The sequence below is a fragment of the Cyprinodon tularosa genome, unplaced genomic scaffold (assembly GCF_016077235.1).
Source record: "Cyprinodon tularosa strain WSP-4 unplaced genomic scaffold, ASM1607723v1 ctg493, whole genome shotgun sequence".
NCBI classification, from domain to species: Eukaryota; Metazoa; Chordata; class Actinopteri; order Cyprinodontiformes; family Cyprinodontidae; genus Cyprinodon; species Cyprinodon tularosa.
The window spans coordinates 179,007-251,095 of NW_024039222.1; the positions used below are offsets into that span (position 1 = coordinate 179,007).

General features: G+C 41.4%; 2 protein-coding genes across 3 annotated transcripts in view; both read right to left on the reverse strand.

The window, feature by feature from the left end:
- Positions 1-3,461: 3,461 nt before the first annotated feature.
- Positions 3,462-58,370, reverse strand: mta2 (metastasis associated 1 family, member 2). The gene is made up of 18 exons (XM_038302522.1): positions 57,972-58,370; positions 40,583-40,650; positions 34,050-34,143; positions 27,105-27,222; positions 24,119-24,182; positions 23,346-23,463; positions 22,964-23,066; positions 21,139-21,238; positions 20,868-21,056; positions 20,717-20,791; positions 20,576-20,634; positions 20,396-20,496; positions 17,640-17,779; positions 17,328-17,556; positions 17,161-17,250; positions 16,956-17,074; positions 14,551-14,693; positions 3,462-3,909 (listed from the first exon to the last, which is right to left on the reverse strand). The coding sequence occupies exons 1-18, from the start codon at positions 57,997-57,999 to the stop codon at positions 3,753-3,755; spliced, it is 1,995 nt and encodes a 664-aa protein (XP_038158450.1). The 5' UTR covers positions 58,000-58,370; the 3' UTR covers positions 3,462-3,752.
- Positions 58,371-62,454: 4,084 nt separating this feature from the next.
- Positions 62,455-72,089, reverse strand: part of eml3 (EMAP like 3) — a 135,236-nt gene continuing 125,601 nt past the window's right edge. For both annotated transcript variants that reach the window (XM_038302526.1, XM_038302527.1), the window contains exons 22-24: positions 68,207-68,305; positions 67,988-68,118; positions 62,455-63,389 (exon numbers count right to left, since the gene is read on the reverse strand). In XM_038302526.1, coding sequence (XP_038158454.1) covers positions 63,183-63,389; positions 67,988-68,118; positions 68,207-68,305 — 437 coding nt within the window. In that variant the 3' untranslated portion in view covers positions 62,455-63,182. The remainder of the gene's footprint in view (positions 63,390-67,987; positions 68,119-68,206; positions 68,306-72,089) is intronic.

Sequence of the window (72,089 nt, forward strand, 5' to 3'; positions counted from 1 at the left end):
ATTGTAGCGCCATACTTTATGTTTCATATTTATCTTTGTTGAAGGTGGAGCCTGGCTAAGGGAGCGGCCATGCAGGTGATTCCAGTGACGCTCCATCTCCACCAGATCCGTTACCGTATCGTTTAAACCCCCCCCCTCGACAGTCAGAGTAACTTTAGACTAAGATAAGAAAATAATTAGAAGCCTCATCGTTCTTTTACAGAAAGCAGTTTGCATCGCTAACGTTGAATATTAAAATAATATTCTCATCAATGCTAATAACTAAAAACTCCTTAATTATGTTAAAGATCACAAATATCTTTTCTGAACAGACTTATAGGTTCTAAGAATTATTATCCATTCTTCAGGTTTTCCTAATTAAAACTAAACTAAAAGTTTTTTGTTTTTTTTTTATGTCTGGTGAGTTGCTTTGGGAACTTATGGGTCAGATTTTTGTATGATTTTTTTTTTTTTTTAGCATTTTCATCTTTTGAACAGAAGTTTTTAATGAGATCTCATTCATTCAGATCCAGGAGCTATTTGAGCGTTCCCTTTATTATATAAGTGGTGTGTATTTCTGGGGGTTGACAATCTGTATCCATTTGATATTTTTGGGTGCGGATAAAATGCGAAATAGTCAAACTTTATATGAAGGATGTCCCGATCAAACTATTAATATCAGTCGGATTTTAATATTGAATTATCAAGCTCCATCTGATATCAGAGATCTGATTGTTCCTTATGTTCCTAACAGAGCACTTCGCTCTCAATCTGCAGGTTTACTAGTGGTTCCTAGAATTTCTAAAAGTAGAATGGGAGGCAGATCTTTTAGTTCTCAGGCTCCTCTCCTGAGGAACCAACTACCAGTTTTAGTCCGTGAGGCAGACATCCTGTCTACTTTTAAGGCTAGGCTTAAAACTTTCCTTTTTGATAAAGCTTCTAGTTAGAGTGGCTCAGGTTATCCTGATCTATCTCTATAGTTCTGCTGCCATAGGCTTAGACTGCTGGAGGACATAGGGACCCCTTTTTCATCATTCTGCTTCATTCTATCTCTATTCTCCCACTCTGCAGAATCTGTTAGTTCAATCTCTAACGTTCTGCTCTCTCTGCTTTTTCTCATAGTAGCTTCATCTGGTCTGTTCCTGTTTGGCTGTGACTCCATCCTGGAGAGAAATATCAGCTGTGCTGCTGCCATCAACACCTTTGTTTCTAGATGTTGGAGCTTGGCCTGTTTTCCAGTGTAGTCCTGTTTCTCTGACTGTGACTAACTGGATGTGCTCTCTTCATCCTCTGACATGGGAGCTGGCTCGGAGCTCGTCTGCCTGGCTGTGTGTTTCCTGGACGGGGCCGCCTGTGGAGCTGGTTGACAGTTGCCTTTTGTATCTATGCTTCTTTTTCTATGTCTGCTTCTGTCTCCTTGAACCCCAGTGGGCCTCAGCAGATGGCCGCTCACACTGAGCCTGGTTCTGCTGCAGGTTTCTTCCTGTTCAAAGGGAGTTTTTCCTCTCCACTGTCGCTATAAGCATGCTTAGTGTGAGGGATTGCTGAAGAGTCAATGAGTCGATGCAATCAGCTGGTTTTCCTTAGATAGAAAACTTTGAATCAATCTGACTGGATGATCTGGTGAACTGGAAATTGACCTGAGATGACATGATGTGAATTGGAGCTATAGAAATAAAGCCTTCGATATTTTGCTGCTAATAGAAACTCTCTGCTTCTGTAACTTTTTGGTTTAATTTTGTTCCCATAGCTTCTGCTGACTTTGGTTCTCAGAGTTATATCACTTTATCAACCGTTTTCTACATTCAAAATCATTTTGTATCAGGTTGATATCGGACAATTCTCATAGCGGCAATATCGGTATTATATCGGAAATGTTTAGAGCAATAGTTAAATTTGAAGAGGGAAAGCAGTTCTGATTAAACCACGACTGGAGACCAAGAAAAAAAAAAAAACACCTTTATTTTTTCAATCAAGGTACATTTGAGGATACAGGCGGAATAAGAAAAAAAAACAATTGAGAAAATTTTCATTCTGCCGGGTTAATTTTCCTTTTACAAAAACCATCAGCCCCAATGTCCCCCCTCCCCAACCTGTTGAAAGGGTAAATGCTCCTCCCTGATTATGGAGCACATTTGAATTTTTTCTTTTAAAAATTTGCCAATTTATTTATTTTTTGTTGAACATTTACATGGCTTTTAACAAGCTACACTCAAAACTTTTTTCCTTTTTTTTGTTGTTGAAAAAACTAAGTCCACATTGGGACCAAACGTGTGTAACCGTGGGATTCCCGGTTACCGCCTCTCGATGCTCGCCCTTTAAAATGAGACAAACTGACTGGGGGAGGAATACGGAGAGAAATCTGCTCCAATATTATTAAAAGCAAAATTTCAAACATGTTTCAACAAGAAAATGAGTTTCAAAAATGTAAAAAAAATTCCTAAATATAAAAAAAATTCAAAAGTAATTTATAATACTTATACAAAAAAAAAAAAAAAAAAAAAATAGAATCGACCTCATTTTTACAATTTTTTCAGATTTATTTCCAAAATGTTTTTTCTTCATTTATTTTTATTATTCTGTTAAATTACCATTAAATGTTTTTTCAGATATATTTTTTATTGCATTTCTGCAAAATGTAATTTTTTTAATTTAAGCTTTTATTTTTTTTATTCTTTTGGGGAAACTGTGCAGACCAATAGAAATTAGTCTGCCGGGCGTGGCTGTTAGCAACAGCATTTCTATTGGTCCGTGCACAGATCACGCAGAAGAGTAGAGGTTGGAATATGTAAAATGGGATTTGAAAAGTAAATTATTTTTACTTGATCTTATAAAAAAAAAAAAAAATAGAAAAAATATCTGAAAAAAACAGAATCAGAAAAAAAATTGAAAACAGAAAAATAAGATACGAAAAAAGTTAAAAGAAAAAGCTCTTTTTCTGGTTTTGCATCAGCTTTAATAATATTGGAGCAAATTTCTCCCCACAGAGGTAATAGAAACAGAGGTGGTGATCATGCACACACCCAGATCCCGATTGGCAGAGAAGAGTTAAAGCCACGCCCACAACTTCCTGCTCCACATCATGGCAGTAAAAATAAAAGAAAAAAAAAGAAACCTCCTCTGATCATTTTTTTTATTGCTGCTTAATTTTTAGAAGATGACGGCTTGCATAAAATAATTCCTTTCCTCAATCCGCTGTTAGTGGAACACCTGCAGCTACGCTAGCTGTGCGCTAACAGCGCAGCAGCCATTAACAAAGCCCCGCCCCCTCCTCCTACAGACCGCCTGCTTCATGGAGACGTCGGCTGGACTCTGAGGAGCTGGAGGAGGCGCTCATCATACCAGACTTGGTCACTAAAACAGGAAACTAGATAAAAACTGGACTCTAGGTGAGTCTGGATGGTTCCCGCCCGTTTTTTGGTTGAACCAAAAGTTAAACGCCTCACAGCGTTTCTCCTGAACTTGCCCGGTTCTCCGGGTGCAGAGATGGAGGAGAGCAGAAACCTATTTACAAGAACGTAGGAGACGCAGAGAGGAGATCGAAATGTGCTTCATCATCATCATCGTTTAGGGGTGGGAGAAGTAACTATTAAATTAAGCATTTAAAAACGGGGAATATTAAATTTTTTAGAATCCAGAGTAAAAACCCATAGAGACAGAATGTTGATCTGCTTTGTTTAAATAAGAAAAACAAAAACAAATACTCTGTTAAACGAGACGAGTTTAAGGAGGAAAACAAGGAAATAAGGAAACAGGAAGGATCGGAGGAGGCTTCAGTCTTCCAGTACGATGGGTTCGCTGGTGCTGGAGGGAAGGAGCGGCATGGGCAGGGAGTGCGGCGGCGGCGGAGGCAGCTTGATCCGGACCAGGAGGTGGGGTTTCCTCGCCGCCCTGCGCATCTCGGACTGGGTCAGGTGTTTCCTTAGAGCCCTGAAGGAAGGAGAGCGGCGCAGAAGTCAAACCACCGCTGTCCTGCTTTACATCTTAGCATCTAAACCTTTCATCTCTATCAGTGAAAATATAAATAAATATATTAAATCACATTAAAACTAAACATATCACTTAAAATTTTGGTTCTGAAACAATTTATTTAAAAAAAGTGGTTTATTTACTTGACCTGGCTGCTGCAGAAGAAGGGTTAACCCTGGCTGCTGCAGACGGGCTAACGTTAGACTTGGCTGCTGCAGCGACCTGGCTACAGAAGGGCTAACCTTAGCCCTGGCTGCTGCAGACGGACTAATGTTAGACCTGGTTGCTGCAGAAGGGCTAGCGTTAGCCCTGGCTGCTGCAGAAGGGCTAACGTTAGCCCTGGCTGCTGCAGCGACCTGGCTACAGAAGGGCTAACGTTAGCCCTAGCTGCTGCAGAAGGGCTAACGTTAGCCCTGGCTGCTGCAGCGACCTGGCTACACAAGGGCTAACGTTAGCCCTGGCTGCTGCAGACAAACTAATGTTAGACCTGGTTGCTGCAGAAGGGCTAGCGTTAGCCCTGGCTGCTGCAGATAGGCTAACGTTAGCCTTGGCTGCTGCAGAAGGGCTAACGTTAGACCTGGCTGCTGCAGACGAACTAATGTTAGACCTGGTTGCTGCAGAAGGGCTAACATTAGCCTTGGCTGCTGCAGAAGGGCTAGCGTTAGGCCTGGCTGCTGCAGACGGGCTAACGTTAGCCTTGGCTGCTGCAGAAGGGCTAGCGTTAGGCCTGGCTGCTGCAGACGGGCTAACGTTAGCCCTGGCTGCTGCAGACGAACTAATGTTAGACCTGGTTGCTGCAGAAGGGCTAACATTAGCCTTGGCTGCTGCAGAAGGGCTAGCGTTAGGCCTGGCTGCTGCAGACGGGCTAACGTTAGCCTTGGCTGCTGCAGACGAACTAATGTTAGACCTGGTTGCTGCAGAAGGGCTAACATTAGCCTTGGCTGCTGGAGACGGGCTAACGTTAGCCCTGGCTGCTGCAGACGAACTAATGTTAGACCTGGTTGCTGCAGAAGGGCTAGCGTTAGCCCTGGCTGCTGCAGACGGGCTAACGTTAGCCTTGGCTGCTGCAGAAGGGCTAGCGTAAGACCTGGCTGCTGCAGAAGGGCTAGCGTAAGACCTGGCTGCTGCAGAAGGGCTAACGTTAGCCCTGGCTGCTGCAGACGGGCTAACGTTAGCCGTGGCTGCTGCAGAAGGGCTAGCGTTAGACCTGGCTGCTGCAGAAGGGCTAACGTTAGCCCTGGCTGCTGCAGACGGACTAATGTTAGACCTGGCTGCTGCAGAAGGGCTAACGTTAGCCCTGGCTGCTGCAGACGGGCTAACGTTAGACCTGGCTGCTGCAGAAGGGCTAACGTTAGCCCTGGCTGCTGCAGACGGGCTAACGTTAGCCCTTGCTGCTGCAGACGAACTAACGTTAGACCTGGTTGCTGCAGAAGGGCTAGCGTTAGCCCTGGCTGCTGCAGAAGGGCTAACGTTAGCCCTGGCTGCTGCAGACGGACTAGCGTTAGACCTGGCTGCTGCAGAAGGGCTAGCGTTAGCCCTGGCTGCTGCAGAAGGGCTAGCGTTAGCCCTGGCTGCTGCAGACGGACTAGCGTTAGACCTGGCTGCTGCAGACGGACTAGCGTTAGACCTGGCTGCTGCAGAAGGGCTAACGTTAGCCCTGGCTGCTGCAGACGGACTAGCGTTAGACCTGGTTGCTGCAGAAGGGCTAGCGTTAGCCCTGGCTGCTGCAGAAGGGCTAGCGTTAGCCCTGGCTGCTGCAGACGAACTAACGTTAGACCTCATTGCTGCAGAAGGGCTAACGTTAGCCCTGGCTGCTGCAGACGGACTAATGTTAGACCTGGCTGCTGCAGAAGGGCTAACGTTAGCCCTGGCTGCTGCAGACGGGCTAACGTTAGCCCTGGCTGCTGCAGACGAACTAACGTTAGACCTGGTTGCTGCAGAAGGGCTAGCGTTAGCCCTGGCTGCTGCAGAAGGGCTAACGTTAGCCCTGGCTGCTGCAGTCGAACTAATGTTAGACCTGGTTGCTCCAGAAGGGCTAGCGTTAGCCCTGGCTGCTGCAGATGGGCTAACGTTAGCCTTGGCTGCTGCAGAAGGGCTAGCGTTAGACCTGGCTGCTGCAGAAGGGCTAACGTTAGCCCTGGCTGCTGCAGACGGGCTAACGTTAGCCCTGGCTGCTGCAGACGAACTAATGTTAGACCTGGTTGCTGCAGAAGGGCTAGCGTTAGCCCTGGCTGCTGCAGACGGGCTAACGTTAGCCTTGGCTGCTGCAGAAGGGCTAGCGTTAGACCTGGCTGCTGCAGAAGGGCTAACGTTAGCCCTGGCTGCTGCAGAAGGGCTAGCGTTAGCCCTGGCTGCTGCAGACGGGCTAACGTTAGCCTTGGCTGCTGCAGAAGGGCTAGCGTTAGGCCTGGCTGCTGCAGACGGGCTAGCGTTAGCCCTGGCTGCTGCAGACGGGCTAACGTTAGCCTTGGCTGCTGCAGAAGGGCTAGCGTTAGGCCTGGCTGCTGCAGACGGGCTAGCGTTAGCCCTGGCTGCTGCAGACGAACTAATGTTAGACCTGGTTGCTGCAGAAGGGCTAGCGTTAGCCCCGGCTGCTGCAGAAGGGCTAGCGTTAGACCTGGCTGCTGCAGAAGGGCTAACGTTAGCCCTGGCTGCTGCAGACGGGCTAACGTTAGACCTGGCTGCTGCAGAAGGGCTAACGTTAGCCCTGGCTGCTGCAGATGGGCTAACGTTAGCCCTGGCTGCTGCAGACGAACTAACGTTAGACCTGGTTGCTGCAGAAGGGCTAGTGTTAGCCCTGGCTGCTGCAGAAGGGCCAGCGTTAGCCCTGGCTGCTGCAGAAGGGCTAGCGTTAGCCCTGGCTGCTGCAGACGGACTAGCGTTAGACCTGGCTGCTGCAGAAGGGCTAACGTTAGCCCTGGCTGCTGCAGACGGACTAGCGTTAGACCTGGCTGCTGCAGACGGACTAGCGTTAGACCTGGCTGCTGCAGAAGGGCTAACGTTAGCCCTGGCTGCTGCAGACGGACTAGCGTTAGACCTGGTTGCTGCAGAAGGGCTAGCGTTAGCCCTGGCTGCTGCAGAAGGGCTAACGTTAGCCCTGGCTGCTGCAGACGGACTAATGTTAGACCTGGCTGCTGCAGAAGGGCTAACGTTAGCCCTGGCTGCTGCAGACGGGCTAACGTTAGCCCTGGCTGCTGCAGACGAACTACGTTAGACCTGGTTGCTGCAGAAGGGCTAGCGTTAGCCCTGGCTGCTGCAGAAGGGCTAACGTTAGCCCTGGCTGCTGCAGACGAACTAACGTTAGACCTGGTTGCTGCAGAAGGGCTAGCGTTAGCCCTGGCTGCTGCAGAAGGGCTAACGTTAGCCCTGGCTGCTGCAGACGGACTAGCGTTAGACCTGGCTGCTGCAGAAGGGCTAACGTTAGCCCTGGCTGCTGCAGACGGACTAGCGTTAGACCTGGCTGCTGCAGACGGACTAGCGTTAGACCTGGCTGCTGCAGAAGGGCTAACGTTAGCCCTGGTTGCTGCAGAAGGGCTAGCGTTAGCCCTGGCTGCTGCAGAAGGGCTAGCGTTAGCCCTGGCTGCTGCAGACGGACTAGCGTTAGACCTGGCTGCTGCAGAAGTGCTAACGTTAGCCCTGGCTGCTGCAGACGGACTAGCGTTAGACCTGGCTGCTGCAGACGGACTAGCGTTAGACCTGGCTGCTGCAGAAGGGCTAACGTTAGCCTTGGCTGCTGCAGAAGGGCTAGCGTTAGACCTGGCTGCTGCAGAAGGGCTAACGTTAGCCCTGGCTGCTGCAGACGGGCTAACGTTAGCCCTGGCTGCTGCAGAAGGGCTAGCGTTAGCCCTGGCTGCTGCAGACGGGCTAACGTTAGCCTTGGCTGCTGCAGAAGGGCTAGCGTTAGGCCTGGCTGCTGCAGACGAACTAATGTTAGACCTGGTTGCTGCAGAAGGGCTAGCGTTAGCCCTGGCTGCTGCAGAAGGGCTAGCGTTAGACCTGGCTGCTGCAGAAGGGCTAACGTTAGCCCTGGCTGCTGCAGAAGGGCTAGCGTTAGACCTGGCTGCTGCAGAAGGGCTAACGTAAGCCCTGGCTGCTGCAGACGGGCTAACGTTAGCCTTGGCTGCTGCAGAAGGGCTAGCATTAGACCTGGCTGCTGCAGAAGGGCTAACGTTAGCCCTGGCTGCTGCAGACGGGCTAACGTTAGCCTTGGCTGCTGCAGAAGGGCTAGCGTTAGACCTGGCTGCTGCAGAAGGGCTAACGTTAGCCCTGGCTGCTGCAGACGGGCTAACGTTAGACCTGGCTGCTGCAGAAGGGCTAGCGTTAGACCTGGCTGCTGCAGAAGGGCTAACGTTAGCCCTGGCTGCTGCAGACGGGCTAACGTTAGCCTTGGCTGCTGCAGAAGGGCTAGCGTTAGACCTGGCTGCTGCAGAAGGGCTAACGTTAGCCCTGGCTGCTGCAGACGGACTAATGTTAGACCTGGTTGCTGCAGAAGGGCTAGCGTTAGCCCTGGCTGCTGCAGACGGGCTAACGTTAGCCTTGGCTACTGCAGAAGGGCTAGCGTTAGGCCTGGCTGCTGCAGACGAACTAATGTTAGACCTGGTTGCTGCAGAAGGGCTAGCGTTAGCCCTGGCTGCTGCAGAAGGGCTAGCGTTAGACCTGGCTGCTGCAGAAGGGCTAACGTTAGCCCTGGCTGCTGCAGAAGGGCTAGCGTTAGACCTGGCTGCTGCAGAAGGGCTAATGTTAGCCCTGGCTGCTGCAGACGGGCTAACGTTAGCCTTGGCTGCTGCAGAAGGGCTAGCATTAGACCTGGCTGCTGCAGAAGGGCTAACGTTAGCCCTGGCTGCTGCAGACGGGCTAATGTTAGCCTTGGCTGCTGCAGAAGGGCTAGCGTTAGACCTGGCTGCTGCAGAAGGGCTAACGTTAGCCTTGGCTGCTGCAGACGGGCTAACGTTAGACCTGGCTGCTGCAGAAGGGCTAACGTTAGCCCTGGCTGCTGCAGACGGGCTAACGTTAGACCTGGCTGCTGCAGACGAACTAACGTTAGACCTGGTTGCTGCAGAAGGGCTAGCGTTAGCCCTGGCTGCTGCAGAAGGGCTAACGTTAGCCCTGGCTGCTGCAGACGGACTAGCGTTAGACCTGGTTGCTGCAGAAGGGCTAGCGTTAGCCCTGGCTGGTGCAGAAGGGCTAGCGTTAGCCCTGGCTGCTGCAGACGGACTAGCGTTAGACCTGGCTGCTGCAGAAGGGCTAACGTTAGCCCTGGCTGCTGCAGACGGACTAATGTTAGACCTGGCTGCTGCAGAAGGGCTAACGTTAGCCCTGGCTGCTGCAGATGGGCTAACGTTAGCCTTGGCTGCTGCAGAAGGGCTAGCGTTAGACCTGGCTGCTGCAGAAGGGCTAACGTTAGCCCTGGCTGCTGCAGACGAACTAATGTTAGACCTGGTTGCAGAAGGGCTAGCGTTAGACCTGGCTGCTGCAGAAGGGCTAACGTTAGCCCTGGCTGCTGCAGACGGACTAATGTTAGACCTGGCTGCTGCAGAAGGGCTAACGTTAGCCCTGGCTGCTGCAGACGAACTAACGTTAGACCTCATTGCTGCAGACGAACTAACGTTAGACCTCATTGCTGCAGACGGACTAATGTTAGACCTGGTTGCTGCAGAAGGGCTAACGTTAGCCCTGGCTGCTGCAGACAGACTAATGTTAGACCTGGCTGCAGAAGGGCTAGCGTTAGACCTGGCTGCTGCAGAAGGGCTAACGTTAGCCCTGGCTGCTGCAGACGGGCTAACGTTAGCCCTCATTGCTGCAGACGGACTAATGTTAGACCTGGTTGCTGCAGAAGGGCTAACGTTAGCCCTGGCTGCTGCAGACAGACTAATGTTAGACCTGGCTGCAGAAGGGCTAGCGTTAGACCTGGCTGCTGCAGAAGGGCTAACGTTAGCCCTGGCTGCTGCAGACGGGCTAACGTTAGCCTTGGCTGCTGCAGAAGGGCTAGCGTTAGACCTGGCTGCTGCAGAAGGGCTAACGTTAGCCCTGGCTGCTGCAAACGGACTAATGTTAGACCTGGTTGCTGCAGAAGGGCTAGCGTTAGCCCTGGCTGCTGCAGACGGGCTAACGTTAGCCTTGGCTACTGCAGAAGGGCTAGCGTTAGGCCTGGCTGCTGCAGACGAACTAATGTTAGACCTGGTTGCTGCAGAAGGGCTAGCGTTAGCCCTGGCTGCTGCAGAAGGGCTAGCGTTAGACCTGGCTGCTGCAGAAGGGCTAACGTTAGCCCTGGCTGCTGCAGAAGGGCTAGCGTTAGACCTGGCTGCTGCAGAAGGGCTAATGTTAGCCCTGGCTGCTGCAGACGGGCTAACGTTAGCCTTGGCTGCTGCAGAAGGGCTAGCATTAGACCTGGCTGCTGCAGAAGGGCTAACGTTAGCCCTGGCTGCTGCAGACGGGCTAATGTTAGCCTTGGCTGCTGCAGAAGGGCTAGCGTTAGACCTGGCTGCTGCAGAAGGGCTAACGTTAGCCTTGGCTGCTGCAGACGGGCTAACGTTAGACCTGGCTGCTGCAGAAGGGCTAACGTTAGCCCTGGCTGCTGCAGACGGGCTAACGTTAGACCTGGCTGCTGCAGACGAACTAACGTTAGACCTGGTTGCTGCAGAAGGGCTAGCGTTAGCCCTGGCTGCTGCAGAAGGGCTAACGTTAGCCCTGGCTGCTGCAGACGGACTAGCGTTAGACCTGGTTGCTGCAGAAGGGCTAGCGTTAGCCCTGGCTGGTGCAGAAGGGCTAGCGTTAGCCCTGGCTGCTGCAGACGGACTAGCGTTAGACCTGGCTGCTGCAGAAGGGCTAACGTTAGCCCTGGCTGCTGCAGACGGACTAATGTTAGACCTGGCTGCTGCAGAAGGGCTAACGTTAGCCCTGGCTGCTGCAGATGGGCTAACGTTAGCCTTGGCTGCTGCAGAAGGGCTAGCGTTAGACCTGGCTGCTGCAGAAGGGCTAACGTTAGCCCTGGCTGCTGCAGACGAACTAATGTTAGACCTGGTTGCAGAAGGGCTAGCGTTAGACCTGGCTGCTGCAGAAGGGCTAACGTTAGCCCTGGCTGCTGCAGACGGACTAATGTTAGACCTGGCTGCTGCAGAAGGGCTAACGTTAGCCCTGGCTGCTGCAGACGAACTAACGTTAGACCTCATTGCTGCAGACGAACTAACGTTAGACCTCATTGCTGCAGACGGACTAATGTTAGACCTGGTTGCTGCAGAAGGGCTAACGTTAGCCCTGGCTGCTGCAGACAGACTAATGTTAGACCTGGCTGCAGAAGGGCTAGCGTTAGACCTGGCTGCTGCAGAAGGGCTAACGTTAGCCCTGGCTGCTGCAGACGGGCTAACGTTAGCCCTCATTGCTGCAGACGGACTAATGTTAGACCTGGTTGCTGCAGAAGGGCTAACGTTAGCCCTGGCTGCTGCAGACAGACTAATGTTAGACCTGGCTGCAGAAGGGCTAGCGTTAGACCTGGCTGCTGCAGAAGGGCTAACGTTAGCCCTAGCTGCTGCAGACGGGCTAACGTTAGCCCTGGCTGCTGCAGACGAACTAACGTTAGACCTCATTGCTGCAGACGGACTAATGTTAGACCTGGTTGCTGCAGAAGGGCTAGCGTTAGCCCTGGCTGCTGCAGAAGGGCTAGCGTTAGCCCTGGCTGCTGCAGACGGACTAGCATTAGACCTGGTTGCTGCAGAAGGGCTAGCGTTAGCCCTGGCTGCTGCAGAGGGGCTAGCGTTAGCCCTGGCTGCTGCAGACAGGCTAGCGTTAGACCTGGCTGCTGCAGAAGGGCTAACGTTAGCCCTGGCTGCTGCAGACGGACTAATGTTAGACCTGGCTGCTGCAGAAGGGCTAACGTTAGCCCTGGCTGCTGCAGACGAACTAATGTTAGACCTGGTTGCTCCAGAAGGGCTAGCGTTAGCCCTGGCTGCTGCAGATGGGCTAACGTTAGCCTTGGCTGCTGCAGAAGGGCTAGCGTTAGACCTGGCTGCTGCAGAAGGGCTAAAGTTAGACCTGGCTGCTGCAGAAGGGCTAACGTTAGCCCTGGCTGCTGCAGACGGATTAGCGTTAGACCTGGCTGCTGCAGAAGGGCTAACGTTAGCCCTGGCTGCTGCAGAGGGGCTAGCGTTAGCCCTGGCTGCTGCAGACAGGCTAGCGTTAGACCTGGCTGCTGCAGAAGGGCTAACGTTAGCCCTGGCTGCTGCAGACGGACTAATGTTAGACCTGGCTGCTGCAGAAGGGCTAACGTTAGCCCTGGCTGCTGCAGACGGGCTAACGTTAGCCCTGGCTGCTGCAGAAGGGCTAACGTTAGCCCTGGCTGCTGCAGACGAACTAATGTTAGACCTGGTTGCTCCAGAAGGGCTAGCGTTAGCCCTGGCTGCTGCAGATGGGCTAACGTTAGCCTTGGCTGCTGCAGAAGGGCTAGCGTTAGACCTGGCTGCTGCAGAAGGGCTAAAGTTAGACCTGGCTGCTGCAGAAGGGCTAACATTAGCCCTGGCTGCTGCAGACGGATTAGCGTTAGACCTGGCTGCTGCAGAAGGGCTAACGTTAGCCCTGGCTGCTGCAGACGGACTAATGTTAGACCTGGCTGCAGAAGGGCTAGCGTTAGACCTGGCTGCTGCAGAAGGGCTAACGTTAGCCCTGGCTGCTGCAGACGAACTAACGTTAGACCTCATTGCTGCAGACGGATTAATGTTAGACCTGGTTGCTGCAGAAGGGCTAACGTTAGCCCTGGCTGCTGCAGACAGACTAATGTTAGACCTGGCTGCAGAAGGGCTAGCGTTAGACCTGGCTGCTGCAGAAGGGCTAACGTTAGCCCTGGCTGCTGCAGACGGGCTAACGTTAGCCCTGGCTGCTGCAGACGAACTAACGTTAGACCTCATTGCTGCAGACGGACTAATGTTAGACCTGGTTGCTGCAGAAGGGCTAGCGTTAGCCCTGGCTGCTGCAGAAGGGCTAGCGTTAGCCCTGGCTGCTGCAGACGGACTAGCGTTAGACCTGGCTGCTGCAGAAGGGCTAACGTTAGCCCTGGCTGCTGCAGACGGACTAATGTTAGACCTGGCTGCTGCAGAAGGGCTAACGTTAGCCCTGGCTGCTGCAGACGGGCTAACGTTAGCCCTGGCTGCTGCAGACGAACTAACGTTAGACCTGGTTGCTGCAGAAGGGCTAGCGTTAGCCCTGGGTGCTGCAGAAGGGCTAACGTTAGCCCTGGCTGCTGCAGACGAACTAATGTTAGACCTGGTTGCTCCAGAAGGGCTAGCGTTAGCCCTGGCTGCTGCAGATGGGCTAACGTTAGCCTTGGCTGCTGCAGAAGGGCTAGCGTTAGACCTGGCTGCTGCAGAAGGGCTAACGTTAGCCCTGGCTGCTGCAGACGGACTAGCGTTAGCCCTAGTTGCTGCAGACGGGCTAACGTTAGCCCTGGCTGCTGCAGACGAACTAATGTTAGACCTGGTTGCAGAAGGGCTAGCGTTAGACCTGGCTGCTGCAGAAGGGCTAACGTTAGCCCTGGCTGCTGCAGACGGACTAATGTTAGACCTGGCTGCAGAAGGGCTAGCGTTAGACCTGGCTGCTGCAGAAGGGCTAACGTTAGCCCTGGCTGCTGCAGACGAACTAACGTTAGACCTCATTGCTGCAGACGGACTAATGTTAGACCTGGTTGCTGCAGAAGGGCTAACGTTAGCCCTGGCTGCTGCAGACGGACTAATGTTAGACCTGGCTGCAGAAGGGCTAGCGTTAGACCTGGCTGCTGCAGAAGGGCTAACGTTAGCCCTGGCTGCTGCAGACGGGCTAACGTTAGCCCTGGCTGCTGCAGACGAACTAATGTTAGACCTGGTTGCTGCAGAAGGGCTAGCGTTAGGCCTGGCTGCTGCAGATGGGCTAACGTTAGCCTTGGCTGCTGCAGAAGGGCTAGCGTTAGACCTGGCTGCTGCAGAAGGGCTAACGTTAGCCCTGGCTGCTGCAGAAGGGCTAGCGTTAGGCCTGGCTGCTGCAGATGGGCTAACGTTAGCCTTGGCTGCTGCAGAAGGGCTAGCGTTAGACCTGGCTGCTGCAGAAGGGCTAACGCTAGCCCTGGCTGCTGCAGACGAACTAACGTTAGACCTCATTGCTGCAGACGGACTAATGTTAGACCTGGTTGCTGCAGAAGGGCTAACGTTAGCCCTGGCTGCTGCAGACGGACTAATGTTAGACCTGGCTGCAGAAGGGCTAGCGTTAGACCTGGCTGCTGCAGAAGGGCTAACGTTAGCCCTGGCTGCTGCAGACGAACTAACGTTAGACCTCATTGCTGCAGAAGGGCTAACGTTAGACCTGGCTGCATTTAGCTTTGGAGTTTCGCTGTTTGCAACTCCTGTTTATGAGCGATTTGCTTTGAAGTCCTGTACACGTATAAACTTCTAAAAGTTGAGATAAAACGTTCATTTTCTTCTGTTTCGTTTCATAAAGATTGCTTCTACGTAATCTGATCTGTAGCCTCAGCTAATCTGTGCTGTCGGGTTTAATGAAACAAGCCCCTTCCTGTTAAATAAATGGAAGCGTTCATGAGTTTCAGGTTATTTTATTCTCCTGTGGCGCCGTGGTGCCGTCGTTTACCTGGTGTCCTTCGTGGCCACAAACACCACTGGGTTGGGAGCTTCTCCCTGGCTGACCTTCTGCCGCTTGATGACCGACTGGGAGGTGGTTCTCATGCCCGACGTGTACGGCCTGCCATTGGCCGGGTAGGGCACACCTGTAGCCTGTGGGTGGCCAGAAGAAGCCAGAATTAAAGGAACCAAGCTAAGGTAACATGAAGCTAGCAAATAGGGCTGAAACGATTAATCCCGCGGTTCTCAAAGTGTGTGGCGCGACCCACTGGTGGGGAATTGAGACGTGACAGGTGGGGCGCGCCAAGTTCCGGTGTGTGTGTGTGTGTGTGTGTGTGACTATAAATGTAGAATGTGTGAGAGCAAACTGTCCTTATAGCTGTATGTTGCCGCTTTTTAGACCAATCAAACCCACAAAGTAATCATTACTAGCCTACATGCAGTCTAATTAAAAGAACATTAGATATGAGAAAAATTTCCCCTGGAACTGAAGTGCCAAAATAATGATTGACGTGACGTCGGCATATTATTTGTAACAGAATAAACTTTCGCACCCCAGTGTTGCCAACTCAGCGACTTTGTCGCTATATTTCAGACCCCTCCAGCGACTCTTTTTCAAAAAAACAAATCTAGCGCCTTTTGGAGACTCTTACGTGAAAGCACGTATCGTTCCTTTTCTTGTCCTCCAGCGGCAGGTGCTGCCGTGGGGCGCCTCCCCCGTCCCAACCCCGTTCTCCCCCGCTATTGCAGGAGTCCCTATCAGCGCTGCAGTCAGAGCAGAGACACAGCATGTTTAACTTTTGCGTCCAGACTGCAAATAAAGCGCACATGCGCCGGGATTGACGGCGCAGGTTGATCATAAATAACTGAATTTGAAATATTTTATCTTAAATAAATAACGGCGTTTGATTCACACAGCCACATGTTCATGTTTCTGGTTTGGAGTGGAGAGGGAGTATCCACTCATCGGGCAGAGAGCTGTGTGCATTCTTCTTCCCTTTGCCACATCATATCTCTGTGAGATGGGCTTTTCAGCTGCTGCTTCACTGAAAACAAAATACAGATCTCAGCAGAACATTGAGCATGACTTGAGAGTGGCAGTATCAAGCCTGCAACCCCGTTTTGAGAAACTGCAATGCAAAACAGGCTCATTGCAGCCACTAATGCAGGGATAAACTGTCTTGCCAGATGGATTTCACTTCTTTTCTTTTATTAACAGATTGCAGAGTGGCACTTTAATTGTTTCTATCTTTGAGCTTGATACAAATTTTGACACAGCTGCATTTTTATTTTCTTTATTTTTGAGCTTGCTGTTATTTGATGTAGATTTGTATTTAGATACTACTTGTTACTTCAATAAAATTGGAACATTTTAAGATTGTTGAATATTTCATTAGCATTGTGTTGGGGCGATGGGGACAGGCGGGGCTTGAAAATTCCCCCTTGTCCAAAGTGGGGAATGACAGAAAAAGTTTGAGAACCACTGGATTAATCTGATTATTTTATTATGGAAATACCGTATTATCCAGAATATAAGCTGCTATTTTGAACACTTTGAACCATGCGGCTTATAACAAGCTGCAGCTTTTCTGTGGATTTTTCCAATCCACCATAGGGAGAAGCCAAAGTTGGAAATGAAAGAATAGGGGCTAATTTTCATTTAGCATAAGAACATTCTAGCAGCAGGTAGGGTGGAGAACAAATGTCCTGAATTCACACATTTTGATGTTTATTTGCTGTATTAAAGCTGCCGATCCAATAAAGAGACTGAAATCAACTCCTGCAGAGCTGAAATAAAGAGCTGATGAAGCTCCAACTTTCAGTAGAAGCTCGTACTGCTGCGAGCTAACAAGCTAACGGGAGCAAGCAGTCTTCTTGGTCCCTACTCCAGTGGATATATGTAGAGCTCCCCCTACAGGTTTGGTGGGAGACGGTTCAGTAGATATCATCGGTTTATAGCCCGATGCGGCTTATTTATGTACATTTCCAGTAAAAAAAAAAAAAAGAACAAATTTGGGGGTGTGGCTTATAGTGAGGTGCGCTATTCAGTCGGTAAAATACCTTAATCGGCAACTAATTCAGTAATCGATTAATTGTTAATTGGAGTATAGAGACTTTAAAACACACCTTTGTAAAAATATACAAATAAATAAACATTTAGCATTTCAGATTAATAAAAAAAAACGTTTTCTTCTATCCAGAACTCCTCAAGGGGAAAAGTTTTAGCTTCACCTGGTTTATTTTGCAAAAAAGTCTTCTTTGGGTACCTTTGGCTATCCGATTATTAATCAAAATCATTGACAGATTAAATCAATCAGCAAAATAATGGTTAGTTTCAGTCCTACTAGCAAAAGAAGCTGCACTATAGCTAGCATGCTAGCATACAGGGTTCCTGGGTGAGCGGGAAACACTGACCGCATCGAAGCCTCTTTTTCCCAGCAGGCTTTGGGCCACGCGTGGCTGGCTGACCTGGTTCCTGTTGATGGGCGTCGGAGGACCTCTGGAGGCCTTCAGTTTCAGAGGAGCTGAGATGGCTTCAGAGAGAGAGAGAGGAGATGAGAGTGGCTTCCAAAAACCAGCCCACAGGTTTATTTGATCTGTAAATGAATGGTTAACCGACCTAAATCCTTCACTATGGCGGCCAGAGACTGCCGGGGAATCACTTTGCTCTTTAGCGGAGACTTGGTGGCTTTGGGCAGCCGGATCATACCTGAAGAAAACAGACATTCAGAGTCAGACAGCACCTCTCCTCTCAGGCCTTTAAGCGCTCTGAGCGGCCATTCGTACACTCGGCCTTGACCGCGTTGGCGTTGATGGAGGCGTAGGGTCTCCTCGCAGCACGCCGCGGCTGCAGGATGTCCTCGCACACCCGCCGTGCGATGCGGGTCAGCTTGGTGGTCTGCAGGATGAACGTCTGGCGGTTCTTGGCCAGCAGCTTGGCTCGGCCCTCGTTGCGAGTGAACGGCGAAAGGCCCTGGACCTCCTGGCGGGTCATGTGAGCGCGGGGGCCGGCCTCCTACGCGAAAACGCAGACAGAAAAAATAAAAATGAAAGAAGACCCAAAAAGCTTGTGAGGAAGCAAGATGACGGCTCGCTTACAGAGCCGGCTCTAGTCGCTCCTTCTAGCTGAGTTGGGGTCTTCAGACCGCCGTATTTCTTCCAGTAGATCCAACATGAGGCGCAGAGTCGGCACTGCATGTTCGGAGGACCCCAGGCGTACCACTGGGGGGACTGGGCCGCTGGGGGGGAAACAGGTTAGAGACGCCATATTAACCGGGAGATAACCAGGTTGCTGTGACAAACAGAAAGTGGAGTTAGCTAGCTAGCCGGACCACAGAGCAGCGACAGGCGGAGGATCTGATTGTGAATATTCGATCCGCACCATCGGTACCATAAGTTCTGATTGGTTAATGTGGAAGTACAATGTTTATATATGAATGAGTAACTCTTATTTAATGCTTTTTAATGCTCTTAAAAATAATCTTAGTGCCATCAACATGTACCCATGACTTATATATATATATACACGGCAAAATCCTGCAGCCATGTCCCAAGTTCCTCGTTTTCCCGCCACTTTGGTTCAAATTAGCATTTTTCTCCATTCTCTTACCTTTTCTCTGCCTCAAGCTTCTTTTCTGAAGCATTTTAATGCCACGATTATCAAATTTTATGAATTTTAATGCCAATTAAGGCCTTAATTTAAAAAATAATAATTTAATTACTTTTAATGACCCGCAGAAACCTGCACTGGTTCTGTCAAACTTCTTGACAATAAGGAGACAGGAAGAGTCTTGGCTGTGAATTCAAACAGGTCCAGCAGTTTTTCCCACAGGATTTTAGGAGACTGTGGTGGGAGAGTCTCTGACCCTCGGGGGTTGTACACATTTTTAAACGTGGTGTATCCCACTTAAAGGGGGACACCATTTTTTTTACATTAGGCCCTTGATTTTACGTTATTCCATCATGCTCTACTCACCCATATGATAAATGACACAAGATTCATATGGGTGAGTAGAACATGATGGAATAATGTAAAATCAAGGGCCCAATGTAAAAAAAAAAAAAAAAAACGGCGTTCCCCTTTAAGTGCATTTTTGAGGCCACATTTTAAAAAAAATTTTCTTTCTTCCCTTGTGGTTCACTAAGGAGCCTACAAATCATTATCTTAGAGAGGAAAACACAATGGACAAGTTGATTCAGTGACTGTTGCTGTGTGAATCAAATGCCATTATTTAAGATAAACATTTAAAATTAATCTATTTATTTTAGACCAAATAACAATTTAAATTTACATCCCGCTCACTCCGTGAGGGTGAACATGCTGTGGCTCTGACTGCAGCCCTGAGAAGGACTCTTGCGGAAGCAGGACAACGGGGTTGGGACGGGGGAGGCGCTCCACGGCAGCACCTACGGCTGGAGGACAGGAGTAGGAACGATACGTGCTTTCATCTAAGATAGGGACGCACGATATTGGGATTTTGGCCGATATCTGATATTTTAAAACTCATGTAGCCGATAACCGATATTGATATCGATGTTAAAGCTGGACAAAAATAAGTAGTCATTGAAAATAGCAGTTTTGTTATCCATTTCTGACACTTTGAAAAATAATATACTCAAATATATTTTCATATGCTGATATCAAATAGAGCTTTAAAAACGAGTATCGATCTATTTTACTTTCAAAATCTGGTGAAATTTCATCGTTCTGTTACAAACTCTCGTGATATTTTGCAAATTCTTGTGAGATTTTGTTAGTAAAATAGATCGATACCGCGTCAATATATCAACATATAAAAATATGGCAACATTTGGTGAATTTTCGGGGGATTTCGTAGCATAACGATGACATATAGCAATATTTCATTAGTAAAAGAGATTGATATGGTGTTTTTAAATGGCAATATATCAGCATATGAAGATATTGGGATATTTTAATGGATCAATATTTTTTCAATAGTTTTTAAGTCTGTAGAAGAGTTTTTGAGGAAGAACAAGTAGTATTTTTTTTTTTTTTAGACTTTAGAAACTCAGAAGCTGATCAAATATCGGGTTAAATATCGGTGGGGTGGCCGATGTCCGATATTCAGTTTTAAGGCCGATACCGATAGGGGCCGATTATATCGTGCATCCCTAATCTAAGAGTCTCTTAAAGCCGCCAGTGACACCAGAAAAGATTTGTCGCTAGTAGTTTTTCTGAAAAAGAGTCACTGGAGGGTCTGAAAAGTCGCTAAATATAGCGACAAAGTCTCTGAGTTGACAACACTGCACAGGCGAACCGGGCAGCCGGGGCGGCATTTTTATAAAGGAGGGCCGGACACACACTACGAAAAAAATAATATAACTGGCCACCACTCCAAGCGCCAGTTGGTTTTAGAGTAGAACCGCCACCGACCATCTATGACGGTTAGTGTTAGGGTGGAATGCATTCTTCCTTTCATACCGGGTGGTATGAAAGGACAGCTGTGGAATGGTCTGATAAACTGACATATTTTTGTTGTTGTTGTTTTCTCTCTCTGTGTCTATATCAGACTGTGGCAGGTCTTATTCATTAATGGGAAAAAATGGGTCCATGGGTCGGCAGCTTTCTCACTCTTCACTATTAACTAACTAATTTTCTAAGGTCCACATTTGTGTGAACATTTTTTTCAATAATCTTTTTGCTGCCGTAATCATCAGAATTTCCCCATTCTGGGGCAATAAAGAGATTCATATAGAGCATAGGGTAGAGCGGATGTCGATTTGAACGATCAGAGGCCTCCTGTCTGCGGTCACCTGCGGAAGGGGCGGGGCGTATCTGCATTAACTGGTTTCTGAGCATAAACCAGGCTTTAGGATGCGTCATGGTTACTCACTGTGGCAGCTCTCACAGCTCAGTCCCTTCTGAAAGCCCGCGGCTCCGTTCAGACCAGGCTTGCTGCCCGGCATCATGATCTGGTTGGGGTTGGGTTTGGTGCTGAAGAACAGAGCAGAGTTTATCTGAGAGAGGCGCCCTGAGCTGGAAGCAGACGCTGCGTTTATCTGCTGATACTCACTAGGTGGGAATGTAGACCTGCTTGAGTTTGCTGTCTGCCTCTGCTGCCTTTAGTCGTTTCTGAGGAGAAAAGCAAAACATTTCTGATTGGTTAAAATGTCTGATTCTGTGAGGAGGAAGAGAAGAAGCCAACTGGACTGACCTGCTGAATGTAGCGGTCGGTGGTTTTCCACATGTAGTAGAACTGGACCACACTGGCCAGAGACTTCCAGGGCAGCTGGAGGGAAGGAAAAACAGTCGGTTTGATGGAAGAGAAAACAAACGGTGACGCGGCAGATAGAAGGGGAGCTCACAAAGTCCTGGCGGATGTCGTTGAAGTCTTTGCCGTATTTCTCCAGAGCTTCCTCGAACAGCATGGCCTCCGAGGCGCTCCACTCCTCCATCTCGTCCCGGCAAAGCACGGGGCCCCCCTGAGGGACCAGGGTGGACATGGCTTTGGCCAGGTCGTAGCCGTTCTTCTGCAACGTGTCCATGGCGTGGAACTAGCAGAGGAGAAACGAGGTTGGGAACGAGCTGCGGAACATGAGCGGCTGTAAAGGTCGATCAGTGGAGGTTTGCTCTAACCAGGGTGATGTCTCTGGAGGCTGCGGCGGCGCTCATGTGGAGGCTGGGCTGACGGATGGAGCTGCTGCAGTCCAAGGCGCGCGCAAATGTTCCCACAGCTCTGAAACACAAAGGTGACAACTCTGCTGATGTTCCGTCAGACAGCCACTAGAGGGAGCATCTGTTCTGATTAAGAAAATTAATTATTTGCAAATAAAGCAAACAAAAAAGGCAGGAATCACAGTTTGATTCTCAATGTCTACTTGTGCATTCTCATTTTCTCGTGAAACGTCATCAGCCTCAGCCCTAATGCTGTTTCAATTCACAAGAAGACAGAAAAAAGCAGTTTCTTAATCCACAAGAACGCGAGTACAGACTCGTGTTCTCGCCGAGTCTGTTCCTGAGAAGAACCCAGGAAAGTCTGGACTCTGGGTCAACTGGAACAGAAGCGTACCGATGACATCACCACATTCAAAGCTCGTCTGGAGTTTAACCTCCTGTTATTAGTAGTCTCTAGTAGGGCTGGGCGATATAGAAAAAAAGCTTATCGATAAAAAAAAATGCATATTGATTGATATCGATAATTATTGAAAAGATTGTAAACCATATTTTATGTGCAGCTCTGCCTGGACTTTTTATAATATTGCTAAATGATTTAATTTTAATAAAAGACACAAACACAGACTTCGAATTAAATCTTTATTTAACTTTTTTAACCATAACAGAATTGTTTTAAAGAAAAATAACTTAAGAGACCTGAGTTATGTTATTAAATACTGACAAAGAATAAACTAAAGTGACCAAAATAAATATAACAAATAAATAAATGCCCCCCCACCGCCGCCCCCGTTTCCGGCTTTAACCTGAGTTATTACTTTGAAGTTTCTGGCCCCTCAGCATTTTTATCTCAACTGTTAGAACTACGTGGGAAACTGCCCAGAACTGAAAATATATATATATATATTTTCCCGAAGATTCCTCGGAGGAGAGCCATGTCGGGGCCTACACAGCTCGTACTCCTGCGGCTGTGAGCGGCTGAGATGATAAAAAAAAAAAAAAAAGTTGGTTGTGTTATCAGACTTAGTTTTCACTGGTTCCCGACACATTTTCCAGATGACTGTGGTTTGTTTTTTGTCCGACTTGCCATGACCCAAATACTGCCAGACAGCCGAACTACAAAAACCCTTCTTTGGAGCAATTTCCTCCGCCTCTCCTTGCTGCACATCTTCATGTGCTCTGTGTTGTGGTTTGAGAGGGCGGCGCTTGATGACGGCGTGCCTGGGTCCGCGATTGTGATTGGTTGGGAGGAAGCAGTGACTAGCATAAACCTACATGCTAGGCTACAATGAGAAGGAAGGAAAACTGCGTTTCTTTTTTATCGAACTTTTATCGACTCTCTTTTTTTCTATTGCGCCACACGTCTATCGATCGATATATATCGTTATTGAATTATCGCCCAGCCCTAGTCTCTAGATAATAATAAATTCTGACTTTCTTCATTTATTGGGGGAATAATAATGAACACAGTCAGATAAACACAAATCAAATGAGCGTTTTGCCAAATAAAACAAAAAAACCTCCATCAGAGCCAGCGGTCCTTTACAAACGGCTATGCTGAGAGAGGGTTAGCACTAACATTAGCCCTGGCTGCTGCAGACGGGCTAACGGAAAAAAGGCTCATTTGATTTGATCAGACTTGGCGAGGACACGAGTCCGTACTCACGTTCTTATGAATCGAGAAACACCCATAAATGCTGTGGTTAGGCTCCGCCTCCAACTGATGAATGTTTGCTTAGAAGCTACCGTGCTAACAGTTCTGAGCCGGTATTGCTGCGGGAAGCGTTACCTAGCAACGACGAGGAACTGGTCGATCTGCGTGTCTTTCAGCTGGTTGTCCGGGTCCCAGACCTTCGTCTCCATCTTCTCCTGGACCCGGGTGTCAGGTTCACCTGAGAGCCAGAGGAAAGAAAAGCTCAACTGGATGTTTTCAGGCCTGGTTTAAAAAAAAAAAAAAAAACGTTTCTGAAGATGTCTGGTAGAAAGCAGGAAGTAAAGACACTATTCCTCCTAATTCTACTGAACTTTCTCCATTTTAGGTCCGATTTGATTTAGAACTTTTGAATCAGATCAGATGTGTAATTAAACCGCTAATAAAACATCAGGAAAGTTAAAGCTCTAAAATGATTTAGAGAAAATAAAGAACCTCTAAAGCCTTGCAGGGAACCAACCTTCAGCCAGTTTGTCAGGAATCTCTGCCTGGTATTTGGAGCCCACCCGGATCTCCCCCTGGTCTGCCAGCAGCGTCTTTTGGACCGGGTCAAACACCAGCGAGTAGAAGAAACAGTCCTAGGCAGCAGACGTTAAAAGGTTAACAGCCGATAGGTGCACTGATTGATCGGCTGCTATCGGTCAAAATAGCTAATCCTCATGTTCAAAGATCAGCGATCGGCCAGAAAACTGCAATCAGTGCTTCTCTGCTAAAAACATCACAAGAACCTTTAGGGGGAAAAAACTGAAGAAACAATGGATGGCGGCTAAAACCGCACGTCAGGAGCATTTAGGCATCCGAGGCTCTTCACAAGCAGCCGGCAAGTCACAACAACCAATCAGAGAGAGGCGCCGCTACACTGGAAAAAATCTAATTGAATTGATGAGCAAAGTGAGACACTTTGCAAATGGAACAAGACGAATTTGCCAAAAGGTACGTGGGCAGCTCCCCACAGGCCTGAGCTCTGCTCAGCAGAATAAACTATGTCTGGTGTAGGGAGTCCATCCCAACAGCAAAGCAACGGGATAGCTGCATCATGCTGAGGGGGCTGGGCTTTCAGCAGCAGGGACCAGGTAGTGTTTTCTCCTATTTATACTTTGCAGCATGAGAAATGCAAAACATCTTAAAAATTTGTAAAAATTAGATTTTTCTAAGATCAAACTTTTACTTCCAGGTTACGAGGCGACAAACCAGGAGCCCTTAAAGGAACAGAGCCCCCTAGTGGCGGCTTACTTCTTTCTCCAGGTAACCAGCCAGGACGTCGGTTTCATTGAGGAGGGTCACGTTACATTTCCCCCTGCAGAGACAGAGAGGAGCAGCTTTGAAAAACAAAACTTCATCAGAGCAGCAGTGAAAAAAAAAAAAAAAACGAATTAATAAAAAATAACAACAAAATTAAATGAGTTGTATATTTAAAACGTTATTTCTAAAAGCAACATCCAGGTTCAAAATGTTCTATTAAGGCACCTTAGCCCCGCCCCCACAACCAGGGGCCAGATTATTTGTCCGGTTAATCAATCAATAATCGTATAGCCAAACAAGACTTTTTTCTAAATTAAACCAGGCGAAACAAAAACTTTTCCACTTGAGGAGTTCTGGATAGTACGACACAGTATTAGTTCCAGGCAAAAAAAAAATAGTTGTCTTCATTTTGAGAATAAACTTGCAAAGTTACGAGAATAAATTCACAAAATTACGAGAATAAAGTCGTAAATTACGAGGAAAAAGTTGTAAAATTACAAGAGAAAAGTTGTAACATTACGAGAATAAAGTCGTAACATTATGAGAACAAAGTCATAAGATTATTAGAATAAAGTCAGGAAACTTTCCGAGAATGAAGTCATAAAATTACGAGAATAAAGTTACTATATTATAAGAAGAAAGTGGTAACATGAGAATAAAGTCGTAACATTATAAGAACAAAGTCGTAACATTACGAGAATAAAGTCATAAAATTACGAGAATAAAGTCATAAAATTACGAGAATAAAGTTACTATATTATAAGAATAAAGTGGTAATATGAGAATAAAGTCGTAACATTATGAGAACAAAGTCATAAGATTATTAGAATAAAGTCGGGAAACTTTCCGAGAATGAAGTCATAAAATTACGAGAATAAAGTTACTATATTATAAGAAGAAAGTGGTAACATGAGAATAAAGTCGTAACATTATAAGAACAAAGTCGTAACATTACGAGAATAAAGTCATAAAATTACGAGAATAAAGTCATAAAATTACGAGAATAAAGTTACTATATTATAAGAATAAAGTGGTAATATGAGAATAAAGTCGTAACTTTATGAGAACAAAGTCGGAACATTATGAGAACAAAGTCGTAACATTACGAGAATAAAGTCATAAAATTACGAGAATAAAGTTACTATATTATAAGAATAAAGTGGTAACATGAGAATAAAGTCGTAACATTATAAGAACAAAGTCGGAACATTACGAGAATAAAGTCATAAAATTACGAGAATAAAGTCATAAAATTACGAGAATAAAGTTACTATATTATAAGAATAAAGTGGTAATATGAGAATAAAGTCGTAATTTTATGAGAACAAAGTCGTAACATTATGAGAATAAAGTCGGAACATTACGAGAAAAAAGTCATAAAATTACGAGAATAAAGTTACTATATTATAAGAATAAAGTGGTAACATGAGAATAAAGTCGTAACATTATGAGAACAAAGTCGGTACATGATGAGAATAAAGTCGGTACATTACGAGAATAAAGTCATAAAATTACGAGAATAAAGTTACTATATTATAAGAATAAAGTGGTAACATTATGAGAACAAAGTCGTAATATTATGAGAACAAAGTCGGTACATGATGAGAATAAAGTCGGTACATTACGAGAATAAAGTCATAAAATTACGAGAATAAAGTTACTATATTATAAGAATAAAGTGGTAACATTATGAGAACAAAGTCGTAATATTATGAGAACAAAGTCGGTACATGATGAGAATAAAGTCGGTACATTACGAGAATAAAGTCATAAAATTACGAGAATAAAGTTACTATATTATAAGAATAAAGTGGTAACATGAGAACAAAGTCGTAACATTATGAGAACAAAGTCGGTACATGATGAGAATAAAGTCGGTACATTACGAGAATAAAGTCATAAAATTACGAGAATAAAGTTACTATATTATAAGAATAAAGTGGTAACATGAGAACAAAGTCGTAACATTATGAGAACAAAGTCGGTACATGATGAGAATAAAGTCATAAAATTACGAGAATAAAGTTACTATATTATAAGAATAAAGTGGTAACATTATGAGAACAAAGTCGTAATATTATGAGAATAAAGTCGGAACATTACGAGAAAAAAGTTACTATATTATAATAAAGTGGTAACATTATGAGAATAAAGTTTGTAGTGTTACAAGAATAGAGTCCTGATATTACGAAAATCAACTTGAATTTTATGAGAACTTTTCCAAGCCCTTTCTTCCCTAAAATGAGGAATGTGGAGCATCATGGGAAGTTATACTTTGACATCCTGCCCAGTTTGATGCTGCTGCTAAAAGATTTCCTGATTTGTCAAACCGATGCTAAAGTGGACTCTGGTTGCTGATTGGTGGAGCTGGTCTGACGTCATTTGCTGGGCGGAGCTCCAAGCTTTCTTTCGGAAACGGGTTGTCCTCGTTAGTTTTCAACTTTAATCTCATAATTTTATGACTTTATTCTCATAATATTACGACTTTATTCTCGAAATAAAATAGAGAAATCTCTAGCCTGGCCCTAATACTCCGTCGTAGGATAGAGCATATTGACAGAGGAACATTTTTCTTATCTTTATTGCAAAACATGAATATATATATATTTTTTTATTTTTATATAATTACTGCTTTAAGTGGCTCGTTCTGTCAACTAAAGGCATATTTTAGTCTCTGTACTCCAAAATTAATCAGTTGATTATTTCAATAATTGATAAATCAGATTAATTGATTCAGCCCTATTTGAAACAGATTTTTAAAAATAATAAAAATAATAAATTAATTCAGTTAACATTCATTTTTTAATTTCATTTTGTTTAACAACCGTTTTTGGCTCCATGAAAGCGGAGATGTTTAATAATGTTGCATCTGCATCCAAACCGCTCTACGTTCAGAGGAAGGAAGGCGGGTGGTTCTGAGTCCGGACCAACGACCACGCTGCCATCAGGAGGACCTTCTGACCAAACGAACACACACCGTATATGAGTGGCAGGTAGAGACTCGAACTGTCGAGACAGGAAGAGCTCCCTGTGCTTCAGCTGGTGTTTCTGTTGCTCCGCCAGCGGCGGCTGCTTCGACTCCTCCTCGAATTCTCCTGAAAGATTAAAAACAAATCGGCAACATTTAACAAAGAGCACAGAAAAGCAGCAGAGGTTAGTCTGCCGATCATCGTTTGGAACACTGATGAGCAGATGACTTCCCTCCCTGACAGCAAGATAGAGATGATAAATAGAGAAAACATTTGTCTTGGTCCAGAATGGTCCTACATCAGAGGAGTGATCATAGCGCTCTGCATCAGCAGTGCTGTGTCTGTCTCCCTGCCAGCTCCCAGATCAGCTTCTCTGATTGGTTGATGCGGCGCGTCCAGCAGCAAAAGTTAATATTTTCCAACTCAAGCAGATGCTGCTTCTGAAACTCATGAAGCGCTGCTTCAGCTGCTCTAGACGCGCTGCAAGACATTTTGATGCGCCTTGCATAGCGTCAACCACAGGCTTTGCGTGTAAAACTGCTGCTTCTGATGCAGAAATCGCGTTCGGTGTGAACGTAGCTTTAAATCCGTCGTGTTCAGATGTCCTTCCATGATAGAAAATAAACTGTTTTCTTTGAAAAAAACGTAGAACCTCCAGAAAATTCCCACAACATTCTCCCATCAGAGAGCATTTAGTCCTATTAGCATCATTTAAAGGGCGATTTGATTAAACGTTAATAAATAGATCAACTTCACAATAAAACCCGCCAGAACAGAACAAACACTTAAAAACGCAGAATCAGTGATTATATTACTCTCAATTTACGATTCAATTCAACTCTCAATGTCATAGATCTGGGCGTGGCCTGTTAGAAAAGCATATCAAAGATCTGATAATGACTGGATTCAGCACAACTTTAAATGACGGTTGAAATAAAAGAAAGTAATTTACGTCTTTAACCGGTTTTTTTTGGACAAACTTAACACTTAATAGGGAAAGTTAGAGTTTTGGATTACTTGAGTACCCCTTTTGAATGGAGTCTCCCCCCCGTCCGTCAGTGAGTTCTAGAAGCACAAGATCTATATCCAGCCATTCAGCAAAGATGCTGCTACATGGCTGCACATCTGATTTTGGAATTTGACCAATTAGACGAGCCTTGAATTATATATTACCTACTGGAAATTAAGTTGGAAAAAAAAGGTTAAAAATCTTATTAAAAAGTTCAAAAGTAAAGTTCAAAAGTTAATAAGCAGAGTTAACAATTATATTTAGGTTTATAAACTAGAAAATGTCAGTATAAGCATTAATGCCTCTAAGGTTATGTTGGACCAAAGCGTTTTTCATGAATTTCTTCTAGAAGCACTTTTATTTTTCTTACTATATTTGGACAAATTGGCATTTCTTCTTATTATATTGACATTAATTTTTACAATCAAATTATCCAGATTTATTGAATGTTACAAAAGTAGTAAGGTCTTGTCCTGGAAATTTGAAATTTGAATTTACAAAGTATTTCACTGAGATCCCTATTAAGGGGGGGAAAAAAAAGAAAGATAAATGAGATTTGTTATGAAATAATCAGATTTTATTTCTGGGCCAAATTGTCCTAATTTGGAAACATCTGAATTGATTTCAAACATTTGGAGCTGCTTTGGATCTACAGGTCTTAATTATTGAACTAAATAAATATTATTTTAAAGTGTGGGGGAGCTGCTGGATGGGATACCAGGTGCTGCCATCCTGGGCTCAAACAGACAATATTAATCCAAACACCTGAACATCCGAGCTCTGGGAGAACTGGGACAACTTCAGATGCTTCCTGGTGTGTTTCCAGTCTGCTTAGAAATCGGGGGGGGGGGGTCAATTCCTCTGGGATTATTAAAGTATGTCTGATTCTGATTTAACATCCAAACAGTGATAAGAAGTGAACCACAGATGGCGGTCTGGGCCGCCAGGCTGCGCTTTTCTAATTTCAGCAGCAGGCTGAGTAATTGGTGATAAAGTGAAGGGGAGGGCTCCGAGGACCCCGCCCCTGCACTCGGCCAGAGGAAACCCTGTCAGTGAGGGCATTGGAGGGGAGGGGGGGGTAAGACGCAGTGAGGAGGACAGTCACTCAGGCCACACCCCTTTTCCTCTTAACCTCTCACCCCCCCACCCAGGCCGACTGCTCCCTGCCAGATAAAGTGGGAGACCCTGTATACGAACCTGAGGCGCCCCTCCCCCTCCCCCCCTACACACACAAAGACATTAAACAAGCTCCAGCCGCCTTCATCAGATAATCTCAAACAAACCCATCAGAACAACTTAGAAGTCTGGGTTCATTCTGCATGTGACCAGATACGGATCTATGGGCTTTAGTTCTGCACAGAGAACCGCTCTGTGTGTGTGTGAATGAGGAAGAGGAGGGAGGCTGTGGTGAGGACCAGCAATAAGCTGAAGTAATTAAGACAAAAGGAAGAGCAGAGACGCTCTGAGGCGTCAGAACGGTTCCAGGACCACCTGAACTGAGCGGAGCAGAGCATGCTGGGAGGAGTGCGTCTAACGGCAGGGAAGGAGGAGGGTAACGGGTTCACAGGTCTGCTGGGGAACTTTTCCTCACCGCTACATAAAGACATGGGGGGTTCAATACGGCCCGCGTCACAGAATCTACGCTCCAACAGAAGCTATGGAGTCAAGTTTGATCCATTAATGTTACAAAAAAAAAAAAAAATGTAAAAAAACGAAAATTGAAAACAATTCTATCCAGGAATAAAATTTACTAATTCAAAACAGGGTTTGAGATTTTTTGATAAATTTTGACATTTTTAGATTGAGTTTCACAAAATTTATTTGGGAATTTTACATTTCCCAGATCTGGTTCTCTTCGCTTCTCAGGGCAGGTTTTCTTCTCCCTCTCTATTGGTCAGCACGGACGTTAGCAGCTTTTTCATTGGTCAAGAGCGAGCGTTTGGATTGGGCATGAAGTGAAGAGAATGTGATGTGATTGGAGAAGAAATGGTTTGTAAAAAGAGAAAAAAAAAAAAAAAAGAATGATAAAAAAAAAAATCTACAAAAAAAAAAAGGTGATACTAGGGATGCATGATATTGGGATTTTGGCCGATATCCGATAACTCGTGTAGCCAATAACCGATACCGATGTTAAAGCTGGACAAAAATAAGTAGTCATTGAAAATAGCAGTTTTGTTATCCATTTCTGACACTTTGAAAAATAATAAACTCAAATATATTTTCATATGCTGATATCAAATTGATTTTTAAAAACGCGGTATCGATCTATTTTACTTTCAAAATCTCGTGAAATTTCATCGTTCTGTTACAAACTCTCGTGATATTTTACAAATTGTTGTGAGATTTTGTTAGTAAAATATATCGATACCACGTCAATATATCAACATATAAAAATATGGCAACATTTCGTGAATTTTCGGGGGATTTCGTAGCATAACGATGACATATAGCAATATTTCATTAGTAAAAGAGATTGATATGGTGTTTTTAAATGGCAATATATCAGCATATGAAGATATTGGGATATTTTAATGTATCAATATTTTTTACCTCGTCTTTAGAAGTTTTTAAGTCTGTAAAAAAGAAGTTTTTGAGGAAGAAGAAGAAGTAGTATTTTTTTTTTTTTTAAGACTTTAGAAACTCAGAAGCTGATCAAATATCGGGTTAAATATCGGTGGGGGGGCCGATGTCCGATATTCAGTTTTAAGGCCGATACCGATAGGGGGCCGATTATATCGTGCATCCCTAGGTGATACGTTTCCATTTACCTTTAAATGAATAGAAAACCTGTCTGGTTGTTTTGGTTCTAGAGCGGAGGATCCCAAACGTTTCAAACTGTTGCCCCAAAGATAACAATACAACAAATATAAATACCATCACTTCATATGTGTTTCTAAATATATAGTAGGGCTGTAACAGCAGGCAAAGCTCACAGTTCAGTATTTATTTTTCTGTACAGTAATAAAAACTTTATCAACAACTTCAGTAAAATGTAACACCAAAGAAGTTTTCTTGAACGAGAATTCAAATATATATATATGTTAAAACTAATTTCTGTCAATGAAAATAGAAATAAAAACTATTATTAAAAGAGATATATACATTTATGTCTCACTGAATAATTTAATTTCTACCTACATTCATTTGTTTATTGTATTTTTGGGGGCAGTTAATTTAATGCCTATTTATTTATTGACCATTTATTTATTTATTTTTAAATATGGCAGAGTTGGTCCTACATATTTCCCTAGTAAACAAGTCTCAATGTAAAGCACTTTCATTTTGGGATACTAATCTCACCTCTTTTTTATTTTTTTTCTTATTTTATCATTTATTTAATCTCTTTTTCTTTGGAGGCACAGGGACAATCAGGGTTGGATGGAGTTTATAAAAATATAAAACTGTTTGAAATGCTGTGTAGTTCTTGTTATGTTGCACTCTGTCATCAAAGGAATTTTAACAAAACAGTACAATCTGAATGGCATTGTACATCTGTTTTAACAACAATAAAAATATGAATAAAAAAAAGTAACAAGCTAAATAAATGAATAAATCTACGTCTAACAGGTACATGCCGCGAGCCGCGTACCGACCGGTCCGTCAAAGATTGCATACGTCACAGAACAAATATAAAGTGTAATGATTATATATATACATATATATATTATTTTATATATTCTATAATAGATTATTTTTTAAATGACATTTAAGTATATAATCTGTAATTTTCATCACTTTTTTAAATCAGAAAATGAAATCATTTAGCTATGCATTTTATATCATTAGTTGTAATATTTTAAATTAGTTTTTTTTTTCTATTTTGTGTTCATTTATTCATGATGTCAAATAATGTCATAAAAAAAAACATAAAAAACCCCAAAATGGGTCAGAAATGCTTGAAACTTTTTTTTCTTTTTCCCACGGTGCAGCTTGATTGACGCATCTCATTTCCAGAAGCATCCCTGCATCGATACTTTGAGGCATCAAACACATCTTCTTTACCAGGACGGGGCGAAGCAGCCAGCAGGCAGAGCACACACACGCCAACATGGCTGCCTCCATTTTAGGTGTTAATGTCTTTGTTAAGAGCACTGTAGACCAGGAGGAGGAGGAAGATGAGGAGGAGGAGGGAGGGTCTAATCAAGCTCATCCATTCTCACCAGTCTGCATGGCGTTAGCACCGCCCACCGCTGATCCAACCAGGAGGAGATGGGATTGGTTGAGGGTGGGGCACACAGGGAGGGAGCCCCTCCTGAGACGGATTATTGATTATTGGCTCATCTATTTAAACAGGAGGCTTGGTTTTTATCTGGAGGTGAGCAGCAGTGCTGTGTTTCTGGGCCTTTAGATTTATAATTATTTGGAGACTTTATTCAACAAACTGCAGCCTCAAAGCAAACGGCATCCAGGAACCTTCAGATCTCTGGGTTTCTTGGAGAGCAGTGAGAGTTTGGTGAATCTACCAGCTGAGATGCTGCAGGAGGTTTCCTCTGCTGTGTTGTAAACAATCAGGCATTTTGGATGAAACTTTTGAAAGTTTTGTAGCGTTTCTATGGTTCGTATGAACCACAGGATTCGGGTAGGCCGGCAACAGTCAAATATTCTAGCAAGCAATTATTCTATAGATAAAAGTCACCTAATGGAGGCTAATAGCTCAGGCTTATGTTAGGATTTTATGGAATAGATGAAAAAACTCTAAAATTAAAAGGATGCATCCGACAAAATGGCGCAGCTGGATTCTGTGTGTTTACAGACCGATAGCAGCAGAGCAAAATATTAAAAAACAAATAAAGAAAACACTAAAATACGTCACAGACCAAAGAACCAAAGAGAGATTAATAAAGAAACCATCCTCCCTTTGCTCTTCATGATTTAATGAAACACATTTCTAAAAAGTTTCTTATTTTTAATTGTTTGTTTTAATAACAAAAATTACTAAATAAAATGTAAAAATTCTCAGACGACGCAATTTTTTTTAATAAAAAAAAAAACTAAGTCCCTCCCACTCGCTTTGATGGGTGAGTTTGATAATTAATATAATTTATAAATGATTTAAATTATAATGAGGATAATTTATAAATTAATTAATAATAAAAATAAATCTAAACAGGTATCTTTGATCTAATGGCAGATCTAACTATTTAAATTTATATTTCAAAATTTAATTAAGAATTACATTTCAAATTTAAATGAAATTTGAAATATAATTAATTTAATTTCTATTTTTTTATTAATGGTAATAAAGGTAATAAATAAATACAGAGTTAAATAATAAAATATAATTGACTTATCATTCAGTGTCATAATTTAAATTGTATATTATACTGAATATACAATTTCAATAGTTTTACATTTGAAATTACATTTTATAATTGGAATTACATTTAAAATGAAATTCATTCAAATCTATTTATTTTATTTATATTTTTTTTATTTAATGATGCATTAAATAAATAGTAAATTTAACCATTTAATTGTAAATGTAATTATTTTGTGCTATATTTATAACTATTTATATAAATGCAATATTATTTCATTTTGTCCTTTTTAATCCTCATTAGTTGCTTTGTTCTCGTCTTTTTTTTTATTATTATTCAGCATTTTTCTTTTAGTTATTATAGTGTTTTAAAATCAATCTGAGATGTAAATTAGCCCCCCAGTGGTTTAAATGTAAATGTTTATTAAAACCTACCGTCCCATTTGATAAAAAATAATAAACTTCAAATAAAATCAGCTTTTAGATCCTCCTCTAAGAGATGGAGAAACATCATCCTGGAGTGTTTTTAATTTAACCCTGGAGTGAGACCTGCTACAATTCACAACATAAGAGCTGAGGAGGCGCTTTGTGTGAAACACAAAGAGGAAGGAGCTCATTAAAGGCAGCCAGCCATATCATACATGCACCCGCTCTGCAGGGGAGGGGGGTGGGGGGGTTCCTACTCACTTGCGTTGCTGTCTGCCAAAGTGTTGAGGTTGCCTGAGATGTCTCGCCTCCTGAACAGACACACCACTTTGGCCTCCACGTTCCCATTGGCCGTCTGCAAAAACCAGAAACCGGGTTAGAATCGGATCTACGTTCCCATTGACTGTTTTCCCACCCAGAGAAAACACAAAATGCATGATGCGTTTCCATTTTTATTGGTCCTGTTTTAGAGCAGTAACTAGAAGTAAATGAATTAGCCGGCCTCTGATTGGATACGGCTTTGGTCCAATTTCCCCCTTCAGCAGCTGAGCTGTAACTCACCACCGATCGCTGCGGTTTTGCTGTTTTCTAACATTCATTTGTTCCTGTAAACAAACCATTTCTAAAACCGATGAATAGGTGCATTAAATCTAACTCTATTCATAAGGTATAACAATGTTGGTTCTGATCTGTGTTTGAATGGGTCTACTCTGCTGAAACACGACTGATTGGGGTTCCGGACCAAACCGGGATCATTTCCTGGTTCCTTACAGTAGAACTTTAAGCAGAATGGATGTAATGTTGCCCTGGTGAGATAGACGTAACCAAAGCAACGGTAAATAACAGTAAAGGGGTCAGATGAGCAGCACCAAAAGTAGAAAAACACAAAATAAATCTTTAGACCTGGACGTAGTTGTTTACGGAGGTTCTGTCAGAGCGCAGAGAATTACAACTACCTCCATTTTTTATTAGACACCATTTTTAGTTTTTTAATTAGAGAAAAACTGAAGAACAAGGCTTTAATTCAGCATCTATTTGAAATTAGTTGTTGTTTTGCTTTAAGTGTCTATAATAAAGTATTAAAATAGATCAAATATCAATAAATAAAAAGAAATATTAACCAGTTTTTTGTTATTATGTCTTATTTTCAGAAGCTGGCTGTGCTCATCCTCTTGTATGAAGCCATAAAGGAAGGATGCTAAGCTTTCTGTGTTTTTTTGTAGGGCAGCGTTGATTGTACGACAGAGTATAATGGCCAGGCTACAGTTTTGTTTATTTTTAGTTCGAGAACAAAGTCGTAATATTATAAGAATAAAGTCATAAAATTACGAGAATAAAGTGACAATGAAAATAGTCATAAAATTGCAAGAATAAAGTCGTAACATTATGATATCTTGTAATGTTACGACTTTATTCTTGTAATTTTCCGACTTTACTCTCGTAATGTTACGACTTTATTCTTGTAATTTTCCGACTTTACTCTCGTAATGTTACGACTTTATACTCGTAATGTTAAGACATTATTCTCATAATGTTCCGACTTTATTCTCGTAATGTTCCGACTTTATTCTCGTAATGTTCCGACTTTATTCTCGTAATGTTCCGACTTTATTCTCGTAATGTTCCGACTTTATACTCGTAATGTTAAGACATTACTCTCGTAATGTTAAGACATTACTCTCGTAATGTTACGACTTTATTCTCGTAATGTTAAGACATTACTCTCGTAATGTTACAGTTTTATTCTCGTAATGGTACGGCTTTATTCTCGTAATGTTACGACTCTATTCTCGTAATGTTACAACTCTATTCTCGTAATGTTACAACTCTATTCTCGTAATGTTACAACTTTATTCTTGTAATTTTCCGACTTTACTCTCGTAATGTTACGACTTTATACTCGTAATGTTAAGACATTACTCTCGTAATGTTACGACTTTATTCTCGTAATGTTAAGACATTACTCTCGTAATGTTACAGTTTTATTCTCGTAATGGTACGGCTTTATTCTCGTAATGTTACGACTCTATTCTCGTAATGTTACAACTCTATTCTCGTAATGTTACAACTTTATTCTTGTAATTTTCCGACTTTACTCTCGTAATGTTACGACTTTATTCTCGTAATGTTAAGACATTACTCTCGTAATGTTACAGTTTTATTCTCGTAATGTTACGGCTTTATTCTCGTAATGTTACGACTTTATACTCGTAATGTTAAGACTTTATTCTTATAATGTTACGACTTTATTCTCGCAATTTTACGACTATTCTCGTAATTTTACTTCTTTATTCTCGTAATGTTATGACTTTATTCTAGTAATTTTACGACTTTATTCTTGTAATGCCATCCATCCATCCATTTTCTGACACACTTTATCCCAAGCAGGGTGCCTATCTCCAGCCGTCTAGGGGCGAGAGGCGGGGTCCATCCTCCAGTCCATCGCAGGGCAGCACAGAGACACACAGGACAATGAACCATTCACACTCACACCCACGAAGAATTTAGAGAAGCCAATTAACCTAACAGTCATGTTTTTGGACTGTGGGAGGAAGCAGGAGTACCTGGAGAGAACCCACGCATGCTCAGGGAGAACATGCAGACTCCATGCAGAAGGACCCTGGGCCGGGAATCAAACGTGGAACCTTCTTGCTGTGTGGCAGCAGTGCTAGCGGCTTTATTCTCATATTATGACTTTATTCTCGAAATAAAATAAAAAGAATCTCTAGCATGGCTATAATACTCCGTCGTAGTAATGTTCTGGATTATCTTTAAAAAATCTGACATTCTGAATCAGATTTTTTTCTCATAAAAGATGTTAGAAGAAAATTTACTTTTAACATTTCCTCTTATTTTTATACAGGTGAATTAAAATATAAACGTTTTTTAACTGCCCCAGGGAGTCCAGCTCTGAAACATCTGGAAAATACGAAGCATTGGCTCATTTTTAGTTCAGTTTCACGTCAAAGGGTCGCTGATACTTTAAAGGGATGAACCAACAGATCGGTTTATTAGTTTTAGATCTATTTCTCTTATTATTTGACTGGGGGGAAAAAAAGTACTTTTATACACTTTTCTCTAAAACCATCATCAAACAGAAGATTATTTATTTAAAAAAAAAGATGAAATTGTCCAGAGAGCTGTTCCAAACGAAGTTTCTTTTTTGTTTCATACTTGTGTAAACAAAATGACAAATAAAATCTAAGTCTAAAGTCTAAGTCTTTAAAATCCATTTCCCGTGTTTAGATATTTTTGCTAAATGATGTTTTTAATCCAGAAGCTGATAACATTGCTGCTCTCCGAAGGTTTTCTCCAGCTGGACGCTGACGGCTGCAGACTCCTGATCTCAGGTTATGCTACCTGCTGGCACAGAGGCGGGCCGAAATCGGGCCTAAAAACGATCGGCTCTGTGGATTCTAACGGGTTTTAAAAGTGCTGCTCCAGATGGTATTGTTCCTTTAAAGAACGGAGGAGGGTTTATCGCAATCTAAGATAGATTTTCTAAACTGTAAGTGTTTCTAGTCTATAAAAGGTGTTGGTTTTTTTAGTTTTTACTGTGTAGACTTTAATCTGGTCAATGCAAATGTTTGGCGCAGCAGTGCTGTTGCTGCTCCTCTGGTAGTTTTGCATCCTATCCTTCAGGTCCAACCACTGAAGGCAGCCGGGTAGCTCCCTAACTGACCCGGCTGTCTGCTCCTGGTTTATCGCTTCAGCTTCACTCATCCAGCCTCCAACAGTCTCCATCGTTTTCTAACTTTCTCCTCCTTCTGTAGCCGGAGTGTTTGAACAAAGTTCGCTGATGCAAATAGGGTTTCCATCGAACTATCTGGGCTACAGTTATTTGTGTGGATGTCAGGGATGGAGTCCCCTATGGAGGTAGAAATGATTCAAAATATCCAGGCTTAAATATATTTTTTAACTTGTTCAGCTAAATATTTACTTGTAAGGAAAATTGACAAACCTTCAGAATCAATCTTAGGAAGTGGCTAAAATCTTCAACTGATTTTTTTTATACAAATAGTTCATTAAAAGTTTGTATTCAGTTTAAATCTGGGTCAAATTATCCCACTTAAACTACAAGTGAACACCACCTCACACTAGTCGCACTAAGGCTACGTTCACAATGCAGCCTGAAGTGACCCAAATCCGATTTTTAGGCCCATATGCGACCTGGATCTTATTTTTTCATGGCAGTCTGAACAACACAGATCTGATTTTTTCCAATGCGATCCAGGTCACTTGGCTCTGTTCCTGAATCCGATACGAATCTGATCTTTTCAAATGCGACCCGTGTCTGAACGGCCAGGTCGCATTCCTCTGATCTGAACGCCATTAATAACAGACAAAGGTCGCTATTCTGGGTCTTGGTATGAAGAAGCGGCAAGAAAAACAACAACCATGGCGGGCGATGATGCAGAGAGCAGTATTTATGTTTAACCATCTTGAAAAGATTGTGTTCTTATGGTTGGGAAAGATCGTTAGAAGCGCTTTCTGTAAACACAGAGTATGCTGGCCTGTGATGTCATTGCGTCCTCTACTGCGCATGTGGGATACTTAAGTTGTATGACTGCAGTTCACACAGGAGATCACATACAAGTCGCATATATTTGGAAATGTGAACGGCAATGCAAAAAAAATCGGAACTGAGCATCGTAGCCTTTAGAGGCCGAGGTAAGTTTGTTTTCAGTTGTTTTGTGTTTGTTTCTTATTTTGACATCAGAGTAACTGATCCCATATATTTAGGGGCCAATTTCCAAAGCCACCGTTGCTTTTTTTTTTTTTTCCACTTTTATATGATAAACTGACACACTGATAACAAATGTTACACAGATCTCTATTTAACCCCACCAAAGAAACCTTTTTAACAAATAAAGCATTATTGATGGCCAGTAGATGCAGGGACTATCAGTATACGCGCTTCCTGATGGATGTTTCCTCTAGTAAAGACTATTCCTAACCAGCGCATCAATTGCCTTGTTTGGTGGATTTCCATTCAACTTTTACAACCGGAGCTTTTAACATTAGCTGGTGTCATTTCAATAAAGACATAAACTAAAAAAACAATAAATTCCCGCTCATCTGTTTATTCATTACAAAGTCCCCTAACAAAATATTATGGCTAACTAGAACAGGACAAAGCTAACTGTGCTTAGCGGGGGCTTTGTTTGTGTGGTGATACAAAAAACGTTTAGCTTTTATTTGAATGCTTTTTCTTTACTTCGTATGAAGCGAATACGCCGCCTTTCAAATCTAAGAAACATCTGCAGAAACATTTTAAAGGAGTCATTACCTGGAAATTGACGTTTCTAACATCTAAAAGGTGTTGCAATCCACCTGTATTCACGTCATTGGTGGAAAGATGCTAACATTAGCCAGCCTTGCTATCACTCCCCCGTCTATTTTCCACCCATTTCCGTCACATGCAGGTAGATACTCGCTGTTGCTGCTTGTTTTACTTTATAATTATTGTTTACAAGAGAAGGAATCCACAGTAAACCAACCAAGGCTAACTGCTAATTCTGCTAACTCTACATCCAAATAAACGCCCACATGCACACAACTCAGATTCTGGTGCATTCTTAGTGAGATCCATTTATTTATTTTTTATGCTGAAAATTATTAAACCTGACTTTAAAGATAATTTCAGAAGAATATATATATATATATATACACCAATCAATCAATTTTCAATTAGCTAAACTCTGACGTTGTTGCTGAGGCTGACTTCCATGCAAGTCATTTTTGTTGATCTGTTCTTGTGACCATAGTTTGTGTTCATTATCTGTTAGTTTGTTAGATCATTACTCAAAGAAACCATAAGTGAGGAGGGTGGTTGCTATGACGACACCACAAATTTCAAAATAAAGCGACAAAATCTCCATCTTCTAGTGGTTTATTCCTGAAACCTAACAATGAATAAACAATGTGCTGTAGCTGCTTGAGGCGCCGTTAAAGTATCGACACTTTGCAAACAATAATCATCCAGTCACAATGTTTTCAATCTCTTTAAATCCCATTTTAAATCACCGTCCATCTGCACAGGAAATTAGAAAAATCAAACCTCTGAAAGGTATAATTTGGGTTATTAAAAGGAGCTGGAAAACATTAGTTTAAATTGGAAATTCAAATGGGGATTCCTCAAGGAGCCATCTTAGGTCCCATCCTTTTCATCCTGTCTGTACGCTGATGACACTGTTATTTACGTGTTGGATCAATACAGCATGTTAGTCAGTAAAAAAAATAAATAACAGCTAACAGAAGATGTCAGTTTGGCTGAATGGCTCCTGTTTAACTAAAATAAAGTGTATTTGCTTTTCAATATATCAAAACTTTGGTTGTAGCTAACAAGAGACATTCAGGGAAACCTTTGCAGAGATTCTGATTTTTTTCCTCCAGCTTATGACTTAAACGCTGGTCTAAAATATCCCTTTCCCAGGTTTTACCCTCCTGATGCTCATGATCCTCCTGATGATCCTTCAGAGACACTGGGTTACATAAAGGAGCTTAATCCTGTGACGCGGGAGGCTGCTTTGCTCTTACGTAAGTGGGTTCTGAACCAGTGCCCTGCCATTAAAACAGCCGTAATTCACCAGGTTTCATAAATTCAATGGCATCTAACCCAGAACTATCCCAGTTCTCCAATAAATGATCTATAAGCAAGACTTTCGTCCAGTTTCTTCCACTTGTCTGGAGGAAACCAGTTTCTTTAACTCAACCCTAAAATAGAGGGTTTACAAGGTGTTTAATAAAAAACATTTAATACATAAAAAGTAAATTAAACATCAACAACCAACCTTGTTGAGCTCTTCTATTCTCCGGATAAGGTACGGGTTGCTGGAGGAGTTCTCGAAGTAAACGTAGTCTGAAAAAAAACAAAAAGAAAAAAGAAATCAATGTTTAACCCTGTCTCACATGGTGTAAATAAACCCAATGAACATCTAGGGTAGAATGGAGCAGCCATTTTAAAAGATGGAAGTCACTGACCCCACGTCCATCAGTTTTTATCCAAAGCATTAATTTTATTCTCCACTATCTGGATAAACAATGATGATCTAATTAGGGATGCACGATATTGGGATTTTGGCCGATATCCGATATGCCGATATTTTAAAACTCATGTAGCCGATAACCGATATCCATACCGATGTTAAAGCTGGACAAAAATAAGTAGTCATTGAAAATAGCAGTTTTGTTATCCATTTCTGACACTTTGAAAAATAATATACTCAAATATATTTTCATATGCTGATATCAAATTGATTTTTAAAAACGCAGTATCGATCTATTTTACTTTCAAAATCTGGTGAAATTTCATCGTTCTGTTACAAACTCTCGTGATATTTTGCAAATTCTTGTGAGATTTTGTTAGTAAAATAGATCGATACCGCGTCAATATATCAACATATAAAAATATGGCAAAATTTCGTGAATTTTCGGGGGATTTCGTAGCATAACGATGACATATAGCAATATTTCATTAGTAAAAGAGATTGATATGGTGTTTTTAAATGGCAATATATCAGCATATGAAGATATTGGGATATTTTAATGTACCAATATTTTTCCCTCGTCTTTAGAAGTTTTTAAGTCTGTAAAAAAGAAGTTTTTGAGGAAGAGGAAGAAGTAGTATTTTATTTTTATAAAAAAAACAAAACAAGAAGCCTGCCATTTGCGCACAACAAGGATGACTAAACAGAAGCATTTTGAGCCCCTGCAAACATGTGGAGCCCTATTAGACAGGGTTCTTTAATCAAAAGGGAAATTGTTTTAGATTTTTTGTAGTTTTGTCTTCATTCCTTCCCCAAGTAAAATATTCTTTCAGCATGTTTTAGAGTCTGTGTACGTAACTAGGATTGTATATTGGTGTATATATGGTGTTAAATATGATCAATATTGATTATATTTCCAATAATTTCACTGAACTGAGAGCCAGAATAAAATAATAGGGGGTAGAAGCAGAGGAACAGATTTAGCTAGTTGGGCTGACCTATTTGTAAAGGTTAAAGCTTACATTTAAAAGGGTCAGGTCTACGTTTAAGTCTAGGCTTAAAACTTTCCTTTTTGAAAAAGCTTCTAGTTAGAGTGGCTCAGGTTATCCTGAGCTATCTCTATAGTGATGCTGCTATAGGCCTGGACTGCTGGAGGACATACATTTATCTTATCTCTGCATTTTCTCATAGTAGTTTCAGGGACTGGTGGGCTAGTGATTAGGGCATAGAGCTTAAAATCCTGAGGTTATGAGTTCGAGCCCCACTCCCACCGACTGCCACTCTGGGTCCCTGAGCAAGACCCTTAACCCCACACTGCTCCCCGGGCGCCGCACAATGGCAGCCCACTGCTCCCCAAGGGGATGGGTTAAATGCAGAGTTATATTTCTCTAATGTGAGATTAATAAAGTTCTATTATTACTATTACAGGTGCTGGTCATAAAATTAGAATATCATGAAAAAGTAGATTGATTTCAGTAATTCCATTTAAAAAGTGAAACTTGTATATTATATTCATACATTACATACAAACTCATATATTTCAGATGTTTATTTTGTTTAATTTTGATGATTACAAATGACAACAAATGAAAATCTCAAATTCATCATATCAGAAAATTAGAATATTGTGAAAAGGTTCAAAATTGATGGCCCCTGGTGCCACACTCTAATCAGCTAATTAACTCAAACCACCTGCAAAAGCCTTTAAATGGTCTTTCAGTCTAGTTCTATAGGCTACACAATCACGGGGAAGACTGCTGACTTGACAGTTGTCCAAAAGACGACCATCGACACCTTGCACAAGGAGGGCAAGACACAAAAGGTCATCGCTAAAGAGGCTGGCTGTTCACAGAGCTCAGTGTCCAAGCACATTAATAGAGAGGCGAAGGGAAGGAAAAGATGTGGTCGAAAAAAGTGTACAAGCAAGAGAGATAACCGCACCCTGGAGAGGATTGTGAAACAAAACCCATTCAAAAATGTGGGGGAGATTCACAAAGAGTGGACTGCAGCTGGAGTGAGTGCTTCAAGAACCACCACACACAGACGTATGAAAGACATGGGTTTCTGCTGTCGCATTCCTTTTTGTCAAGCCACTCTTGAACCACAGACAGCGTCAGAAGCGTCTTGCCTGGGCTAAAGAGAAACAGGACTGGACTGCTGGTGAGTGGTCCAAAGTCATGTTCTCTGATGAAAGTAAATTTTGCATTTCCTTTGGAAATCAAGGTCCCAGAGTCTGGAGGAAAAGAAGAGAGGCACTTCATCCACGTTGCTTGAAGTCCAGTGTAAAGTTTCCACAGTCAGTGATGGTTTGGGGTGCCATGTCATCTGCTGGTGTTGGTCCATTGTGTTTTCTGAGGTCCAGGGTCAACGCAGCCACATACCAGGAAGTTTTAGAGCACTTCATGCTTCCTGCAGCTGACCAACTTTTTGGTCAGCTGCAAAAGAGGATCTTTTAATAACATGAAGGGATAAGTTGTTTATTTTTTAACAATATGCTAAATTAAACAAATAAAGTAGGGATGCACGATATAATGGGCCCCCTATCGGTATCGGCCTTAAAACTGAATATCGGACATCGGCCACCCCACCGATATTTAACCCGATATTTGATCAGCTTCTGAGTTTCTAAAGTCTAAAAAAAAATAAAATACTACTTCTTCCTCTTCCTCAAAAACTTCTTTTTTACAGACTTAAAAACTTCTAAAGACGAGGGAAAAAATATTGATCCATTAAAATATCCCAATATCTTCATATGCTGATATATTGCCATTTAAAAACACCATATCAATCTCTTTTACTAATGAAATATTGCTATATGTCATCGTTATGCTACGAAATCCCCCGAAAATTCACCAAATGTTGCCATATTTTTATATGTTGATATATTGACGCGGTATCGATCTATTTTACTAACAAAATCTCACAAGAATTTGCAAAATATCACGAGAGTTTGTAACAGAACGATGAAATTTCACGAGATTTTGAAAGTAAAATAGACCGATACCGCGTTTTTAAAAATCTATTTGATATCAGCATATGAAAATATATTTGAGTATTTTATTTTTGGATAACAAAACTGCTATTTTCAATGACTACTTATTTTTGTCCAGCTTTAACATCGGTATCAATATCGTTTATCGGCTACATGAGGTTTAAAATATCGGCATATCGGATATCGGCCAAAATCCCAATATCGTGCATCGCTAAAAAAAAGTGTTTTCTTACAAATAATTACACTTGTAACCAAACAGGAACCTATTAAAAAATGAATTAAAATAATTGAAACTCTTCTGATTCCCAGTGAATGGAGATGTAGATCTATAATTAATAGACTGGGTATGTCGCTCTGGCACACTGTCAGACTATTTGCCTTTGTTTCAATAAGGTGGACGCTAACTGTGAGCTAGCTCTCTGTTTTTAGTCTAATCCATCTGTCACTATCCGATCCGTCCCGGAAGCGCGATCCCGTCCTGCGCATTCGCGAACAGAATAATTTCCGGGTAGGTAATACCTTGTTTTTCTTACTTTATTATGTTGTCTTTTCCCACCCTGCTAGCAGAGCTTTTAAACAGGCAGTTCTGGTTCTGGTTTCTCTCAGAGGAATGTTAGAACTTGGATACATGAAGGTCATGACCTTGTAAAGCTGCTCCATCTACCATGCTAACTGCTAGCATGTCTTCTCCTATCCTGTTCTAATCATTTCCACTTTTCTATCATCCTCTCCTTCTGCTGCTCCTCCATCAGCGCCGTTAAATGAGTCCATTTAGGAGTTTATCCGAATATAGATCCACTAACCGAACCACAGGAAGTTCATTCAGGATCGCTGAATCCATTAAACAGTGGGAAAAAATCCAGTCCGGACTCTGGATCCATTCATGGTTCTGTTCTAGCATGGATCCACTCTTACATTACTTCTCCTTGAGGCTAAGGCTGCTCGATATAAAGAATATATCACAATATATTTGGGCTATATTCGCGATACATGATATCATTATATATTTAAATTACCTTCAAAAACAATAAAGTGCATAGAACTGCACTGATATACTCATTCAAACATTTGGTTTCAATTTTTACTTCATTTTATTTTATTTTAACCAGCTCAAAGCTTTTCTGCTACATGATGTCTTTAGGTGTCAGTATTAGACGTTTAACAAGATCGCAGCAACCAAACAGGAAACAAAGCAAAAACACCCAAATAAAATGCTTAATAAAAAAGGGCTCTATTTTGCATAATAACAAAAAAAAAGGGAATGAAAAAACAAATTGACCTAAAATTACAAAAACAAAAGTTGAAATACCGTCCAAAAATGAGAGCATTATCAGAGCATCTCCAAACTATTTGCACTGATCTTTACCTGCTGGGAATTTTAAAGAAGCACAAAAAGCTTCCTCTCTTCCTGTTTCTCTCATATAGGATAGTTTTTTTTCAAATTAGACTTAGACAAATTTATATCAGTATATTACTCGGCTCAAACACCTGCTGTCACCATATTTCGTTTGCCGCTGTAGCTCCCAGATCTGCTCGGGTCCTGCTTCCTGCCAGTGACATGACGCTACATAATTGGCTGAGCGTTGCCACATGACGTAAAACATTGTGGTTGCCCAGACAATGACAATAACATCACGCAGCGTCCGTGTGCTGAATCGGGAGCATCTGTAGCGTTAGCGTGTCTAATGTCTGATGAAGTTTAACCTGATCGATAACAAAACTGAATAAAATCTGTTTCTGGTGAACAAAGTAACTGTTAAACCATGATATAAAGGGGGAGAGCTGGGTAGCGCTGTGGCTAGCTGTGCTCAGTAGCTAACAGGTTAGCCTCTTTTAGTTCAGTCAGCTAGCCATATTAAGCTACACATTACTATTAACTTTGTGTGAACAACAACCGTTCGTGTTGTTTGTGTTATTTGTCTAAAATCTCTATAAAAGTCATTTTTAAGATGTTCCATTTGTCCTTCCTTCTCTCAGATCTTAATAAAAATAAGCTGAGACTTTTTGTGTCACTTTGTTAAACGGCAAAGCTCAGTCTGTCTTAAAAGGCAGGACTTTCTATCAGGACTGAAATTTTTTTTTCTACTTTCAGGTACTTTAGATCACATTTTAAATGTAAAATAACAGCAAATATAAGAAATAAAATGTTGAGACTCCAGTAGAGATTTCATCATTAAGAAATGGGTACAATACGGTTTGTCGGAGTGGAGTTTCCACATGTTGATGTCATAAGAAGGGGCGGGCCCCCGAGCAGATCTGGTACCTACACCGGTTGCTGTAGTGTGTGTGCATGCAGTGCAGAAAATAATCCTGTTTGGAGGAGCGGTTTATGATTTATTCAAAGTATGTGGGAAAAATAAAACTTTGTGAAAGAGATGCTGACAGCTTAATGTGGACTTGAGGGCTGCGATAGAGTCATTTTAACTTTTATGCGTGGGAAAACTCGAGTAAATCAAATATATTTGATAGCCCCCCCCCCACACACACACACACACTATATGAGGGTCCACTTAATGAATGAACAGCAGCGCTGTTGAGTTGACTGCAGTAACACTACAACACAGAGAGAAATTATTTAAACAGAGGTGTTCAACTAGTCGGATGGAGAAAAAAAATGTATTTACTAAACCATTCATCCATTATCTGTACTTTGTTTATGTCCCTCGCTGGTTTAGAAACAAAATGATTGTTTTTTTAAAGTCGTAGGGAAGCGGCTGTTCCAACCGTTGCATTTATCGAATTCTCCCGAGTGGTGCCCGACTTTACACGAGTGGATAAAGTGAATGTGATTGGTCGATTATCAAGGGGGCGGGATTGTTGTGGCAGAAGGTTTACAAGCAGGTTTGTGGGAAGCATCTTGCTAACCAGTTAGCAACTTAGTGCTAGCAGGTTCCCAATGGGAAATTCCACTGGGACCAAGTAGCACTAAATTGGTGACTTAGAAACGACGCTGTCAAGGAAGGCTATGGACAGCGGAAACATGCAAGAGCAGGAGAGTTTAGTGTCGGAGGTCGTGGATGAGTCTCCTCCGTCATCCATTTTTTATTTAGAGGAGGAAAGCGGGGACGAAGATGTTGTGGAAGAGGACGCCAGGGCGGCAGAAGCTTGGTTTGGTGTAGAAGGCTTCCAGCCGTACATGTTTGAGCCCTTGCCTCGCAACGCTGCCAGTTCTGTTAGCTCTACGCCTGCCGAAGACACAGACGTCCATCCCCGTGAACACTGGGACGCAACTCAATGGGAAAGGAAAGGATTCTGATTTCAACCGTTGCGTATATTAGCTGCGACACATGAATCAAGATGCTATGACCGAAAAATTTGATTGACAGATGACCGTTCATATATGATTGGCCGAATTTAGGTGTTCAGGCTGACGTAGAACTAACTGGCCTGAAGAAGATAATGGAAAAAACCCCACAGATTTTAAGACAGGATTTTTTTTATTTTAATAGAAATTTTCTAAATTTTGGGACAATATGGTCTGATAAAGATTACATTAATATACATGTTTAAGCCAGAATGATTTGACATTTAAATATGATTTAAATATTACTTTAAAAGAGTGGTGGTGAAGCCTTAAAAGCTGCGGTTAACATTTAAAGTCCATATGGAGATATTTTCACAAAACAAAACGTGAATACAGCGTCAGGAAGTGAAGATATCAGGGAGATTAAGATCTTATTGGATGTTTTCTTCTGCTAAATGCTTTAAGCTTTTGTTGCAGCTCCTGAGCTCCACTCAGTGAGCCCATAAACGGAGAGAGAGCCTCCAGAGAACATTGCCGGGTTCTGATGCATCACCACAGGCAGAGGTGGAGAAGGAAGCACATTTCTTGCTCTATTTAACCAGGAAGTAAAGCGTGGAGAGAAGAGCATCACATCGCTGCTCACAGCAAAGTTATACGGCGCCCCCTGCTTACATAACCCTGGATCAGACACTGGGAGGAGAACGTGCAGCTTTACGACCAACTGTAGCTGTTCAGGCAGCCATGCAGGATGTTTAGAAGAAAAATGAGACATTAATAAACTGGAATATAAGCAACAGGAGTTTGCTTTGTTGGACCGGAAATGTCTGGAGAATAAAGCTGAGAATAAAACAGGATCACGTTCCAGTAAGGTCTGGAAAAATGTGTACAGTGTACACCTTTAATGGTTTATATTCACAATTTAATATTAAAAATAGAACCTCTCAATAGTCCACGATGAAGTGGAAGGAGACAAAAGGCGGATTTAGAGGCTATAATTATTTTCATTAATCGAATGAGCAAATTGAAAACAATATTGTTATTGTGATATAGAAATTGATGATAAATGATATTACAAAAGTAATAAAAGTTGTTTTTTCTTGCAATAGATTGTATAGCTGTAAGATAGTGATTAGGTATCTATGGTAGAGCAATTAGGGAAACAAAAAAACAAGAAAAAGTACTGAGAGAAAAGTTCATATTAGAGATGCACGATATTGGGATTTTGGCCGATATCCGATATGCCGATATTTTAAAACTCATGTAGCCGATAACCGATATCGATGTTAAAGCTGGACAAAAATAAGTAGTCATTGAAAATAGCAGTTTTGTTATCCATTTCTGACACTTTGAAAAATAATATACTCAAATATATTTTCATATGCTGATATCAAATAGATTTTTAAAAACGCGGTATCGATCTATTTTACTTTCAAAATCTCGTGAAATTTCATCGTTCTGCTACAAACTCTCGTGATATTTTGCAAATTCTTGTGAGATTTTGTTAGTAAAATAGATCGATACCGCGTCAATATATCAACATATAAAAATATGGCAAAATTTCATGAATTTTCGGGGGATTTCGTAGCATAACGATGACATATAGCAATATTTCATTAGTAAAAGAGTTCCGTAAAAATTCAAAAAATATCCACCGGACTTGGTTTTCAAGATTTGAAGACGTTTCGCCACCTCTCCAGGAAGCTTTCTCAATTCAAATGTCTGGATCCGCAGTGAGTTTGAGTCTTATATAGACAACGCCTTGTATCGCTTGGAAACAAGCAATGGTAACCGATGAATGGGTCGTATTACGACCCATTCATCGGTTAAATTTTTACGGAATGACTTTGACCTGGATGACTGAGAACCTTCATCAGCATATTAGTAAAAGAGATTGATATGGTGTTTTTAAATGGCAATATATCAGCATATGAAGATACTGTGATATTTGTATGGATCAATATTTTTTCCCTCGTCTTTAGAACTTTTTAAGTCTGTAAAAAAGAAGTTTTTGAGGAAAAGGAAGAAGTAGTATTTTTATTTTTTTTTAGACTTTAGAAACTCAGAAGCTGATCAAATATCGGGTTAAATATTGGTGGGGTGGCCGATGTCCGATATTCAGTTTTAAGGCCGATACCGATAGGGGGCCGATTATATCGTGCATCCCTAGTCATAATCATAATTTAAAATCTCAGCATTTTGACTAAAAATACAGACTTTTAGTACAGTTTAGGATCAGAAATCGGACTTTAAATCTCAGAATTTAGACCTTTTATCATGAAATGCTGAAATCTGATTTCACGATTGTACTTCCAGCGGAGGATAAGGAGAGCCCCTCTGCCCCCCCAAATCCTCCCCACCTTCTCCAGAAGCACCATAGAGAGCGTTCTGAGCAGCTGTCTCACTGTGTGGTGTGGAGGCTGCAGCGCCTCAGACTGGAAGAAGGTGAGAACAGCAGAGAGGATCATGGGGGCTCCTCTTCCCTCCATTGAAGACATTTCATCCCAGCGCTGCGTGTCCCGAGCCCGTGACATCATCAATGACCCCTCAAACTTATAGGTGAAAATCCAGACTGTTTCTTTTGAATAATCTGACTGGATGATCTGGTTCCTTTACTTTGAACATGTCCTATAGCAGATTAATTCACCCCCTGAACACCAGGAGAGGATGGACCACCTGCAGACCCACGACCATGCGGACGTCCACCTAAACCGATGGGGTTAAACAGAGAGGCAGCCAAGGGGAACTTTGGAGGAGCTGGAGAGGTGCATCGACGAGCTCCTTCAGCAGAGGTGATGGGAAAATAAATGGAGCTAAATGAAGAGGGAGGCCCAGATGATAACCCCTTTAGAGCCAGAACCACGATAAGGTCACATCCATGTCACAGTCTGACCCAGTCAAAGCCTCAGCCTCTGCTTACATAACCTCAGGGAAATATGCTGGTGAATCATATGACTTGGATCTGCAGCATAGTCAGCTTCCCTCCATACAGATCCATATTCATTTAAAGGCCTCTGAAAACACTTTCTGCTGTTTCAAAGAAGCATCACCAAGTACCTCACAGGATGCAAGGTACCGTTCTCACTTTCTGTGGGACTGTGACAAAACAAAGCCAGAAAAGACCCTGAAATGTTTGGTTGTAACATCAGAGAGGCGACAGTAAGCAGCTTAGAGTCTGGGTTGCTGGTTTTTCTGTTGTTTGCAATGCCTAAAGGCCAATTTATTCTTCTGATGCACAGCCTCTGCAACCGTCAAATCTGTCTCTGTGAGACCACGCCCCCCGCACAGAGGTTCTGCACCCGGGTGTTGGTCCTTCTCGATTCGGTGCCGGGGTGCGCCATTTTTAAAAACTGAACAGAACCTGTTCCTCTTTGATGTCTGGGCAACTCTAGATCATATTGTTGTTTTGGAAGATAACTCCCGCCAGCGCCGCTGAAGTTCCCATGACCATCTGCCAAAGTTCTCAAATAGGCTCCCCCTTGCGCTTTGGCGGGAAACTTCTGTGCGTCCCTTCAAATTCCAGACCGACGTTACAGAAGCATACCAGCAAAACTGGTTCGTGACCAGACCCAAGCCACATTTGATGTGTGCGGCTGCAGAAGTATAATCTGCCCTTTAGGCCGAAAAAAACAAAACAAAATACAACTCAGAAAAGGCACTGAGGCTTATTTTAGCTTGAAAAGCAGCAGTTTCACTATTTAATATAGACTTTTATGTGATTTTAGGTTTATAAATGTTACATTTTGTTATATACACTGATTCTGAAAAAAATTGGAAAATATTTGCTTCATAAAAGTTTTGTGGCCATCAAAATGTAAAAGTAAAAGCCTTTTCTGGCACATTTGGAGATTTTTGGAGACGCTGGTGATGCTAAAAGTTCAAAGCTCCACAGCTCTGGAACTGTTGTAGCTAGAGGTCTGAAATGTTCTGCATTTGTTGTTGACATAATATACAATAAATGTAATACAATGAGACCTGCCTTTTCTCAAGCATGTCTTTATTAATGCTGTTCAAAAAAGACCCATTATTTTCGAGAACAGAAAAAAAAACAAAAAACTTTAGTCATGTTTGAACTGATGCAGCCTAGGCTGCGTTTTACTCACCCAATTTTCATCTATATTTTAAGAAACTAAAAAGTGTTAGCTTCCAAATGATGTAACAGTTCCTCATTTTGATTTTCCATTTGGGAATCCAAAATAGGCGAGGATCACTTCAAATTGGCTGGGTGCTAAGAAATTAGCATGTTTAATCTTGTGAAATCACGGTTCTAAATGTTTAATGATTACAGAGATCCTGGTTAAAAGGAGGCAAAGATGCTCGTTGAGACGGGCAGTTCCACTTCAAAGCAGCACCTTGTATTTCATGCAGCATGCAACGCTTGCAGGATGAGCTGGTTTGTTAACCACAAACCCTGCAGGGTGACAGCTGCATGACACCAGCAGTCCAAGGAAAGCACAATCCATTCAGTTTTAGATTTATTATGCAGAGATCTACTCACACCTTTAGCGCAGCTTCATAAAACTAGACAACTGGGTGAACAGCGTTTTCTAAACAACTATTAACTGTACAATATGTTTTCCTCTAATGTTGGAGAGTGGCCCTACCTGCACAGATACACATAGTATTAATTGTTTTCTGCATGCTTCCATTTCTATTTGACTTTGCTGCTGGAAATGTACATGGTACAGTGATGACCCTTGACCCTTGACCACACCTGGCCAGTAAACAACACACCTGCTTTCTCTGATCAGCGGGCGGAGGTGTGAGGCAGAGCGACCGAGTTAATGTCTCGAAGGCTCTGTTAGGAAAATTCATTCCTAAATATTGATTATGGAGTGAATTTTGCTCAATTTTTGATGAAAGCAAAGAACACATTTAGAAAATGGACATTTGAAAAAAGGCTATTTTAAAAAAATATATATATATATATAAAAAACAAAAAAATACGTAAAGAATAACTTTGCTGTTTTCTCAAAGACTCTTATTCAAATTTCTAAAGGTTTTATTTTTCAAATTTGATTTTTGTCATTTTTTTGCTTTTTAGATTTTATAGTTTAAATGTTTTCTTTGTTGTTTTTCTTCTTTCAGATTGATTTTTAGAAATTTAATTTTTTTTTAATTCCATTTTCTGTTCCATACTGGGAGTGGAATTTTCTGGGAGCGAATAGGCATTTCTATTGGTCTGTTGGATGCTAGCAGCAGCGTTTCTATTGGTCTGTTGGATGCTAGCAGCAGCGTTTCTATTGGTCTGTTGGATGCTAGCAGCAGCGTTTCTATTGGTCTGTTGGATGCTAGCAGCAGCATTTCTATTGGTCTGTTGGATGCTAGCAGGAGCGTTTCTATTGGTTTGTTGGATGCTAGCAGCATTATTTCTATTGGTCTGTTGGATGCTAGCCGCAGCGTTTCTATTGGTCTGTTGGATGCTAGCAGCAGCGTTTCTATTGGTCTGTTGGATGCTAGCAGGAGCGTTTCTATTGGTCTGCTGGATGCTAGCAGCAGCGTTTCTATTGGTCTGCCGGATGCTATCAGGAGCATTTCTATTGGTCTGTTGGATGCTATCAGGAGCATTTCTATTGGTCTGTTGGATGCTAGCAGGAGCATTTCTATTGGTCTGTTGGATGCTAGCACCAGCATTTCTATTGGTCTGTTGGATGCTAGGACCAGCATTTCTATTGGTCTGTTGGATGCTAGCACCAGCATTTTTATTGGTCTGTTGGATGCTAGCACCAGCATTTCTATTAGTTTGTTGGATGCTAGCAGGAGCATTTCTATTGGTCTGTTGGATGCTAGCAGGAGCATTTCTATTGGTCTGTTGGATGCTAGCAGGAGCATTTCTATTGGTCTGTTGGATGCTAGCAGGAGCATTTCTATTGGTCTGTTGGATGCTAGCACCAGCATTTCTATTGGTCTGTTGGATGCTAGCACCAGCATTTCTATTAGTTTGTTGGATGCTAGCAGGAGCATTTCTATTGGTCTGTTGGATGCTAGCACCAGCATTTCTACTAGTTTGTTGGATGCTAGCAGCAGCGTTTCTATTGGTCTGTTGGATCCTATCAGGAGCATTTCTATTGGTCTGTTGGATGCTAGCAGCAGCGTTTCTATTGGTCTGTTGGATGCTAGCAGCAGCGTTTCTATTGGTCTGTTGGATGCTAGCAGCAGCATTTCTATTGGTCTGTTGGATGCTAGCAGGAGCGTTTCTATTGGTTTGTTGGATGCTAGCAGCATTATTTCTATTGGTCTGTTGGATGCTAGCAGCAGCGTTTCTATTGGTCTGTTGGATGCTAGCAGCAGCGTTTCTATTGGTCTGTTGGATGCTAGCAGGAGCGTTTCTATTGGTCTGCTGGATGCTAGCAGCAGCGTTTCTATTGGTCTGCTGGATGCTAGCAGGAGCATTTCTATTGGTCTGTTGGATGCTAGCACCAGCATTTCTATTGGTCTGTTGGATGCTAGCACCAGCATTTCTATTGGTCTGTTGGATGCTAGCACCAGCATTTCTATTGGTCTGTTGGATGCTAGCACCAGCATTTCTATTGGTCTGTTGGATGCTAGCACCAGCATTTCTATTAGTTTGTTGGATGCTAGCAGGAGCATTTCTATTGGTCTGTTGGATGCTAGCAGGAGCATTTCTATTGGTCTGTTGGATGCTAGCAGGAGCATTTCTATTGGTCTGTTGGATGCTAGCACCAGCATTTCTATTGGTCTGTTGGATGCTAGCACCAGCATTTCTATTGGTCTGTTGGATGCTAGCACCAGCATTTCTATTAGTTTGTTGGATGCTAGCAGGAGCATTTCTATTGGTCTGTTGGATGCTAGCACCAGCATTTCTACTAGTTTGTTGGATGCTAGCAGCAGCGTTTCTATTGGTCTGTTGGATCCTATCAGGAGCATTTCTATTGGTCTGTTGGATGCTAGCAGCAGCATTTCTATTGGTCTGTTGGATGCTAGCAGCAGCGTTTCTATTGGTCTGTTGGATGCTAGCACCAGCATTTCTATTGGTCTGTTGGATGCTAGCACCAGCATTTCTATTGGTCTGTTGGATGCTAGCACCAGCATTTCTATTACTAGTTTGTTGGATGCTAGCAGAAGCATTTCTATTGGTCTGTTGGATCCTAGCAGGAGCATTTCTATTGGTCTGTTGGATCCTAGCAGGAGCATTTCTATTGGTCTGTTGGATCCTAGCAGGAGCATTTCTATTGGTCACAAGCAGAATTTGGATTGGGCTCTATAACCCCATTTTCACTACCCTCTGAAAACCGATCTGTGCCAAGCTTGGTTACTTACAACCATTTATACACCACGCTCTCTAGAGGGAAACAAGCAAACCAACATGGTGGCGCCCCTAACATTCAGGACGTTTGCAGAGAATCAGGTGTAAATAGTCCATAAACACATTTCTATCAAACAACAAGCTGCAAAAAGAGTGTTTGTAAATGCATCTAACTCTTTATTTGCGTCGTATAGGTGAGAAACCTGTCTGTTGGAGGACCTCAAGTTGGCTCTATGAAAATCTTTTATTTTCACGAATACAGTTTTTTGCATATCCAGGATCAGCATTTTGCCACCATTCAACAAAGGTATTTATTTCATAAGAAACAAAGACCTCCAAACCGTCTATATTTATTATCTCTATGATGATTCATAGCCGTAGTGCATGTTGGACGTTTGAGCGTCATCACCTCCCTCACATCATTTCTGAAACACACAGCAAGGGGGCGGGATTGTTGTGGTGGAAGGTTCGCAAGCAAGTTTGGTTGTAGCCGGTTTGTGGGAAGCATCTTGCTAACCAGTTAGCATGTTAGTGCTAGCAGGTTCCCTATGGGAAATTCCATTGGGACCAAGTAGCACTAAATTGGTGACTTAGAAACGACGCTGTCAAGGAACGCTATGGACAGCGGAAACATGCAAGAGGAGGAGAGTTTAGTGTCGGAGGTCGTGGATGAGTCTCCTCCGTCATCCATTTTTTATTTAGAGGAGGAAAGCGGGGACGAAGATGTTGTGGAAGAGGACGCCAGGGCGGCAGAAGCTTGGTTTGGTGTAGAAGGCTTCCAGCCGTACATGTTTGAGCCCTTGCCTCGCAACGCTGCCAGTTCTGTTAGCTCTACGCCTGCCGAAGACACAGACGTCCATCCCTGGTTTCAACCGTTGCGCTATGGCTAAAAACATTTGATTGACAGATGACTGTTGATATATGATTGGCCAAACTTAGGTGTTCAGCCTGACGTAGAACTAACTGGCCTGCAGAGGATAACGAAAAAAAAAAAAACAGGTTTTAAGACAGGATTTTTTTTTTATTGAAAATTTTTTTTTTTGGGGGGGACAATATGGTCTGATAGAGTGCATTTATATACATGTTAAAGCCAGAATGATTTGACATTTAAATGCGACTTCCCTATAACTTTAAGAAGGGGCATGTCGTCCCTCCTCAACTGGAGTACTGGTTATAATAAATAGATAATAAATAGACAATAAAAGTTATCTAAGAAGCACTGGCTGTTAAGTCACCGTCCATGTGCACCATAGTGTGCAGAGCAGTGTTTAATCAGCATGACCTAAATACCCTGCAGACCCTTGTGAGTGCAGATAATCCTGCCACACCGACCATAAACCAGGTCTGTCTCTTTCTGCCCTTTATTTACAGAATAATTCAGACCACATACCCAACACACAGCATGAAAAATATGAATTATGAACCTCCTTTATCCGTTACTGACATCAGATATTATCCAAATGTCAACAAAAAGTTGGTAGCCCCTCACATTGCACAGGTTTATGTGAAGCAAACGCGGTGCTCTATGCACAGCTTTTATTTCTGGTCAAAATAGAAAAGCGGAATTTGACAACACTTTTCTAATGAGAAAGTTTCCCAACGCGGAAACTGCTAAACGTCTGCAGGTAACAGCAACAACAAAGGAGTCTGCAGCACAGAACGCCAACTGTTTGGCTAACTCAGTGGTTTATTAAAGTTTAGCTTGATTTAAACCACCCAACAAAAAGCCATTTATCTAGAAAATAACCTCCATGGTGGAACCAGCAGGTGGCTTTAGGCTAAATTTAGCACTGGGTAACTCTGCTAGCGTAACAAGTAGAGCGGTACAGGCTAATGAAATCAACCCAACAAGCTAGCTGCTAAACACCCCGCGAGGTGCTGCTAGTTAGCGGCTACAAGCTAACGCTAACAGCATTAAACCTCTGTTTTCTACCAACAGAACCCCCCATTTAAAAGCACCGCGTATATATCCGGCTATGAAACCAATACGCAACCAGAGGTTTCCCATCTGAAGCCTTTATTTTATTTTATTTCCAAACTTTCAGAGACAGATCGCGTAGCCCGACAACAGTGAGACAACTATGTTAGCCGGGATCAAGCAATGTTTGTAAAGTTGTATATTGCATCTATGCTGTAATAATATGATATATTACTGGGTTTGATGGGTTAAGTAGTTCAACAAATGTTTATTCGCTCAACAATATTGCAGTTATAACGTTCAAATAGATTATGACGTTCTTTCAAGGAAAACTTAAGGCAAGCGCGAAGGCTGTAAATGAAGTTAGTGTCCGAACTGTAGATGTAGATAGCACCGATTTTAAGGGGGGTGTAAGAAAACCTCTGGTGATTCTACTCTGCCTGCACACTCTATAAGCATAGTGCTAGATTTTGAAATAATTTAATGCAATTGTGCAAAAACTGAAAACAAATTGTGTATCTGTTCTTGCATTAATAAAAAAAATTGCACACGATTTAATTTATTTTCAGTGTTTTTCGCTTTCGCATCGCAAACCAAAGTGAAACCAGATTGAAAACCAATCCTAAAATGTTCCAGACTGAGTTGAAGTGAATCTGCATATTAAAAAAATAAAGTTCAAAAGTTTTCTAAGGTTTAAAAATAAAAATAGAAAGTTAGGATAATTTTTTTTTTTAAGTTAGGACTATTTTTTTATTCTGGAAAAATCAAATCCAGGTTTGATCCAAAACACGCACCCTGAAAACTGGACTTGATCTAACAAGAAAATATAAATAAAAACATGAATTAAAAGTTTAATAATTAAGGGTAGATCGGTTATTACATAAAACAATCTCTGGCAAATCATTCCACACAATTTGGCTGAATTATTTTCAGTATTTTTTGTTTTTTTCATCGCATATCAAAATGAAACCAGATTGAAAACCAATCCTAAAACGTTCCAGACTGAGTTGAAGTTGCTCTGCATATTAAAAATTAAGTTCAAAAGTTTCGAAAGGTTTCAAAATAAAAGTAATAGAAAAGTTGTGAGTCATTTTAGGATTATTTTTTTAATCTGGAAAAAGCAAATCCAGGTTTGATCCAAAAAAATGCACCCTGAAAACTGGACTTGATCTAACAAAAAAAAAGAAGTTTACAAATTTAAAGTTTATTATTAAGGGTAGATTGGTTCTTGCATAAAACATTCATTGTTTTTTTGTTTTTGCATTGCAAACCAGAGTGAAACCAGACTGAAAACCAATCCTAAAATATTCTAAACTTAGCTAAAGATGCTAATAAAAAAAAAGAAGTTCAAAAGTTTCAGAAGGTTTCAAAATAAAAGTAACAGAAAGTTGTATTTAATTTTAGGAATATCTGTCATTCTTGAAAACAGTAAATCCAGGTATGATCCATCCAAAACATGCACCTTTGAATATAGGCTCGATCTAACAAAAAAAATGTTTTTGAATTAAAATTCTAAAATATTCCCTAATAATCCTGTTTAAGATTGACCATACATGTTTTGAACAGGACAATGCAGCGGTTTACATAAATCGGAAGCTACGATGCTCATGCTAACTTCAGCGCTATAGAGAGCTAGGAAGCAGCTAGCCTTAGTTAGCAGCTAACCGATTAGCTAGCGGCTAGCCGCCTGGCTGTCGAACGAACAATCAGATAATGTGTGTGTGTGAGCGCGCGCGCGTGTGTGTGTGTGGTCTCAAAGATATAAACATTTCTTACCTCCCACTCGGTACATATTAGCCGCCATCCTCTTGCAACCGGTATTAAAATCAATCCCAGGGTGCCCCCCCGGCTTGGGTTCAAAATATCGACGGCTTCTCTTTTATTCCTTCATTTATCTCAGACACCCCCGCCGCGAAACAAAGCCGGCGCCGGGCACAAGCCGAGCTGTGGCGGGTAAAAGAAGTTGAAAGTTTCCCTTAGTAGAGCTCCGGAGATGGTTCCCCCCCCAAAAAAAGAACCAGAAGTATCCCCTTTTCTTCGGCCCCTTTGACGACCTCCTCCTCCTCTTCCTAACTCACTCATTCACACACAGCGAGCCTGTCTCTACTCCACTCTTCCTCCCATCCTCCGCTCCAAGCCTCATCCTCCTCTTCTTCACCTCCGCTCAGTTCACAAACACACACACAAACACACACACACTCTGGTCGGCTCCGACAGCGCGCGGATCGTCATCTTCGGCAAATATCGACAATCTCCGGAGAATCGAACAACTTTTTTTTTTTTTTTTCCCACCAGGGCATAGCAGTGGCGGTTCTAGACCAAATGTTCAAGGGGGGAGGGGGACACAAAAGAATATAAATATATAAAGTACAACAGAGTGTTATGGCGAGGCTAAAGTTTTTTTTCTTCTATTTCAAGAATAAAGTCGTAATATTATGAGAATAAAGGCGTAAAATTACGACAATAAAGTCGTAAAATTATGAGAATAGTGGCGTAAAATTATGAATATAAAGTCTTAAAATAATGAGACTAATGGTGTAAAATTATTAGAATAAAGTCGTAAAATTATGAATATAAAGTCGTAAAATAATGAGACTAAGGGTGTAAAATTATTAGAATAAAGTCGTAAAATTATGAGAATAGTGGCGTAAAATTATGAATATAAAGTCTTAAAGTTATGAGGATAAAGTCAAAATTACGAGAATAAAGTCGTAAAATGATGAATATATAAAATTGTAAAATTATGAGAATAAAGTCATAAAATGATGAATATATAAAATTGTAAAATTACGAGAATAAAGTCGTAAAATTATGAATATATAAAATTGTAAAATTATGGGAATAAAGTCATAAAATTACAAGAATAAAGTCGTAAAATTATGAATATAAAGTTGTAAAATGATGAATATATAAAATTGTAAAATTACGAGAATAAAGTCGTAAAATGATGAATATATAAAATTGTAAAATTATGAGAATAAAGTCATAAAATGATGAATATATAAAATTGTAAAATTATGAGAATAAAGTCATAAAATTATTAGAATAAAGTCGTAAAATTATGAATATAAAGTCGTAAAATAATGAGACTAAGGGTGTAAAATTATTAGAATAAAGTCGTAACATTATGAGAATTAAGTCGTAAAATAATGAGACTAAGGGTGTAAAATTATTAGAATAAAGTCGTAACATTATGAGAATTAAGTCGTAAATCACAACAAAAAAGTCACAATCCCTTAGCATAGCAAAAAATCTATTTTTTTAAATTGTAGCTATATAAATATATTTAGATATTAGGTCAATATACATTCATAATTTAGGATTTTTGCACATTTTTAACTTAATTTAAGTTAAAATTACAGTTTTCTATTAAATCTGTATTAGAACTCAAGAAAGGCTGATAAATTCAGCTATAAAAAATAGAGTATTTCTTTTTGTTTTGAAATAGACATTTAGCAGATGAAAACTGGGATCCTATCTCAATACAACTGAAGCCTTTTTATCACCTTTTTGCTTTTAAATAATTAGTAAATGAGAATAAAAAAAAAAAAAAGGAAATAGATCCAAAGGATCTATCAATAACCATGTCTCTTCCAGCGCAGATCATTGTTAGATGATCCACCGCTTTGGAATCTAAGAGTAAACCAGTCTATCGGCTGGTTTACTCTTAGAAACCAGGTCGTCTACAGTTAACGCAGATGTGCCCCCCCCTTCACAGACACTCTGCTGCAGCTCTCCAAAATTGTAGGTGACCGCAGACAGTGCCGCAGACAGGAGGCCTCTGATTGGTCAAATCTACATCCGCTCTACTCTATGCGTATTTCCTGTTTGGTTCCTTACCGGCTTGTTCTGTTTGTCTGACCGCCATTATGGAAAACAACTGAAGATGGAGCAGCTAGAAGAGCGAGGTGCGTGAGAACGCTGGGACCCTTTTTCCACCTGGATCCCCGCTCTTTTTGGCCCTCATGTCCCTCCGTTGTCGCATCAAACTTGCCCCCACTTCCTCGCCGCCTCGGCCGTATCTAGACCCACAGCTAGTTCCTGATTGGCCCTCTGGCGTTGTGGCGTGGAATAAAATAGCGCAGACCACGCTTCAATGTTGGGCATAAATTAAAAATATCTGACAAGCTCACTGCGACACGCTGCCCTTATGTCTCTGAAAGGGAGGGTCGTTAGGGGGAATTGTTGGCCTGGCTGAATAGGCGAGGTCTTCCGTTACCCTGTAAAGGGGTGGGGGTTGTGAACCTTTCGGCTTACATCGCAACCCCCACCCCTTTACAGCAGAGCAGAGGACCTCGTCTATTCATCCAGGCCAACTATTCCCTCTAACGGCCCCCAGAGACATAGACAGGTATGGGGCATTGCAGGCTAACAATGAAGCCAAACGACCCCCATTCCAAAGGGGGGGCCCGTTCATCCGTTTCTATTTGCATGTTTTCTAAACTAAAACCAGGCTTTGTTGGGCTGCTGGATAAAACCTGGAACTAAACGCTATTTCTGACATTTTGAATTGAAAAAATCTTCCTGGATTTTTTTTTTTTTTTTTACTTTTTTGGTGTTTTTTTTATGAAAAAAAAAAAAAAAGAAACTTGACATTCATCTTATCTGCAATCATCCACTTTTTCATTGACCACAAGAAACGCTTCATTTTCACTATAACTAATAACTGCAATACAAGTTTTCTGGCAAATTTATTATTGTAAAGCATAACCTGCATTTTTTGAAACACAAAAGTTTTAAATCTTGATCTTGAACAGATAATCTCCAGCTTAGAGTTAGTCAACCAACCAATTTGCTTCAACTTCAGTCGACTGGAAAAAAATCCAAGAAGGTAGATTCTAACGTTACGTCCCTTACAAAAATGTAACAAATACTGATGTGTTAATAGAATAGACATCCATTATTTGTTCTAGGTGTAGTCCCTCTCTTCTTGTTGTTTTCCTCTCTATGTTTTCTACTCAGCTGACTTTTCATGCTGTCTCTAAATTAATGCTGAATCCAAGCCTGGACTAGTATAATTCTTTACTATCAGGAAGTCCACAAACTGTAGTTAAAAGCCTTCAGCTGATCCAAAATGCTGCAGCCAGAGTTCTGATGAAAATGAAAAAGAGAGATCATATCTCTCCTATCCTGGCTTCTCTTCATTGGCTTCCTGTTAAATCCAGAATAGAATTTAAAATCCCCCTTCTCACATATAAAGCCTTAAATGGCCAAGCTCCATCTGATATCAGAGATCTGATTGTTCCTTATGTTCCTAACAGAGCACTTCGCTCTCAATCTGCAGGTTTACTAGTGGTTCCTAGAACTTCTAAAAGTAGAATGGGAGGCAGATCTTTTAGTTCTCAGGCTCCTCTCCTGTGGAACCAACTACCAGTTTTAGTCCGTGAGGCAGACACCCTGTCTACTTTTAAGGCTAGGCTTAAAACTTTCCTTTTTGATAAAGCTTCTAGTTAGAGCGGCTCAGGTTATCCTGATCTATCTCTATAGTTCTGCTGCTATAGGCTTAGACTGCTGGAGGACATAGGGACCCCCATTTCATCATTCTGCTTCATTCTATCTCTATTCTCCCACTCTGCAGAATCTGTTAGTTCAATCTCTAACATTCTGCTCTCTCTGCTTTTTCTCATAGTAGCTTCATCTGGTCTGTTCCTGTTTGGCTGTGACTCCATCCTGGAGAGAAACATCAGCTGTGCTGCTGCCATCAACACCTTTGTTTCTAGATGTTGGAGATCATGTTTTTCCAGTGTAGTCCTGTTTCTCTGACTGTGACTAACTAAAAGCATTCTGGATTACTTTAATCTGTGAACCCTTCTGGAGGAATGGAGTATAAACAAATGAAGATTGGATTTATAAAATGGCTTCTGGACGCCTTCAGAGGGATGATGTTGTGACTGCTTCGTCATATTTATAGTTTACCATGCTGCTATATCTGTGTTAATTGTGCTTTCATGCTCGCTGTGTCCATAAAATAAATTTGGTGGTTGAATTGTGGAGAATCTAACCTTTGATGTCTAACATGTCTATACTGGGAAGCATTTTATCGTTGTAATTTTCATGCATTCCTAATTAGTTGTAAATGCTTTAAAATCGCTGGGAATCGAGAGGGTTTTGAGAGAAGACCGTCTTCCAGTGCTCTCCCAAAAAATAATCCACCAAGGTCATGAGTTGAATTTTAAAAATCAAACTATAAGAGCAAAGCTCACCTTTAGGTTAGCACTGCCCCCTAGTGAAAACTCAAGAAAACACACTTTTTTTCCCCCACTTTTTTGTTTGTATTATCAAAAAACAAAAACAAACAAACACATTATTACAAAAAAGTAATAAATTTCAAGTATACAGATTTAAAGGTCGAAGAAATTAATGAATTAGTAAGAAAAAGAGAGTTCATGTAGCTGGGAGCCTCATAGGAACAGAAGCAGCCAACGCTGCACTGAAGTACAAAAACATAGGAGGACATTCTGATAGGCACAATGGCATGCTGTTGTTAAAACCTGTAAACATGTCAACCTAAAACCACTAAAACAGGCATGTTCACAGAAACATCTACGCATGGGGTGGGCTATTCCAGTTCCTGAGGGCCGCTATCCTGCAACTTTCAGATGCCGCTTTGGTTCTTTCACACCTGAATCACATAATTAGATGATTGAGAGGAATCTGGAGGAACTCGCTGCATCCTAAGGAGGTAATTCAGCCGTTTGATTCAGGTTTTGGACCACGGCCCTCAGGATATGGAGTTGCCCACCCCTGATAAGGTAATACCAGTCACATTACGCAGCGCTCTACACACGTTTCCTCACCACATACGCAACAGAAAGCCAAAGGTTCTGTTCCACGGGTCAGTTTCAGATGGGTTTACGGCGAGGCGTCGACGGGGACTTCTGAGACCGACAGCAGCGGCTAAACTAAGCTGATCACTGATTTCTGCCTCGGTGGCTTTAAGCAAACGGCTTCCCTCCCTTCCTTCACCGGTGCTACCAGCTGCCCCGTCTAGCTGGGTGGAGGTTCTGGAGAGCTGGTGGAGGTGGATGAAGCAGAGGCCGGCCTCTCCCTGCTTTCCGCCGCCCCTCCTCCGGTCGCCTTCCACTGCAGGATGCAGGTGTCCTTCCCGCCAATGGAGAGCAGGTGGGAGTCATTGTGGGTGAAGCAGACGTTGGTCACGTGGCTTCCGTGGCCCTCGTACTTGTGGCTCGGCGCCTGCGGACAAAATTAGATGTTTTATTCGTCTTTTCAAAAAATGCACATTTTGAAATCCTGAAAACAACAGAACATAAAATCAGAAATTTGTTATTTTTTTAAATGCAAGATGAAATTCTATAAAACCTCCAGTTTCTAATAAACACAATAAAAACATCAAAATGCATTTAAGATAAGGGAGAATTTCAGTGCGGATAGACGTTTGGCCATTCTTTGGCTCTAACTTTCTTACACCTCATCCAAGACTCTTGGGTTATCCTGATCTATCTCTATAGTTCTGCTGCTATAGGCTTAGACTGCTGGAGGACATAGGGACCCCTTTTCCACACTTTGCTTCATTCTATCACTATTCTCTCACTCTGCAGTATTTATTAGTTCAATCTGTAACTTTCTGCTCTCTCTGCTTTTTCTCATCATAGTAAGACTGATTTATGCTTAGAAACCAGGTCGTCTACAGTTAACGCAGATATTCCCCCCTCCCCCTTCCACAGACACTACTGCACCTCCCCAAAATTGTAGGTGACCGCAGACATTGCCGCAGACAGGAGGCCTCTGATTGGTCAGATCTACATCTGTTCTACTCTATGGCGTATTTCCTTTTTGGTTCCTTACCGGCTTGTTTTGTTTGTATGACCACCATTGTGGAAAACGACTGGTGAAGATGGAGCAGCTAGAAGAGCGAGGTGCGCGAGAACGCTGGGACCCTTTTTCCACCTGGATCCCCGCTGTTTTTAACCCTCATGTCCCTCCGTTGTCGCACAAACTTGCTCACTTCCTCACCGCCTCGGCCGTTTCTAGACCCACAGCTAGTTCCTGCCCTCTTGCGTTGTGGCGTGGAATAACATATCACAGACCACGCTGTGGAGCTGGTTGACAGTTGCCTTTTTTATCTATGCTTCTTTTTCTATGTCTGCTTCTGTCTCCTTGAACCCCAGTCGGCCTCAGCAGATGGCCGCTCACACTGAGCCTGGTTCTGCTGGAGGTTTCTTCCTGTTCAAAGGGAGTTTTTCCTCTCCACAGTCGCTACAAGCATGCTTAGTGTGAGGGATTGCTGAAGAGTCAATGAGTCGATGCAATCAGCTGGTTTTCCTTAGATAGAAAACTTTGAATCAATCTGACTGGATGATCTGGTTGAATTGTAAAATGCCTTGAGATGAAATAAGTTGCTAAGCTTCTGCTCATTTACTATTTGAAAGCTACGTTCACACTGCAGGTCTTAATGCTCAATTCCGATTTTTTTGTGAAATGCGATTTTCTTTGCATTGCCGTTCACATTTCCAGCGAACTGTATGTTATCTCCTGTGTGAACTGCATTCATACAGCTTAAAGTCGTAGGGAAGCGGCCGTTCCAACCGTCGCATTTCCGAATTCTCCCAAATGTGGTGCACAACTCTACACGAGTGAATAAAGTGAATGTGACTGGTCGATTATCAAGGGGGCGGGATTGTTGTGGAGGAAGGTTCACAAGCAACTTTGGTTGCGGCTGGATTCTCGAGGTGTGACCAATCACCCCCCACTTTGTGAGGAAAGACAAAATCACAGAGCACACAGGATCTCTTTCTCTTTGCCTCCTCTCCCTTGTCCATGAAGCTGGGGTCCATGTCCGGCAAGATGGAGATCCTGCCAGAGCGGAAAGACCCGGATCTCCAAAATCCTCAGGATAAGTCAGAACAATTCAGAATCAAACTGTTGCAAAACAGACCTTTTGCAACACATTTCTCTTGAGTTTCAGAACTTATAGAGCCAGACTGGATGAGAATCATGCCTTCGGTGTGAGCATGAGACAAAGAGGACACCTGCTGTGAGCCACTGGGACAGAGACAGAGACTGCCTGCTAAACTCCAGCTGGATGGAAAATGGACATGGACAAAAAGGTTTGCAGGTCGGGCATGATTAGGGACAGAACAAACAACATGTGTTTACTGATGAGTAGAGACAACGCTAACAGAATGGACTGCATGCTACGCTACACTGGAAAAAACATCTAGAAATAAGGAAAAATTTCCTAAATTAAGTGTATTTATCCTTAATTTGAGTAGGTAAATAAGATGATTTGCCAATGGAATTAGTATTTTTACTCTTAAAATAAGATTATTAGATAAAATGCACTTGAAATAAGACAATGCAATAGTTTTTTTTCTTATTTAAAAGTAAATTGTCTTGTTCCATTGGCAAAATGTTATTTTTTATCTCCTCAATTCAAGAAAAAATGCACTTATTTTAAGAAAAAATGACTTATCTAGATTTGAATGTTTTCCAGTGTATGCTATACAGAAACATGTGTTGAGCTGTTGCTGAAGCTCGGACAAACTTTATTTCACTAAACACTGATATAACATTTAGTGGAATCCTGATGTTTATTCACTGCTAGCTGTTTCAAGGAGGGTAAAGAATCATTTAGCTAAAGGTTTTTTGGTTCCTGATTAAGCAAATCATTTAATAAAACATTATTTGGCCAAATAATGTTTTATTCACCTCATGGATTTGCATTGTGAATTGGTCTGAAAACATTCCCATTTCTTTAAAATTAGTGAAAAGCTAATTTGATCATATCCCAAATTATCCCAGATAAACTTTGGTTTCAAACACAGAATCCATCTTAAACTGTAATATGGTTTTCAACCGTTTTCCCCTTCCTCTTTGTAAATAGTAGTTTAGTTTAGTTGAGTTTTACTAGTCTTAGTTAAGAGTGTTAAACTTAAATATGTTTGACTTGGAGCTGAATGATTTTTGTTAATAAAATCTTATATTTTGAACAGAACAGAATCACTCTTTCATCTATTGTTCTAACACACAGTTAGTAGGACTGTGTGTCATAAACAGTCTATAACAGCTAAAATAATATCTGATTAAATAAGATATTAATTCCACCCCTACAGGGGAGGGCCATAAACATCTTAAAGTATCAGAAACATAAATTCCCAGCGGGCTGGGAATAGAAAAGAATAGAATATAAGTCCACAACATTAATGTGGCATCCTACCTGGATGGGCATTGAACTTAAAGGAATAGTACACCCAAAACATGATTAGCCTTCATTTTCTACTCACCCCCATGCTGAACAACACTCTGGAGTACTTTTTTGATATCTCAAATGCATCTGGAGATCTGGGAGGCTTCTTGCTGTCTGCTGACATTCAAATAATGGAGGTCTATGGCGCCCGAGGCAGAAAGGTCCATAAAAGTCCACAAAAACTTGTCAATATTCCTCCATACTGCTCGTCCAATGTATTCCAAGTGTCCTGAGTGGGTAGCGTCCAGAATTTACTCGAAACGAAGTCATTTAGAATGTTTTTAGAGCATAAACAGTAGTGTATAGGATTTCCTGAAAGCGCGTTCACGAGTCTACGGAAACCGCGGCAGACCAAACTAGATGAAAGTGCGCATTCAGCTCGGCAAAGAACTCATGCTCTTCCTCAACACTGAAGTCCTCAGACATTTTTCTTTCGTTGTTTCTTTCTTTGCACAGGTAAACAGCACATTTCTTCTTCTACGCTTGCATTATCGGCAGAGCAGACGCTGAATGCGCACTTTCATCTGCTTTGGTCTGCCGCGGTTTCCGTAGACTCGTGAACGCGCTTTCAGGAAATCCTATACAGGAAATCCTATACACTACTGTTTATGCTCTAAAAACATTCTAAATGACTTCATTTCGAGTAAATTCTGGACGCTACCCACTCAGGACACTTGGAATACATTGGACGAGCAGTATGGAGGAATATTGACACGTTTTTTGTGGACTTTTGTGGACCTTTCTGCCTCGGGTGCCATAGACCTCCATTATTTGAATGTCAGCAGACAGCAAGAAGCCTCCCAGATCTCCAGATGCATTTGAGATATCAAAAAAGTACTCCAGAGTGTCTCTCAGCATGGGGGTGAGTAGAAAATGAAGGCTAATCATGTTTTGGGTGTACTATTCCTTTAACATCACAACAATATGAATCAAGATGCTATGACTGGAAAAATGTGATTGACAGATGACTGTTGATATATGATTGGCTGAATTTAGGTGTTCAGGCTGACGTAGAACTAACTGGCCTGCAGAAGATAACGGAAAAAAACAAAGATTTTAAGACAAGATTTTTTTTTTTTTTTTTTTTTTTATAGAAATTGTATACATTTTGGGACGATATCGTCTGATAAAGAAAACATTTATATACATGTTTAGGCCAGAATGATTTGACATTTAAATATTATATCCCCCTTTCCTGGACACAAACTGTACTGTAATATTTAAAAAAAAATTTTCTTTTTTTTTTTAAATAATTTTTTAATATATTTTTTATTTTTATTTTTATTTATTTTTTCTCTCGTGTGGGTGTCCTTTTTCTTATGACTTTTTCTTATTGCCTGGGAGTGATTGCAGGTCGTTTTGTTGTGTTTTTTGTTTGGTTTTTTATGACTCAAGGGAATTGTATGGTTTGTTTTATATGTATCACATTGTAAATGTATGGCTATGCAATTCCTGTGAAAAACCAAATAAACAAAGTTTGTAAAAAAAAAAATATATATATATGATTTCCCTTCGACTTTAAACACCAGGGTTTATCTGTGATGGATTAGTCAGACCTTATCAGTAGAATCAGGTAGAGCAGTACCTTGGGTTTGGGGCAGGGGTACTGGAAGAGGTGGACCTTGCAGAAGTCGTCGGCCACGGCCACCATGGTCTCGCTATGAGAGCGGCACAGCGCGTTGATGTCGGTGCCATCTGAGCCCTCCAACCACACGCCTGCAAACCGCAGAGGAACAGACATCAGCCCGGCATCCTGATCCGACGCCGCAGGGCTCACCTGCAGGAGGCGGAGGAAGATTCTCACCTATGACGTGGAAACCCAGCACACAGGTGAACGAGGCCCACTCTCTGTCTTTGCTCTCGAAGCGGTTCCTCAGCAGCTTGCATCCTCCGCTGATGTCCCCTGATAGAAACAGAGCCACAGTCAGAGAGATCTCTGGAAACAGACACTTTGGTCATGCATGAGACGGTGCCGAACGGCTGGAGGGGATGGCAGGAGAGCAAACTTCTGACCTTCAACCAGGTTAACAGCCAAGACGACAGACACTTGTTTAGTTTTTTTAAGCCAATACCGATTATTTTAGCTTCAGTCTAAATCAGGGTTCTTCTACGGAAGAGGATTAGGGACGCTGAAAATATAAAAAAGTTAAATTTTATTTCAGTTTAATATAGGAAAAAAATCTGAATTTTCTGACTTTAATCTGAGAATTCTGACTTTAATCTTAGAATTCTGACTATAATCTCAGAATTCTGACTTAAATCTCAGAATTCTGACTTTAATCTCAGAATTCTGACTTAAATCTTAGAATTCTGACTTAAATCTTAGAATTCTGACTTTAATCTCAGAATTCTGACTTAAATCTTAGAATTCTGACTTTAATCTCAGAATTCTGACTTAAATCTTAGAATTCTGACTTTAATCTCAGAATTCCGACTTTAATCTCAAAATTCTGACTTAAATCTTAGAATTCCGACTTTAATCTCAGAATTCCGACTTAAATCTTAGAATTCTGACTTTAATCTTAGAATTCTGACTTTAATCTTAGAATTCTGACTATAATCTTAGAATTCTGACTTAAATCTTAGAATTCTGACTTTAATCTCAGAATTCTGACTTAAATCTTAGAATTCTGACTTTAATCTCAGAATTCTGACTTAAATCTTAGAATTCTGACTTTAATCTCAGAATTCCGACTTTAATCTCAAAATTCTGACTTAAATCTTAGAATTCCGACTTTAATCTCAGGATTCTGACTTAAATCTTAGAATTCCGACTTTAATCTCAGGATTCTGACTTAAATCTCAGAATTCTGACTTTAATCTCAAAATTCTGACTTAAATCTTAGAATTCCGACTTTAATCTCAGAATTCCGACTTAAATCTTAGAATTCTGACTTTAGTCTTAGAATTCTGACTTTAATCTTAGAATTCTGACTATAATCTCAGAATTCTGACTTAAATCTTAGAATTCTGACTTTAATCTCAGAATTCTGACTTAAATCTTAGAATTCTGACTTTAATCTGAGAATTCTGACTATAATCTCAGAATTCTGACTTAAATCTCAGAATTCTGACTTTAATCTCAGAATTCTGACTTAAATCTTAGAATTCTGACTTAAATCTTAGAATTCTGACTTTAATCTCAGAATTCTGACTTAAATCTTAGAATTCTGACTTTAATCTCAGAATTCTGACTTAAATCTTAGAATTCTGACTTTAATCTCAGAATTCCGACTTTAATCTCAAAATTCTGACTTAAATCTTAGAATTCCGACTTTAATCTCAGGATTCTGACTTAAATCTCAGAATTCTGACTTTAATCTCAAAATTCTGACTTAAATCTTAGAATTCCGACTTTAATCTCAGAATTCCGACTTAAATCTTAGAATTCTGACTTTAATCTTAGAATTCTGACTATAATCTCAGAATTCTGACTTAAATCTTAGAATTCTGACTTTAATCTCAGAATTCTGACTTAAATCTTAGAATTCTGACTTAAATCTTAGAATTCTGACTTAAATCTTAGAATTCTGACTTTAATCTCAGAATTCTGACTTTAATCTCAGAATTCTGACTTAAATCTTAGAATTCTGACTTAAATCTTAGAATTCTGACTTTAATCTCAGAATTCTGACTTAAATCTTAGAATTCTGACTTTAATCTCAGAATTCTGACTTAAATCTTAGAATTCCGACTTTAATCTCAGAATTCTGACTTAAATCTTAGAATTCTGACTTTAATCTTAGAATTCTGACTTTAATCTTAGAATTCTGACTATAATCTTAGAATTCTGACTTAAATCTTAGAATTCTGACTTTAATCTCAGAATTCTGACTTAAATCTTAGAATTCTGACTTTAATCTCAGAATTCTGACTTAAATCTTAGAATTCTGACTTTAATCTCAGAATTCCGACTTTAATCTCAAAATTCTGACTTAAATCTTAGAATTCCGACTTTAATCTCAGGATTCTGACTTAAATCTTAGAATTCCGACTTTAATCTCAGGATTCTGACTTAAATCTCAGAATTCTGACTTTAATCTCAAAATTCTGACTTAAATCTTAGAATTCCGACTTTAATCTCAGAATTCCGACTTAAATCTTAGAATTCTGACTTTAGTCTTAGAATTCTGACTTTAATCTTAGAATTCTGACTATAATCTCAGAATTCTGACTTAAATCTTAGAATTCTGACTTTAATCTCAGAATTCTGACTTAAATCTTAGAATTCTGACTTTAATCTGAGAATTCTGACTATAATCTCAGAATTCTGACTTTAATCTCAGAATTCTGACTTTAATCTCAGAATTCTGACTTAAATCTTAGAATTCTGACTTAAATCTTAGAATTCTGACTTTAATCTCAGAATTCTGACTTAAATCTTAGAATTCTGACTTTAATCTCAGAATTCTGACTTAAATCTTAGAATTCTGACTTTAATCTCAGAATTCCGACTTTAATCTCAAAATTCTGACTTAAATCTTAGAATTCCGACTTTAATCTCAGGATTCTGACTTAAATCTCAGAATTCTGACTTTAATCTCAAAATTCTGACTTAAATCTTAGAATTCCGACTTTAATCTCAGAATTCCGACTTAAATCTTAGAATTCTGACTTTAATCTTAGAATTCTGACTATAATCTCAGAATTCTGACTTAAATCTTAGAATTCTGACTTTAATCTCAGAATTCTGACTTAAATCTTAGAATTCTGACTTAAATCTTAGAATTCTGACTTAAATCTTAGAATTCTGACTTTAATCTCAGAATTCTGACTTTAATCTCAGAATTCTGACTTTAATCTCAGAATTCTGACTTAAATCTTAGAATTCTGACTTAAATCTTAGAATTCTGACTTTAATCTCAGAATTCTGACTTAAATCTCAGAATTCTGACTTTAATCTCAGAATTCTGACTTAAATCTTAGAATTCCGACTTTAATCTCAGAATTCTGACTTAAATCTTAGAATTCTGACTTAAATCTCAGAATTCTGACTTTAATCTCAGAATTCTGACTTTAATCTCAGAATTCCGACTTAAATCTCAGAATTCTGACTTTAATCTCAGAATTCTGACTTAAATCTTAGAATTCCGACTTTAATCTCAGAATTCCGACTTAAATCTCAGAATTCTGACTTAAATCTCAGAATTCTGACTTAAATCTCAGAATTCTGACTTAAATCTCAGAATTCCGACTTTAATCTCAGAATTCTGACTTAAATCTCAGAATTCCGACTTAAATCTTAGAATTCCGACTTTAATCTCAGAATTCTGACTTTAATCTCAGAATTCCGACTTAAATCTTAGAATTCTGACTTTAATCTCAAAATTCTGACTTAAATCTCAGAATTCCGACTTTAATCTCAGAATTCCGACTTTAATCTCAGAATTCTGACTTAAATCTCAGAATTCTGACTTTAATCTCAGAATTCTGACTTTAATCTCAAAATTCTGACTTAAATCTCAGAATTCCGACTTTAATCTCAGAATTCTGACTTAAATCTTAGAATTCTGACTTAAATCTCAGAATTCTGACTTTAATCTCAAAATTCTGACTTAAATCTCAGAATTCCGACTTTAATCTCAGAATTCTGACTTTAATCTTAGAATTCCGACTTTAATATCAGAATTCTGACTTTAATCTGAGAATTGTGGATCCTAATGTAGATGGGCTCCATGAAGGCAGAG

Coding starts and splice junctions, on each gene's coding strand:
- mta2 (XM_038302522.1), bottom strand. CDS start 57,999: ATGGCGGCTAATATGTACCGAGTGGGAG. Junction 20,792..20,867: donor ACGACATCCGCCAGGACTTT/GTGAGCTCCCCT, acceptor CCTTCCCTCCAG/CTGCCCTGGAAGTCTCTGGC. Junction 17,780..20,395: donor GAGCTGTGAGAGCTGCCACA/GTGAGTAACCAT, acceptor TTTCCCCCCCAG/CGGCCCAGTCCCCCCAGTGG.